Source organism: Magnolia sinica, chromosome 10 (assembly GCF_029962835.1).
Source record: "Magnolia sinica isolate HGM2019 chromosome 10, MsV1, whole genome shotgun sequence".
Taxonomy (NCBI): domain Eukaryota; kingdom Viridiplantae; phylum Streptophyta; class Magnoliopsida; order Magnoliales; family Magnoliaceae; genus Magnolia; species Magnolia sinica.
Window position 1 is genome coordinate 86,520,354 of NC_080582.1, and position 72,089 is coordinate 86,592,442.

At 40.2% G+C, this 72,089-nt stretch overlaps 1 protein-coding gene across 3 annotated transcripts; it reads right to left on the reverse strand.

The window, feature by feature from the left end:
* Positions 1 to 24,051: 24,051 nt before the first annotated feature.
* LOC131217402 (cadmium/zinc-transporting ATPase HMA3) lies at positions 24,052 to 47,650 on the reverse strand. 3 transcript variants are annotated; one of them, XM_058212322.1, is made up of 11 exons: positions 47,440 to 47,650; positions 40,985 to 41,194; positions 37,554 to 37,811; positions 36,300 to 36,397; positions 33,861 to 34,116; positions 33,377 to 33,514; positions 32,418 to 32,745; positions 30,754 to 30,956; positions 27,455 to 27,654; positions 25,122 to 26,087; positions 24,052 to 25,061 (listed from the first exon to the last, which is right to left on the reverse strand). In XM_058212322.1, exons 2-11 carry the CDS (start codon positions 41,184 to 41,186, stop codon positions 24,399 to 24,401), a joined length of 3,312 nt encoding a protein of 1,103 aa, XP_058068305.1. In that variant the 5' UTR covers positions 41,187 to 41,194; positions 47,440 to 47,650; the 3' UTR covers positions 24,052 to 24,398. The 3 variants fall into 3 exon arrangements, with proteins under 3 accessions (XP_058068305.1, XP_058068304.1, XP_058068303.1); XM_058212321.1 differs by having other exon boundaries at positions 24,052 to 26,087; positions 40,985 to 41,190; XM_058212320.1 differs by having other exon boundaries at positions 24,052 to 26,087; positions 47,440 to 47,649.
* Between the last annotated feature and the right edge of the window lie 24,439 nt (positions 47,651 to 72,089).

Consider the following 72,089-nt stretch of genomic DNA (forward strand, 5'->3'; position numbering starts at 1 on the left):
CTCCGAGAAAATCGGGTCCCACACATGGCACGTCGCATGTGTCGGCCACTCGTGTTCCTCCTGCACGGATCACTAAACGGGCAGGTCTGCATGGCTGGATGACTCAAATCATTCATCTGGTGGGACCCACTTCGGACCATGATCCAGAAATTTAAGCAGATTGATGGTCCTGATCATTCTGGTCAGAACTCGGCCAAAACATGACTCAGTACAACTCGACTGTATTTAAATAGTGATCCAAACCGCTTATATGATGGGCCTTATATGGATGGCCCATTCACCAAAACTCCCCCAGATTCGAGAGATTTTGCTATATAATATCTGGCCTTTTTCTTGGATGAAGATGAACGATTCCTCTATTTTCTTTTCTAACCGTTTATTTGTTGGTCACCTATTCAATGGTTAGGATTCTTTCAAATTGAGGCATTTCATTAGTGCATGGACCATCCAAAGTGGGCCCAGTAATATAGATTATCTGAATCGTTGAACCATAAGCCCACTTGCCCCTACAAAAAACCCAAACAGCACTATACAACCATTTGCCCGGCCACTGTATAATACCTCGGTCTTGAAACTGACCGTTGACGGTAAAAGCTAGAATAATCAACGGCTCTACAATGTCCATTTGAGTGATATTTGGATAGCGGACGATCTACAGCGTGGCCCATCACATGGATGGTGCGGATATGATAATCCAGACGTGTGACCTTGTAAAAACATTAGTGAGAGCTCAAAGACAGCCTCGCAATGAACTGTATATATTGCAACTCAGGGATTATGCAGACTCAGGCCTAAATTCGGTGCACGTGCCGTCAATGGGTCCCTCAAACCTCACGCTGTAGCTGGAAACTGCATAGATCAAACGGTCTTAAGTATCCAATCAACTCAACGCTTTCTGTTTTGGGCTATGCCCATCAAAGAGGTGACCGTTAACTGGACGGTCTAGATCAATGGGCATGAGAACTGATGCATGCAGCCGCTTGTACCGTAACTTAGCATGCAGCTTAATGTTTCCTGTGAAAATTTCCGTCCACCGTACATCCAATCGATGCAAATGGTGGGCCCCACCATGTAGGTCACCTGGCATAGGAATCGGGCTGATCCACTCATCATATAGCCCACTAGGGGTATACGTGTTGAACCGAGTCAAGCTGGCCACTAGCTGACCTCAGCTCAAAGTCGGCTTGGCTTGGTCCTCGAGCTTGACTGGCCAGTTTGGCTCAGTTCGGTTAGCAACTCGGGCCAGTTCGAATCGAGTTCGCGTATGCAGCATTTTTACAAACACATGGACTGCACCTTCAAATTCTCATTGAATGTAAAACACTAGTAACAATTTTACAGATATTTCATTAAACACCTTGTAAGTAACATTAACATCGAGAAAAAATGAGATTTGTTTGATGAAACATACTTTCATCGCTACGGGTCACACTTCTTTGAGTCATTTCATCAAACACTTGGTGAGTAACATCAAAGAATACCCGAGTCGATCCGAGTCAAGCCGGGTTTGAGCTATATATCGAATTGATTCGAGTCGAGTTAGGGCCAGCTCGAACTCATTTTCGAGCTCTAAAAACTAACTTAACTCAGATCGAACTCAGCTTGGAACTGAGTTGATTCGAGCTTTTTCAAGCCGAGTCGAGTGAGTTGACCGAGCTAGCTCAGTTCTTGTACACCCCTGTAGCCCACACTTTCAAAATGAAAAGGACGGCTGATGGTTTGACTTTTTTTTTTTGGGTTAGCTTGTTAGTACACACCATGTCAGTACACACACTCCATGTTAGCCACCCCCACTAGGGATCGATACCAAGACCTCAAGTGTTGAAACGAGGTATCTCCACTCAGTCTACCAGTTGAGCTATGGATCTGGGTGTGTCTGACTCTATGTATCTGATATTCATGAAGGGTGGGTTTCATGGTTGGACCCAAAGTTTACATGGCACTGAGGGCCCATTTGGATTCCACCAAATAAGTTACTTTTTCTACTTACAGTAACTTATTTCAGATAAGGTAGTTTGCTTTATAATTTATTATAAATAATAAATTTTCAGAGATGGATCAGATAATAAATTTCAAACATGCTTTGTATGTGCTATATCTCTAATAACAGTATGTTATTCAATCAAATCATACTATCTTATATTCATGCTATTCAGCTTTACATCGGCAATACAGTCCAAACAAGACAAGGCATGATATGACGTGAATTAAGTACGACTTTCGACGCTAAAGTTTGTACATGCATGACGTGGTGGAATTCCATTAGCTAATGAGCCATTATTAAAAATGATTTACAAGTTCGAAAGTTGTTCAATCTAAGTAGATGGCCCATCTCTAACAGTAGCCTGCTATCCACTCAAATTCCCATATACACACTTGAGAGGACAAATAGAAGCTGTACCCAGTCCACAAGATAACTTCCATGTGGGTCCCATTCAATAAACAAAGGAAGCTCTTCTGGCACGTGTGCCAAGCTGGGCCATACCCGATTAGTTGTGCCTAAATAAGAGGTTCATGCAACTAGGCTTGGATTTTAGGCCCAGACCCATCTACTAAAACTTAAACGGGCCTGGCCTGCTTTGATCTTCAAATCCTAGGCCCGGACCCGCACTTAGGCTTCTACTAGACACCGGATCAGCTATTATTGGGCCTCACCCAGAATCGAATGGGCCAGGCCTGACTATTGACAAACCTTAGGAGACATTCTAACTAGTTGCTAACCTACCACACGTACAGCCCACCTTAAAGGTGCCTACACGTGCCATTGTAGCACGTGTGAGATCCAAGTCCTCCATTGGGTGGACCCCACTGTATAAAGCACTGGCCCAAGAATCAGGCTTGTCTACCATCAGGTGGGGGCCTTTTGGCAGACCAACTCAGTCCTGAGACCAGCCCAAGGGCATGTCCGGGCAGCCCAAACAGACCGATGTGCCAATTTGTGTGGAGCATCTGGTCCGTCCAAAAGCCAGGCCAAAAAATAAAGATATTCTGAGGCTGTAAATCGGGCATGTCCATTCATAGGGAAGGCCACACGTATGAAATCAATGGACAGCGAATGGTGTGACTCAACGTACATATGTGGCCTACCCAGTGGGAGGATTGGCCCTATTTTCACTGTAGGTAATATATGTGGTGTGACCCATATTTTTCACGGCTTAGATGTCCTTTTCACATTGTACATTTTCCGTGAGAGACGGCTGTAGGTGAAAGTGCACGAGGGTGTAGTAATGGGCCGAATGGGCCCCAGGGTCAACGGCTCCGGCCCACTCATGAGGCCCGTCGGGCATAACAAAATGAATAGTAGACGGTCTTAGCAAGAAATGCGGCCCATTTGAGCTCGGGCCGGAATTCATGGCCCACTTTTTTAACGGACCAGGACTGGGCTGACCTTGACCTGACCTGAATCCAACCCATCGCCATGGCTGCATTCAGGGTTGTCAGCAGGTACTAAACGGATCCGGGTCTCGTTCCTTTGACCCATTTATAAATAGGGTCAGACCTGGGTCCACCATTTTGGACCCAGTTAAAAACATGAGTCCAGCTGGGTTTGGATATGGTCTAGATAGGATTTAGCTAATATTAATATTAATATATTATATTAATTATTTATTTTAGAAAGAACAAGCTTCATGTGTGGAAGTGGCACCCTTGTGTGTAATCTAGTTCATCCATTCAAGTGGGCCCCACCATGTAGGTGTCTTATTTGATGTGGATCTGATCCCAACATGACTCGAAACCAAGGCCCAAAGACCTTATGGTACCCGAAAGGTCCTGAACCTATATATATATATATATGTTTAATCGGGTCCAGGCCGTAAAAAAAGACCAGGGCCTGTACCATTCCAGGACCCGACCCAAATCCGACACGTTGCCAGCCCTACTTACCTGTCAGGCCAACATATGTGTAGAACACAGCTCGTGCAAACGCCACACATGTGCCAGCAAGACGCATAAGCTCAAAATCATGTCCATCCATCAGAAGGGTACTATATGACGTGGCCCATCTTTTGAATGGACTGGTTTTATTGACAAGAACACATACACACTCGGGCTGGTTACCCGGCCCATCGACACCATTAGCCATGAGTCATCATGTGGGGGCATGATGTGGTTTACCCATCACATTCATTCGATATACGACTCACATACGGTTCACATACGTATACACTCCCAATGCATGATAGTACCACATTTTAAAAACCATTCATGAACGTGCATGCGTACCTAAATTTCCTACATACATGCATTCATGCAGATACATGCATGTGTACAGAATATATAGATACACCTGTATTGTTTCGGAACATGCTCAAAGCTTACCTGCTTGATGACTGCCAAGGCTGTTGTGTCATCCAGGCCGTACATGAGAAGAAGAGAGCCCAATGTAGCCAAGGACAACCCGCCAACGGCTTGCAACCTGTGCATTCCTGGTCGTTGATCTGGAAGATGATGGACGGTTGATGGACGTCGGCAAGTCATCCTTGGCTGCATAACACTCTCTACCTCTTCATGCACGGCCCTTAGACTCCTCTCTCTCTCTCTTTCTCTCATTACCCACAACATTCTCAATGGTGGTTTACATATATATAGGCATTCCTAGATGATGCATGAATGTTAGCCGATATTCCTGGGCTGACCATTTTGAATGAACGGCTCAAAAAGCAGAGCTTTGTTAAGTCTACACGTGTGTGGGCTAACGCTGATGTAGACGGTCACACATGTGCCAGCATGGCACGGTTTTTACGAAATCCAATCCACCCATCAGAAAGGCAGCAGTGTCTTGATGACCGTATCCAAGAATGAGATTGATCCATTCGTCATATGGGCCACAGTCTAAAAAACTCGGCTGAAGTTTTCTAACCCATTGGGGTCCACCTTTTGAGCGTGCCAGATTTATGTTTTGGAAAACATGTAGAACGTTGGACGAATCAGATGAATTTTGAATTTTCACTGTCAGACAGATGGATGGATTGGATATCATCCCTATGTGCCATCTTGGCACACGTGTAGCGTGCATATGGGCTTTATTACACACGCATGTGCACTTAGCAGGTTCCAGAAGGAATATGGCTGTCAAAACAACAGGCTGGGTACTTTCCACACTCGAGGAATAAGCTTATTCTACAAGTTCTTGTGGGACCCACCGTGATGTAGAGTAGAAATCCACTCCATTCATAACGTCATTTCCTTCAATTTCACCCCATGTGCAAAAATCTAAGTTGATTCCAAACACAGTCCGGTCACACCGTAGGGAAAAGTTGTGAGTATGTCCACAATTGAAAACGTCCAGATTGCATGTGGGACCCACTGTAATTTTCAAATGAAATCCAATCCGTTAATAATATGTGATAAAACCGGATGAATGTACAACCAAAAAATTAGGCTGTTCTGAGGCCCAGGTGGGCAACAGTGAATGATTTTACAGGTTTTAGGCATGATTTTACATGGTGTGGCTCACCTAAGTTTTGGATCATCTTAATTTTTGGTCTGCATGATGAAAATGACATGGCTCAGATTATGGACGGAGTGGATGTAGGTCCCAAACACAGCTCTGGAATAAGCTTATTCTACCGATGTCATGGACCAACCTGCCTTGCAGAGATATTCGATTACTATCATGACATTCGGAAGAGGCCATGCCAGCATGATTGGCCATTGTGCCACTGAAGGGCCATTTGCTGCACCCCACACGAAAGTTTCCTTTTTTGGGTGGGTTATTAGTGGACGTAGCACAAGATAAGTGGGCCCCACTTTCCATTAAGGGGGCGTTTGGCGCATGGGATTAGGTGGGATGGAATCGCATTTGGTCCGTGCCAATTCCACTCAATGTCTGGAAAGGATGGAAAAGCTTGGAGTTAGATTAGATGGAAACACATTGGGTCCCGTGTCAATTCCACTCAATGTTAGCAAGTTGGGTAGGTCTCACCATGATGTGTGGGCTATATCCACATACCACACACCGTCCACCCATTTTTTGAGATCAGCTGAGAGCATGGGCTAAAAAGTCAAGTAGATCTAAAGCTTAAGTGGACCCATCATAGAAAGCAGCGGGGATTGAATACCTATGGTTGAAAACTTCTTTGGGGCCACATAAGTTTTAGATGTACTTCATTTTTAAGCCATGCCATAAAATGAGGTTACAAAACATTTTAACAATTTGGATATAACATGTGTTACATGGTGAGTATATCCATTCAGGGCCTGTTTGGCCGGGCAGATTGGATGGTATTAGAGTGGATTGCATGAATTTCTAGATAACGATAGCTGCGCCAGTAAATTGGTGCAAGATCTGTAGGATTGCTATATCCTGGAATTGCTATACCTAGTCTATATGGCACGCCTGGCCAATCCCAAGATTAAATCTTTCAAGCCCTTTCAATCTCTCTAACCAAACACGTCCCAGGCAATTTTGAAGGGATTAGAGTGGATTGGATGGGATTTAAAGGTAATGATGGTGATGTCAGTGGATTGTCTTAAGATCCATGGGATTGCTATATCTCGGGTTCAGGATCCCAAGTCTGTTCGGCACGCCTGGCTAATCCCAGGATCTATCTTCCAATCCCATCCAATCTACCCGGCCAAACAGACCCTCAATGGACGACCGTATTACAAACAGAGCAGGAAATTAAGCTTATCCCATGATAAAAGGGGACAATCCCTGCCATGAGCCAAACACCCCAGCAATGATTATTGCATTTAATGCAATGCAACACAAGCTTATCATCTTGTGTGGTCCACTTAAGCGTATGGAAGAGAGGTGAGGATGGGGAGGGTGGTGTGTACCACTTCTATGGAGGGTATGGTTGCATTAGTAATGGTTTCCTTTCTTTGGGGGTATTGTGGGAATAGAATCTTGGAGAGGAAAAGATGTCGCATTTGGGATTGAATGTTGGGTGCGTGGGCCCCACCAAGAATTTAATTTTTGTCAAAAGCATCTATGATTGGGAGGCGTGGGGTTGTATTGATGCCCTACGTTTGCATTGATGCTATTTTTGCCTAGTGGTGGCTCATGCTATATCTCTCATGCATTGCGCAATCTTGTGAAAATACAGATGTGGATGGATGATCAGAGCCGTTCATCTAGGAGGTATCATCGCAGCTCGAGAAAAATCAAAAAATCACGCTGAACCAATGATCCTTACCATTGATGTATACAGTATAGTGTGGACCGCCAAAAGAAAATTTTCAAAATTTCAGATCCAACATGAGAAATCAAAAGCTGCAACAAGCTGGACGGATCCGATCATCCAACTATCTTCACAGGTGGGACCCATTGTGGTTTCGTGTCAGATTTTTACAGTAAAATACCTCAAGAATTCTGATTTTACCAAACAACGCCTCATTGAAATGACCCAGTATTTTTAGAAGATGAAATGACCAAACTGCCTAGATTATTTTTTTCTAAAAAGTGGTGGGCTTCAGCATCATGGGCCTGTAATGGCACGTGGATGACATCCAGCCCGTCCAATAGGTGGCCCCCACCATGATGATCTGAAAAACTGAAAAACAATCTGATCTAACCATCAGCTGTCTCCACTGTAAAAGCAATCCACACCACTCAAAAATCTCCTAATCCGCGTGTGGCCCACCTTAGATTGGATTGGCTTGACTCGCCCTTTTGTCTGATTTTCACGGTGGGCCACCTTTTGGGCATTTGGATTAGTAAAGGCATTGTTTGATTTTGAAGGACTGTCACTTAGATACCATAATGAGAAAATCTTTTGATACTCTGGCAGAGGATGATGGATGATACGTAGGCATTTAAAAATTTCATCATGGCACATGTAGAGTATACAGATAAGTCAAATTAAAATTCCTCACCATGGGTCTTATCATAGATGTACCATGATGTGGTTAGGACATAGATTGGATGGTGAGGACCTCACCACCCATTTTGGTGGCGGAAAGATGTGATTGATGGGTTGTATGCTGTTAGAAATGAAATGGGAGAATATTTCTTTGTTGAAATAAGGCTATTGGATTCTTTCATTTTTAAATGTTTGATCAATGACCACCAGTTGGTGTTTGATTTTCAAAGTCTTGGATGCGAGCATGTTACAGTTGAATTTGGGGCTCAATTCAAGCTAAATAATTATGAGATAGCCAAATACATAGTGTACGACCAATATCTGATGAGATCGGCCGCTTATTCAACCACTCGCTCAATGTATAAACGTGATTTGGACGATATTCAGATGATAGGATTTGTCTCTGATGATAGGTTACACATTTACCTTCCACACAAAATGACTTTCCGATATATATAAAATAAGAATGAGAAAAAGAATTCTTACAATCTGTTAGTAGATGGCTGTAAAACACTTTTCCTAATGAAGAACTGAATCTAGTATACGAGCGTAGACTTAAATTACAGCTAAAGCTATCAACTTTTTGATTAATGTTATAGATTACACTATGAAATGTAAACAACAAGTGAAAAGTTAAAGATTATATTAAGAAATATAATTTACTTGACATAAAAAGTAAAATGATTATAATAAGAATTGTAATTGACTAGCAATTGAAATATAATGTTTGATTTTTTGATTGGGTTGGTATGATATTCGTCTTCCTCTTGCATTCCTCTTATATTTATAGCTCTATCCTGACCATTTAAATCCTTCTCACATTTTGACGGTTACTGTAACTATTCATCATTACTTGGCCTTTTGGATGCTTCCTACGTTCTAACGATTACTATAACTGTTTAGCACTACATGATCTTTTAGAGACTTCCTCGCCACATGTCCTAATAACCGTTCTAGGCATCATTGCTGACTCAATTGCATTCTACTCGGCTGCTCGATCAAGCTCTTAAATGACTACCGTCCGCTAGATTTGACCATTAACTACTTGATTAACCTCCTATATGAATATCGGCCGCTTGGTCGAGCTCGACCTCATGGATGAATATCGGCCACTTGGTTAGCTCTTGGATGACTATCGGCTGCTTGCTCGACCTTTCGAATAGCTATCGACCACTTGATCGATTGTTTGGTTTTTTTTTTTGAATTCTTCTCAAATATTCATTGTCTTGTCATCTTGTTAGCTATGATTTTATAAAAAATACTCTAAGTATCTTTAAAGATGTTTGGCTTATAATATTTTTCCTTTGCTATTACACGTATCATTTCCAATTAATATCCCAACAACAATCAAGAATATGGTACAATACTACCAATTTAATATCATAGGCACAGATGTAGTGGTGAGGAGTGGTAGCAAGATGCGAACATGGGCCGTGTGCTTTCAAAGGTGGACTGAATATGTACTCGGCCAAAAAACCTTTAAAAGACTGGACTCATCTTTGGCAACATGCGGCCACACCAACTGCATCTTGTCACCTCTCCCCACCATCCAATCCATGCCCTACTATTGGATTAATGGACATTGATTGGACCTTTAAAAATGAAGCATCGAGTAACCCTAATTCAACGAACAAAAGTCCACGAATCTAGTTAGGACGATAAAAAAAATCCAATTTCACGGCTGTCTTAAAGACAATCAATTACACAAATTAGTTGATTTATTATATGCAGCACATACAATAATATCTGGGTGCCTGCTTATCAAGTGTTGTACATTGCCAGAGTATGAAATAACTCCCCTACTATAATAACTCAACAGTTCTAAGTCTTAAAAGCGAATAGGGTTGATTGATGAGATATAGGGTCCAAGATACGTGCATGGGCTGGCACTTAATTCTTTTTGGGTGAATAAACTCTCAAGTGTAACACATGCATATGCATCATGAACATGCAACGGTCCACCTTCTTACCGTATAAAAAGGCGAATGTTCGGAATCATGTCCGATGCCGTATGCTACATTATCATGTGGGCCAATCATGGTGTGGGGGTATGTATTCTAATTGGACGGTGGAGGTCCACCTCAACTTGATAAAAAACATTGACTTTAGAGGATTAATGGAGACGCAAAGGACGGAATTGAAATTGCATGGTCTCTTTTTAGAGAAAGAGATGGGCTGTCGTAGTTGCCTTTTGAAAATTGATTGGCTTTTTTGAAAGAATAAGAATCGTCAAAAGCAATTGTCAGTGCAACCATATGATATTAGTCTCATTGGCCGACATTGTCCTTGTTGAAGTTTTAAGATTTTAAGTGAGTCTTGTGTGACTCATCTGAGTTGACTCGGACTTGGTTGGAATGGATTCAGTTCTAAATTGTGAGATAGAATTGAAAATAGGGCGACTTGGATAACTCGAGTAGGTCATAACTCGGGTTAGGATCAAATTGATAAGTAGGTCTAAGTGGTGGAATCTTAAAACCATGGTCTAAAAACTACTAAGGTCATGCATGTTGATTCTTGTCATTTAGAAATTGAATAAGAGATTTTGTATATCTCTACCTTTATCATCTAGAAATCACCAAGAATCCATGATGGGGACAAGAAAATCTCAAGAAATGAAAAGATTTAGAATCGGATGGCAATTCTTTTACTTGGTTTTACTTGGTTCGAAATGGTTTTTTCCATGATTATGTTGATAGGTTAATGATCAAATATGAAAGTTGCAGTGCAATGAGAATCGCCATCTGACATTTTTTCCTAGAAGAATTAATTTTTTTAAAAAATTTATTTATTTATTATTATTTTAAAGAAAAGCTTGGAAAAAGAAATGAGTTTCCATCCCACTTGCTCTTCTCAAATGGGAAAAAATATATTCATAATTTTTTAAAACTCTTTCTCTTATTTCTCTCTTTTACCTACTTGTTGTTGGGAGTTCTGCAAAAGTAAACTTGAAATATTTGGTAAAAAGGAATTTGTGCTTAGGAATCATGCACCTATTATGCAGATCTCAATAGGTAGTATGATCAGATGAACGTTGGTAGAGGCGCATACGTGTTACTATCTTTGAGATAGTTTACGCCCCTTAGTGCAAAGTTGTGAGGCCCGTGTCCTAGCCCGTACTGTTCCATAGGCTTCCACGGTCCTCCTGGTCGAATTTCGGTAACTTGCGATCTGTAATCGGTAGTTGCGCGCGACCCTGAGTCATATCCTGTATTCCAGAGTTGGCTCGACCCGAGACTTATACCCCAGCGACCGCGCCATCGCCGCAGTTCCGATGCCGCGTATTACGCGCCGAAGTGATACCCAGGCCAGGAGATGTGGGCCCGCGTTCAGTTCGAGAAAAACGCCGCGCATTGCGAATTCCGAAAGAATCTCTACGATATGTCCATCAATCACATCTTATGTCAAGTATACATCACCCCATCCCCAAGTACAACTACCCCTCCCCCAAAGTCAACTCTCTCTTACAACCAAGTACACCCATCCATCACTCACCATCCCTCTCTCCCATCACTTCTCTCCCATCACCTCTCTCTCTCTCTCTCATTCTCTCTCTCATTCTCCAAGCTCCATGAGAGCAACCCAGGTCAAGCTCCATGGGAGAGAGCTAGTGTGGCCCACCTTCCTACCACCCGATCCCACCATCCTAAGCCCATCTCAACAGTTGAAATTGTCCCTTTAGAGCTCTATCGTGCATTGGCGGAAGAAGGAAGAAGAGATCAAAGGTGGATGTTTCTATAGGCCTAGATTTCACATTTTGATGATGGGCCAAGTGGGGCCTACCGATTGATGGTATGGATTCCACTTTGGACCATAGGTGTGGTCGATGCCCCACCATGATTCACATGATCATTCCATGATGGGGCTATCTTCATGGACCCCATCATGATGTTTAATTTTCTTGTATGATTAAGGGTCATCTAGACCTTGTTTTTTTTGTGGAGAAGGGATCTCCACCGTTGATTTTGATCGGTGGGCCCACATGTAATGGGACCCACTTGATGTATGTTGTAAAGCATGGAAGGGGAGGGCCCATAGTGCAGGGGTCCCTCCATCGCTCGTCTCTCTCTCTCTCTCTCTTTTCCCTTGTTCATGGCCCCCATGATGTATGTAACTTATCCATGTCGTCCACCTTTGTAGGACCCACTTGATGGACGTGTTGGATCTACACTGTCCAAGCCATGTGGGCCCTACCTTAATAGGGATGGGAAAACATAAATATAAGCTTGATCCCAACGGGTGGGCCACACTGATGTGGACCCACCATGATGAGGTGGTACAACCACACGTGGGACCCACCAGCTGTGGACCCCATACGTGGGACCCACCTTGATTCACCGTCCACACCACTGGACGTGGCTAACAGCGTAGTGTGAACTAGCAGAGAAGAAGTGTGAATTGACAGTGGGGTGTACTAACCAGCTACAAAGTAAAAATAATATAATATTATTATAATATATATAATATAATATTATTATAAGGAGGGTGGCCAGGCATGTGGGACCCACCTCATGTATTATATCCACACCGTCCATAACATGGACGATGGGTCCCACCATGATGTATGTGTGACACCTGCACCGTCCAGACCCCTGGACAGTGGGGCTAGTTTGATGTATGTGTTTTATCCACACCGTCCTTGGATGGTGGGACCCACCCCACGTGTGGGGCTAAACCTTAATGTATGTATCCGTCCAGGCCATCTAGGGCATAGACGTTGATCTAATATTTTATATTATAATATATATATATATATTAATATAAATGATATGGTGGGCCCTACGTGGGACCCACCTGCGCTGCGTGGAGCAGTAGCAACTGTATCATACGCAGCTGCATAGCTGCTGTACTAATGGCAGCAAGTTCTGTGGGCCTCACTTGTTTCATCCACGCCGTCCATCTGTGGGACCCACTATGATGCATGTGTTATATCCATACTGTTAAACCATTTGAGAGATCATTTCATGGCTTGAGAGAAAGAATGAGTCAGATCTCAAGTTCAAGTGGACCCCACCATTTGCAATAGTGGGGAAAGTGACATCCACCATTCAAACTTCTAAGGGCCATAGTAGTTTCCCAACAAGCTGATATTTGTTTTCACTTCATTTATCTCTATGTTAATTTATGAATTGGTTGGATCTCAAAATACATCACGGTGGGCCACACCGTGTTGTGTCCAGCCCTTGATCAGGTGGACCACACCGTAAAACCCAGTGGGATTTGAACGTCTACCATTAAAACCTGTTTGGGGTCAGAAGTTTTAGATGGATATGAAATTTGTTTTCCTCTTAGTTCAGGTCTTTGTGACCTTATGTACATACTGGATGGAAAATAAATGATATGGTGGGCCCCGGAATTTTAAACGGTGAAAATCATTATCTCTGCTGCTATTTGTGGTATGGTCCAGATGATCTTTCCACCTTAATGTATGTGCTGTACATCCATGTTGTTCATCTGGTGGGCCCATTTGGGAGGTGCAGGCCCATTTGCTGGTTGTGCAGGGCCCACCTGCTGTGTGGCTCATTGTGATATATGTGAGGCCCAGATGGAGAGGCCTATGTGATGTATTTATGGCTTTTGAATCAGGCCCATGTGATGTATTTATGGCCCATTGATGCAGCCTACTTGATGTATATTTAAGGCCCATATGTGAGGGCCATATGTGGTGTATATTAGGCCCAAGTGGTGAAGCCTGATGTGATGTATGAGGTCCATTGGTGCGGCCCATTGATGCGACCCACTTGATGTGTATATAGGCCCATTGATGTGGCTCATTGTGATGTATATTAGGCCCATAGGACGTGACCCATTGTGATACATATGAGGCCCCTGAGTGAGGCCCATGACGATGTATATTAGGCCCTTGTGTGAGGCCATGGGCCCACTGTATGTATGACTTTACGTAGGCCACTCCTTAGGAGCAATGTTAGTTAAATGTCCACATTGATGAGCGATGATGGTCGAATGTCCACATTGTGACCTTCCCTTAGGCCTTGATAGTCTCATTCTCATCATTTTCTTATGGGTTAACCCTAATCAGTGGGCCCCATTCGCCCTAGACGGATGGCTCCGTGCTATCGAATTTGATATAACCATGGCCGAGGGCCGATCTTTATATTATGGTTGATCGGCTGTTCATCTATAGATCTCGCCTTGTTTATAGGGCGATTGTCGAGCCCGATTCCGATTGTCGAGGCTGATTATCGAGGCCGATTTCGATTATTAAGGCCGATTTCGATTGTCAAGGCCGATTGTCGAGGCCGATTCCGATTGTCAATTCCAATTGTTGAGGCTGATTTCGATTGTTGAAGCTGATTCCGATTATCGAGGCCGATTGTCGAAGCCGATTTCGATTGTCGATTCCGATTGACGAGGCTGATTTCGATTGTTGAGGCCGATTGTAGAGGCCGATTCCGATTGATGAGGCCGATTCCAATTGTCAATGCCGATTTTGATTATCGAGGCCGATTTTGATTGTCGAGGCCGATTGTTGAGACCCATATGATGTATATGCGGCTCGTAATTGAGGCCCAATGTGATGTGTATTTAGCCCTTGTTGAAGGCCTAATGTAATGTATATGAGACCATGTAATGAGGCCCATCGTGGTGCATTTGAGGGCCAGGTGATGGAGCCCATTGTGATGTATATTAGGCCCATGTGAGAGGCCTATCATGATGTGTATTAAGCTCTTGACTAAGGCCCATGGTGTTCTATATTAGGCCCTCGTGTGAAGTCATGGGTCCACTATATGTTAGGCTCTATATGGGTCATTCCTTGGGGGTAATGTTGGTTAAATATCCACATTGTCAAGGTCAATTCTTGATGCCGGTTATTGATATCGATTATGAGTATGAGATATCATAACATCATGATACATGCCCATACGCATCATCTGCATGTTTAGTATGAGATGTGATTGACCATTGCATATGCCATAGTACAGATGGTTTATGGGACTCCCTGATAGGTGGAGTTATCCCACATGAGCGCATGGTATGCGTAGGATTGATGCATGATTGGACTACATGACTCATACATCTTGCATTGTGTGATTGTGATTACTGAACGCCCTAGCGACATCAGGGCTGTGACCTCCACAGGCATGTCGTGGATGACTAGATGGGACACCAAAAATGTTTAGGTTCGAGCAGCTAGGCACTTTGAATGTCTGTGGGTAAAAGTTCTAAAACTTCTGAGGCCAGGAGACGCCCCAACTTCTAAACCGAGTGGATACATAAGCACCTGAGTGCCGAATACCAGTAGGCCGCGTCTTCCACTGTGTCGTGGTCGGTCAGAGGGGGTGTGGCCTTACCCGCCCGAGTGAGGGGGCTGTAAGCTAGGCTGAGTTTGACCAGTTCTCAAATGGGTCCGCTATCGACGAGCCGGGTAGGCATTGGTATACTACTGGCAGGCAGGTAGTGAAGTCTTTTTCACTAGCTGGGATACGCGGTCGGCTGGGGCAGTAACCAGCTTGGAGTGTACTAGACCCCAGTGATGATCCCAGAGATCTACAGACTGATATGTGGACTTATTGAGCAGGAGTTGCATACTCATTCATTCACTATCCACTCAGGCTGGTGGTTCGCAACTATTTGTTACGTGTACTTTTGTAATGGCCAGGATTTCGGTTGGGGTGTGCGACTAACCTGAGATTAGGAGTTTATCACGTTGAGTCTGACTATCCAAATTTAGGTATAAGACTAGTTTGGATAAAAGTCCCTTGTGATGGACCCCATAGCCTGCAATACTACGTATTATCATCCCGACTTCACATCGCAGCTTGGTCATTCCATTCGCACCATATATTGCATATTGAATTTCATCCTCGACATATAACAATTTGGGTTGCTACGTTTCTGCATTTACATGGCCTAGATATGACTGACGGTATTCGTGGACTTATAAGGATTTGCATATTGCATTGCATTATCGGCATCTGATATTTGGCTTGTTGTCTCCACATTGCATAGCTGATCTACATTACTTCATCAGTATATGATATTGTTTTTATTATATTTCTGCATCACATAGCCGGGATAAAGATGATAGTATTTATGGCCTTATCAGTATGTTTTTGCATTACTCTGATATTGTATGATTTATGAACTTGCCATTATTTCTGATATTGTATGATTTATGAGCTTGTCAGTATTTCTGCTTACTCTGATTATTCTGATATTGCTTACTTAACACTTACCTTGTGCACACACTTTCACCACCCACTAAGCTTTCTATAAGCTTATGCATGATAGATGCGTGCAAGTAACGTTAGGTTGTAGCAGCGTTGAGCTTGGAGCATACAGCGGACCTCTGAAGCTTTGATTTTCGATTTATGTATTTCCCTTTCAGCACTGTATTCAAATGTATTATATTAGTGGATATGTGATGATGATGTTGCCTTTGTGATTTGGATAAACTCGTGGTTATGCTTGTTACGAGTTAAATGTACATTAGAAAAAAATCCTCCTTATAGGATCCCAAGATCGGAATCTAACGTATGGATGCTGAGAGTCGAGAATAGGGTACTACGGAGCCTGTCAGCACTGGATGCAGTGATCGAAAATTTTGTGAGCCCAGTTTCTGAGTTTGGGGCGTGACAAAGCTACTATGCAAAAGGTCGTCACGCTGCTATCTCCCAGGATACAATTTCCTAGCAATGTTTCCACACAGCATGCACTCGCTAGTAGAAAAGCAACATCAATACAACACCACACAACATCGTACAAATTTTTTCCCCACAAAGAAAATGGTTTTGTTTTAAGATGAAAATGGAGAAGAATATCTTGGTGAGGGGGGTTTTTCCTTCTTTTGCGATGTAGAAACCCTAACCCTAATCCCTCTTTTAAAGCCTCGAATCCATGCCTCGAAAAAGCCCAATTAAAGAGAAACGGCCGTGACATTTTACATGTCCGAATAATGGAGGCATATTTCACAGTATAGAAATGACCTTATTAAGTGGGTCGCATCTAACGGTCACGATCAAAATAATGGATAAAAAATATTTTACAAAATTAGGTAAAACCGAGCCCATTAAAACTCTAATCAACGAAGCCATTTAGGCCATCTAGAGTCCGATTGCACCCCCCCTGCGTGCGAGTATACGCAGGTGTGCATGTACGAACAAGTCCGGTTAAAGGTTTCCGGGTCAAATTTCTCACCGGCTGCACCCCCTGCACACGCATATGGGCTTGGATATAATTTAACATGCTTGACAAGAGTCCATATTTGGCTTTTTTGAAAGAATAAAAGTTGTCAAAAGCAATTCTTAGTGCATCCATATGATATTAGTCTCTTTGGCTGACATCATCCGCGTTGAAGTTTTAAGATTTAAGTGAGTCTTATGTGACTCATTTGAGTCGACTCGGACTCAGAACGAATTCAGTTCCAAACTGTGAGACAAAATTGAAAATAGGGCGACTCGGCTAACTCGCATAAGTCATGACTCTTTTCAGGATAAATTAAGTAGGTCTAAGTGGTGGAATCTTAAAACCATGGTCCAAAAAACTACAGTACATGCATGTTGATTATTGTCATTTAGAAATTGAATAAGAGATTTTGTATATCTCTACTTTTATCATCTGGAAGTCGCCAGGAATCTAAGATGGGGACAGGAAAATCCCATAAATGAAAAGATTCAGAATTGGATGGTAATTCTTGTACTTGGTTCAAAATGGTTTTTTACATGAACATGTTGATAGGTTAATGATCAAATATGAAAATTGCAGCCGACAATGGGAATTGCCTTTTGACATTTTTTTCCGAGAAGAATTTAGTTGTTTTTCTTTTTTCTTTTTTCTTTTTGAAGAAAAGCTTGGAAAAGGAAATGAGTTTCTATGCCGCTTGTTCTTCTCAAATGGGAAAAAATATATTCATAAAAATTGATTTTTTTAAAACTCTCTATCTCTCTCATTTCTCTCTTTTACCCGCTGGTGCACACAATTTTGATAACTGGATACCAAAATATATATGCAAGCAAATGTGGCAATTAATTGTCCAAAATATAAGCCCTTGCTTAAATTAATGGATCATGATGCAGGGAAAGAGCATGAAGAGATAATGAGGAAGATCAACGTCTACCTCGAGTATGCAAGCCTTGAATCCACAGGGTGTAATAACTCTGGAATCTACAAGAAATAAAGAAAATTTTAAAATAATTTTTTATTAATTTCTCTCAAATGAAATTACAATACTTTAAATAATAAAATGCAAGCCATAATTAAGAGTTCTAATTCGACTAAACCAAAAGTTATATGAAATAATAAAATTTATTAAAAATAGAAAGTTCCCATTTAATTTTGTTGAATGATTCCTGACATGATAAGAAGCAAATCATAAGAATACATTACATATTAAAACTTCAAGACAGAAGCGATAAGTCCAATCTAAAACTTACTAAAAATAGTAAGTTTTTCATAAAACTGTGATTTTTAATTGAAATAAATTGTTTTCATGTGAAACAGAATGATGCTTGGTTGGCCCAAGATGATCTGTTCTAGCCATAATTTATAGGCCGTGCATCCATAACGATACCTAGATTGAAAGTTATGGCCAATTTATGATTTGCACGTAGGACTGGGGCTCAATTATGTTGGGGCTCAATTATGTCATGACCCCACATAGGATTGGGGTTGGATCTGACGAACTATGTCTACTTCTCTTCGGCCATCTTTCGGTCCATCTATGCCAAGAATAAGTCCGTAGCCCACTCTACATCAAATCATGTACCATAAGTGAGATTAATTATAGTTTTAAACAATTGGAGGTTCTTTTGTGAATGGTTGAAATGAAATACTTTTAACATTAATTATAGTTCTAAACAATTGGAGGCCCTTTTGTGAATAGTTGAAATGAAATACTTTAACGGTCCAAATTCAATTAATAAATGCCCATTAATAAGAGGTGAAGGCTAGTTTGGATGTAACTTTCTCAAGTGCACGTTTTTTTTTTACAAAAGTTTTAGCCAATTGACTGAAAACCAATCTTATTGCTTGTGGGTTTCAACGAATGGGCTTTTTAATATTTATTTCGTTGAATGGTTTAAGAACCCACAATTTTTTGTAGATATCTGAATCGACGGTAAAATTAGGGTTTCATCTTCTAACTAACGGTATGGGTTTTGACTAATGGCTTGAAACAATATTTGTTCTTTCTATAAGAAGTGCTGATCTTTGTAATCTAGGATTTTTCGAAGGCTGCAGGAAGGCTATGAAACCAATTCCTGTGTTGCACAATTGTTTGGGGGTCACCTATAGAGGAAGCTCTGACTCACCCTTGGTAGACTAAACTTGTAGAGGAACCCTTAGGTTTTTGGGTTTGACAGTGTGCCCGAATAAGGTTTTACCTGTAAGTCCGGAAAAAATAAAGTGGCCCTGAAATGGTACCAATCCAATAATTAATTGGTCCACATGAAAGAATATAATGGACAACCACGTCAAAACCATGAAATTTTCATGGAGGCCCACTTGATGGTTGGATCGACATGATTTTTGAGTCATCCAATCCCATGGTGGCCCAATTTTAATTTAAATGTCTTTTGTGACATGAATTTTTAGTCATCCAAGGGAAACCATGTTAAACTAGTTGGATGCCATTAGAGGTGTACATGAGTCGAGTTGGGCATGGCTCAACTCGGCTTGGCCACTTGCTTACCCCAGCTCGAACTCGGCTTGGCTTGGTCCTCGAGCCTGACTGGCCAGCTCGGCTCGGTTCAGTCAGTAGCTCGGGCTAGTTCGATTCGCGTTCGAGCCAAGATTAGGCTAAGTTCGCCCATGCAGCATTTTCACAAACACATGGACTGCACCTTTAAAATCTCACAGTATATAAAATAACAACAGTGGTTTTACAAGTATTTCATCAAACACCTTCTAAGCAACGTAAAAATCAAGAAAAAAAAAAGGATATTTGTTTCATATACATACCTTCCTTGTCACCGGCCACACTTTGTTGAGTCATTTCATCAAACACTTGGTGAACAACATTAAAATCAAAGTAACCGAGTCACTGAACTAGTTCGATTCAAGTCCGATTCGAGTTGGGTTCAATCCGAGTTGAGTCGAGCTTGGGCAAACTTGAACTTGGTTCGAAATTTTTTTGAGCTAAAAAATTCAGCTCAACTTGGCTCGAACTTAGTTTCAAGCCCAGTCCAATTGAGCTTTTTAGAATTGAGCTGAGCGAGCTAACTTGGTTCATGTACAGGCCTCGATGCCTTGCATGCCACACGGTGAGCCCCACGCCGCCTAGTTGCACTTACACCTGGAAGTTGTAGGGTGAGACCTGTCCTAGATTAAGAGGCAGCCAGTCCTCCATCCATTAAGTCTAAGATTGGTTACAGTGGATCTCAGTGCACTCTAGCACCACACTCCATCATAGTTGCCAGGTCAGCTGATGGTGTAACATCCAAGCCGTGCATCTAGTGGAACTGATCTAGTTAATGATCTGGACAAAAAAGGATCTGGTCCATTCATCCATGTGGGCCACGATGTTAAAAACAGGGAAGAAAACTTCAACAAGTCTTCGGCCATATATTTGCTTCATAAACTGTGGTGCACCTGATTCGTGGCCAACCTGATTCTTGGGTGAGAGCATCTCTCTGGTGAACGGCCTATATCTAGTACTAACGTGCCATGCCTACACATCCTTGGCCTACGTATTAGCTCATTGTACTCATCTTCCAATGATCCCAACCGTTTATATGCATGAGTGTCACTTTTTGCTGTTAAAGTTCAACATATAGCTCTGGATTGGATTATTTCAACCTTTGATAATTTGGTAATAGGGATAGTTTTTTCCAGGCATCCTAATCTAAGGGGAGCCCATTACAAAAGGCTAAATCCAGCCGCTAGAGATGAATAATCTTGTCGGGATATTTGTGGTGTCCACCATGATGCATTTCTTATATCCAAAGTCGATGTGACCTTATGAATAATGACAAATAAACATCACGGTAGGCCTCGAGAAGTTTTCAATGTTAGGAATTCAATCCCCATTGCTTCATGTGTGAGCCTTCAATCAGTCTCCTTTTTGAGCTCATGCCTTAAAATGATCTGTCAAAATAAATGAAGAGTTTTTTACCACTGTAAACCCCACCTTTTACTCGATTGCTTTTCTAAATGCTTCCAAACTTTATTTTCCAAAACTAAACCATTGTATACAAACACACTATTTGTAGATGAAAATACCCTTGCATTCATGGTAGCACCATGGAACAATCTATAATACCAGGAAAGGGCCAAAGGTCGTTGCTTGATACCTATGGCTACGGATTATAACCGTAGCCATTGATAGCATAGTCATTGCTTAAATGATAGATTCGTAGCCATTAGTTATATGACTACGGATATAAACCGTAGCAATTACTTCTGTAGCAAAAAGTTCATACAACTATAGATAATCGAGCGAGCCTAATATGACATTGAACGAGCTTAACATGAAATTGAGCGAGGCAAACTAAAAATTGAACGAGGTAAATATGAAATTGAGCGAGACAAGCTGAAAATTAAGCGAGGCAAACTAGAAATTGAGCGAGGCAAATTGAAAATTTAGCTAAGCAAACATTAAATTGAGTGAGACAAATTGAAAATTGAGTGAGTTAAAGAGAAAATTGAGCGAGTTAAAGAGAAAATTGAGCGAGGTAAACTGAAAATTGAGCGAGGCTAACATGAAATTGAGCGAGGCTCAGAGGAAATTGAGTGAGTCAAACTGAAAAATTGAGCGAGGCAAACATGAAATTGAGTGAGGAAAACTGAAAAATGAATGAGACAAACATGAAATTCAGCAAGACAAACTAAAAATTAAGCGAGGTTAACATGAAATCGAGCGAGGCAAAGAGGAAATTGAGTGAGGTAAACACGAAATTGAGCGCGGCAAACTGAAAATTTCCAGTTTGCCATGCTCAATTTCATGTTATCCTCGCTCAATTTCTAGTTAGACTAGATGAATTTCATGTTTGCATTGCTCAATTTTATATTAGCCTTGCTCAATTTCATGTTATCGTCGCTCAATTTTCAATTTGCCTCGATGAATTTTATGTTTACCTCGCTCAATTTCTAGTTTGTCTTGCTCAATTTCATGTCAGCCTCGTTCAATTTTCAGTTTGCCTCGCTCAATTTTCAATTTGCCTCGCTCAATTTCTAGTTTACCTGACTGAATTTAATGTTTTCCTTGCTGAATTTTTAGTTTGCCTTGCTCAATTTCCTCTGAACCTCGCTCAATTTCTAGTTTGCCTCGCTCAATTTCATGTTAGCCTCACTCAATTTCCAATTTACCTCGCTTAATTTCCTCTTTGCCTCGCTCAATTTTTAGTTTTCCTCGCTAAATTTCATGTTAGCTTCGATCAATTTTCAGTTTGTCTCACTCAATTTCATGTTAGCCTTACTCAATTTCCTATTTCCATCGCTCAATTTCCAATTTGCCTCGCTGAATTTCATGTTTGCCTCACTCAATTTCCTGTTTTGCTCGCTTAATTTGTAGTTTGCCTCGCTGAATTTCATATTTGCCTCGCTCGATTTCCAGTTTGCCTTGCTCAATTTCATATTAGGCTCGTTCAATTTCCTTTAAGGCACGTTGAATTTCATGTTAGGATCATTGAATTTCATGTTTGGTTTGCTCAATTTCCTGTTTGGCTCGCTCAATTTCCTTTGAGGCTCGTTGAATTTCATGTTAGGATTGTTGAATTTTATGCTAGGCTCGTTCAATTTCACAACAGGCTCGCTCAATTATCCACAGTTGTATCTACTTTTTGCTATAGAAGCAATGGCTATGGTTTAGATCCGTATCCATAGAACTTGGGTTGAAAGTTGGGAGGGTTGGGTTGGGTTGGGTTGGGTTGGGTTGGGTTGGTGCTCAACCCTAGCCCAACCCAAGGTTGTTGTACATCAACCCTAACCCAACTCAACTGAACCGAAGCGAGTTTGGTCAGGTTGGTTATGTGGATACATGCTAATATTTTAATGATTGCATTAGTTTATTATATTTTAATACACGTCTTATTTTTCATATCTATAATTTTATTACTTATATATGTAGTTATTTATCATAAAGAACTTCATTTATTTTAATTTTTAAACAAACAAGCTAAAATATGGGACAACTACTAATTTAAAAGTCGTATTGTGTAGCACATAATTTATTTGGGAGAGAGAAATCCTGCATTTCTTGTTAGCTCAAGTCATTGGAAATGATGTGGACCAATGAGACCCGACAGCACCGGAATTTCCTATGTCTTCAACACATACGATCTATACTTAATTATAATTTATAAGTAACTTATATATCGATCGGGTTCGGGTTCGGGTTGGGTCGGGCAACCCAGGACCTCAACCCGAGCTGACCTGAGTTTTATTGGGTTAGTGTTTGTATAGCTTAAGTCTGAGATTGGACTTGATACATCCTGCCCAAGCCCAACCCAATGTCAGGTGGGTGGGGTTCAACCCGCCCAACTTTTAGCCTTACATAGAACTAATGGCTACAAACCTAATTAAGCAATGGCTACGGTTATAATCCGTAGCCATAGTTATTTAGCTACGACATTTGACACTTTTTTCTATTATCAGACGGTGCCATAGTGAACAAGACAAAGTTGCACGGTGGCATGGTGGATATCACAGTGGCATCGTGAATAAGACAAAGTTGCATGGTGGTACAATGGATATCGCGGTGCCACTGTGAATATAAGGGTATTTTTGAGTATATCTCAGAAAACATAGGTATTTTCGTCTTCAAATAGTGTGTCCATATATAATGGGTTTAGTCTTGGAAGTAAAGTTTAGGAGTGTTTAAAAAAGCCACCAGGTAAAAGGTGAGTTTACAGTGGTAAAAAACGCAATAAATGGAAGGCCTTGATAAAATATATAATTATGATGGGATGTAAAGATCTCTTGATAGTATTCAATTAGGATATGGCTATTATCATAAGTTTCACATTTGAATATGCACATGATAATTTTTCATCTGTGGAACGACATCACTAAATGAAATGACTTAAGCTTTTATGATAGGAAATTCCTGTCACCCCTGAATTCAATCACGAGTTGATTCAGAACCCACTTGAGCAGGGATGTGTTGGTGTGACTCATCTGAATCAGAGGGTGAGTCATCCAGCTGACCCGGGACGTGACTCAGACGAGTCACACAGGACTCATTTAGAAACCATGGCATGGACAGGTTGGTCCACCCAACCAAGCGCGCATGTGGATGGTCAGGTATCCACACGTGCGGAATAGCAAACCTCTCTCTCTAGATTCCATGTGAAAATCCTTTTACTATTTGTATTACTTGAATTACGGAAATGCAAAATACAACTCCATTTCACCATGGATTACAAAATTGCAACTTTATTTTATGCTATTTCCCTAAAATGCCCCCACCCATCTCTTCAAATGACTGAGTACATTTCCGCTTGAGTGGCATCCCAACCATCGCACGTGACAACGAGTAACACGAGTTCTGACATAAAATCTCTAAAAGTGGCCCACCCACCCTCCACACGTGTGATAAATGGGCCTCTATTTGCCATCTTGTCTTTCGCAGGCCCCACCATCCTCTATCTGGGCCACACATCTATGCACGCGTGTCACCAAGTCTTCTTGTCCCGTTCATATTGCATACACGTGTGCCGTACACACAGCACCAGTGCCGCTGGCATGCACGTGCGAACAACAGCTCTGTGGTGTATGCCCGCCGCGCTCATCTACAAGTGTGCGTGAACAGTCGAGATGGTTGTGCTGTGCACACGTGGGATGGGCATGATCACTCGAGCCATGATCGTGTCCGTTCACTTCGTTTTCACACGCGTGCACATGTGCAGCATGTGGTGTCGAGTCCCCATCACAAACGTGCTTCTCATGGCCACATCCAACGCTACTCGTGTGGCCTCCATGCACGTGACCCGAGCACATCACGTTATCTTTCTCACATGAACCCGATCCAACTTGTGGAGCTGCTCTTCCTTTCTCACCGACGATTGAAATCTCGTGTCTCACGTGCGTCCCGTCTTTCGAGCAATCATGACAGTGATCAGGCCCGCAGGGCGGTGTGGATGGACCGTCGAGATGGTTGTGCTGTGCACACGTGGCATGGGCATGATCGTGTCCGTTTACTCCATTTTCACACGTGTGGACATGTGCAGCATGTGAGGTGGAGTCCCCTTCACAACCGTGCTTCGCATGTCCACGTCCAATGCCACTCGTGTGGCCTCCGTGCACGTGCTTCTCATGTTCACATCCATCGCCACTCGTGTGGCCTCCATGCACGTGCTTCTCATGCCCACATCCAATGCCACTCGTGTGGCCTCCATGCACGGGACCCGAACACATCACGTTATCTTTCTCACATGGACCCGATCCAACTTGTGATATTCCTTCCCCACCGACGATTGAAATAGCATGCTCGTGTCTTGCACTATTCACGTGCGTGCCATCTTTCGAGCAATCATGCCCGCAGGGCGGTGTGGATGGACCGTCGAGATGGTTGTGCTGTTCACAGGCTGCATGGGCATCATCACACGACCTATGATCGTGTCCATTCACTCCATCTACACACGTGTGGATATCTGCAGCATGTGGGGTCAAGTCCCGACCACAACATCCATTACCACTCGTGTGGCCTCCATGCACGTGACCTGAGCACATAACGTTATCTTTCTCACACGGACCCGATCCAACTTGCAAACACGATCTTCCTTTCCCACCGTCGGATGTGTTCGGCCCACCTCCATTCGAACAACATTGCCGGCTAACGTGAGTCGAATGGTGATGATCGTCCGGACCACATGCGCCTTTGGTGTGGCCCCCACTACAACACCCATGTGATTTCTGACCGTCGGATGTGTGGCTGGACTTGCTAGATCGTTGTTTTGGTACGGTAGTCCCTCTTAAGAGTAACATACTGTTGAAGATCACCAACAAACAGGTACCGACGTCAGCAAGGACTGCGGCCCACAGAAGTGGGTGGCCCATAAAGGCGAGGACGAGGATGGCGATCTTAGTGAAAATCGATAATCCAACGTTCTCGATTATCTTACGGCGAGTAATCCTTGCAAGCAGGATAGATTGTGGGATCTTACGAATGTCGTTGGACATGAGTGTTATGTGGCCAGTTTCTGTTGCGACCGTTGATCCTGATATGCCCATCGAGATGCCGATATCGGCCGTTGCTAATGCAGGTGCGTCGTTCATACCGTCTCCGACCATCGCCGTTGGTCCGTCATTCTTGAGCTCTTTTATGATCTTCACCTTCTCTTCTGGAAGGAGCTCGGCGTGGACGGCCCCGATCGCATGGTTCAGCTGCATTACACGTGAGAAACAATCCAGTGTGAAAAAACAGCTATAGTAAAATCTAGCTATGGGTGAATCTTATCTACCAATCAAGGCTAACTAATAGCTTTGATTCTTCAGATGGAGGTGAGACTGAATGGGGCCCACTTACAGTTCAAGCCTACTAGTTTGAACATTTTAGGGAAACGGATTGGCTACTACCAGTGCTCTGTGGGCCCCACCATGATGTATGCGTTTCATCCATGCTGTCCATCTATTTTTATAGATAATTTAATGGTATGAGATAAAAAATGAGTTATATCACAATCTCAAGTGGACCACATTACAGGAAACATTTTTGAATGAACATCGACCATTAAAAACTTTTTGGGGCCATAAAAGTTTTGGATCAAGATGATCTTTGTTTTTATCCTTCATCTCGGTCTGTATGATCTAATCAACAGATTGGATGTCAAATAAACAGTACAGTGGGCCTTAGGAGGATTTTAATGGTGGATATCCAATCACTATCATTTTCACGTGGTGTGGTCCACATGAGATTTATATCCCTCTCATTTGAGATCAAGCCCTAAAATGCTCTGTAAAAATGGATGAACTGCATGGATGAAACGCATACATCATGGTGGGGCCCACAGAGCACCGACCATCAGCCACTAGGCTAGTGGCAGGGGGAGTAGCCAATCCGTTTCCCTAAAAGAGGTGAGTGGGTCTCACTTTAGACTCCATCCGATCTTAAAGAAATCAGAACCATTGATCTGGTGGGTCACTGGTGAATAGTTCGATCACCGTACATTCATGCCACATTTCAGGAGATCCACCTATCAGGTGGGCTTCCCATACTAAAACAATGGACAACCAAAATTATCATGTATCCCAAGAAACATTCCCTATCAGGCATGGAATCTAAACGGTGCATCTGGCGTACTTCTCGATGCTTCTGCTATTTACCAGGAATCATCCCAATCTAAAACTCAGATGGGACACACCACACGGATCAATGTCCAATCACATGTAAAAACCTATATATTCACTTGTTTATGGCCCACCGAAGTTTTTGAATCGATTGAGTTTTGTTGTGTCACTTCATACTGGTAGGAAGCATCTGATGAATGGATTGGATTACATATGCAAAACACGTTGGACCCCACATTCCATCTGGAAGGATCTATGGTGGACGTCGTCCTTTCCAATTTATTCTTGCTTCCTTTGGTGTGGCCCACTTGAGTTATAGATCATGCTATATTTTGTCACAGAAGCATAAAACATGGCCGTGCATCTAATGGATGGGTTGGATGTCACTCATACATCAAGGTGGGGCCCAGACAGCTCGAATCATATGAAGGGAAATTATCTGTATAATAAGGTATGGAACATACCTGTTCTTGCACGTGCAAGGCAGCTGCACGGCTGTCGCCGGTGAGCATCGCCGTTGTAATCCCCATCGATTTCAACTCGTCGATCGCCTCGGCCACCCCAGATCGGCACGTGTCCGATAAGCTGAAAATGCCTACAGCCATCGATCCCAAGAACACGTATCCAACCGTTGATCCTTCCTTCGCTTCTTCCAGGGACGGAACTGAAAAAAAACGAAAAAAAAAGAAAGAAGAGGCCTAGATACTTAGAATTTGATAAGGAGAACGGAAAACAGAAATGATTAGGCCAGTTACACGTGTCATGCATGCGGTATTTGGACCATTCATCTGGTGGGGCACACTCATATGAACCACGTTCTAGTTAATGTGCGTGTATGGCAGATCAGATGATTGGGACAGTGTATGTTCATGGTGTGGCCCACCTGATGAATGGACCAGATCTCACGTATTAATCAGTTTTTGAGCTCTGCTAAATGCATTCCTGCAAGTGCACTTCCATGTACTCCCGGCTCACATACTCCACTTGTGTGGCACACGTGCACAAGATCCACATCACTCATCAGGCGGCTCCCCACCGTATAGTTACATAGCTCAAAAATTAGGCAGGTCCACTCAAAAGGTGGGCCACACGTTTACAGAGGGATGGACAGTTAAAAAGATCAGCTAATGGCCCATATTATACATGCCAGTGGGGCCCACTTGATGAGCAGTCTGTTGATCAGAAACGTCCATGTTGTGAACTCTTCAAAATATTGTTTTTGCCTAGTCCAGATGGGCCATTGCCAGGTCCACCGACCATCATTACTTGCAGATGAATTTAGATCATTGAAAAGAAACCTTTCAATGGCTCATGTCAAATTGATACATTCAAATTTTAAAATCATCACAGAAACATGATTACGGGAAAATAGCTTATTTATCCTAGTAATGAGAATACGGACGGTTCAAAATACTCGATCCTGAGCCCTGAGAGGCAAAATGAAGTATTGTCTAATAGCTTTTATAATTATGTCGACTGGGCCCACCTGATCAACTGCTTGGATTTGGTATGGTCTCAAGTCGAACCAGTTGGACCGCAAGGTATGGTCCACCTAGTGCATAACTTCGGGCCTATTAAGTGCACGAAGCATCAACACCCAAATCCATGGCTCAACTGGCAGACTGAGTGGAGATACCTCGTTTCAACGCTTGAGGTCTAGCATCGATCCCTAGCAGGGGTGGCTAATGTACTGGCATGGGTGTGTACGAACAAGCTAACCCAAATTTTTTTATAAAAAAAAAAGAAAAAAAAGAAAAAGTGCACGAGGCATCCAAACCTTCCAATACGCTGGCCACACTAGAAGGATCACCTATGGTAAAAATCAGCCCTTTCCACATGTCAGGTGGACCATGGAAAAATAAAACCTAGCTATTGAAAATAGAAAAATACAAGGGTGGCCAACTATATGAGTGGATACGGCTTATGTTTGTATAAGGTGATTTTCATAATGGGGCTAACCTATTAGATGGGTTGGATGTCACAAACATGAAATGTTTGAAGTAATTTACATGTTAGACAATGTTGGACTGTAAGTTACGGTCCATCTGCCCAAAACTTCCAACCTTTCATGCCTTTCACGTGTGTATAATGAACATGGTACTCTGATAATGAAAATGGAATGCTCCAAAGCTCAGGTCATCTAACCATCAGATGGGACCCACATGAACTTAGAGTTTTTTGGATGGCTGTTTATTGTTATCTATAATAAGATATGCTTAATAGTTACATTCACCTGAATTTTTGGACATCCAACAATTTTTTATGAGACAATCTTCCTAAAGTAGTATGATAGAATTTAGGAACTTCGGCCGTTGGTTCAAGTCCTTTTTTAGGTTTAGAAATGATGGGTCTCAACTTATCAAGGCTAAAACAAAAATTCTCAAATTGAAATATTTTAAAACTCTTAGAATATTGAAAGGTATAAGTGACTGCTCATATTCAAGGAAAAGAATAACCATCAGAGGTTGAAATGTTTTACTGTGAGAGGAGGTTGGTGTTTTTATTATTTTTTTTATTTTTTCCTTTTATCTTTTTTACACTCACCTTCCATTGATGTGAGTCCCATCTTATAGACCGTTTCGATCATTGAAAAAATAGCCTACAATATTAGGTGGGCTACACCCATGGAAGCACTGATATTTTCAACCGTTCAGTATGCATGATTAGCAGACAATCTTGGTTTTTCACTCACATGAACTAATGATTTGGCCCATATTTTGAACGGCTAGAATGTTCTACACAATCAACATTTCGTTGGAAAGAGAGACTTGTATTTCAAAGTGCACATGTGAACGCTGTATGAAAGCATTTCTTAGAAGATAAAAGGGAAACTTACGCAGAAATCTATAAAAATTCTGATTCTACCAAAGTATGATTTGACCTTTTTAGCACCATAACATCTTTTCGGTGCCTACCTGTTTATCTTGGAGTCCAGCATTGTGGGACCCATGTGTTGTGTAATTGACATCCAACCTCGACAGAAACGGATTGGCTACTCCCCTGCCACCAGCCAATGGCTGATGGTCAGTGCTCTATAGGCCCCACCATGATGTATGTGTTTCATCCATGCCGTCCATCTATTTTTCTAGATCATTTTATGGTATGAGACCAAAAATGAGTTATATAAAAATCTCAAGTGGACCACATTACAGGAAAAAGTGTTGAATGAACTTCGACCATTAAAAACTTTTTGGGGCCATAAAAGTTTTGGATCAAACTGATATATATTTTTTTCCCTTCATCTGGGTCATACATTAGATGTCAAATAAACAGTACCGTGGGCCTTGCGAGGATTTTAATGGTGGATATCCAATCACTATTGTTTAACTGTGGTGTGGTTCACCTGAGATTTATATCCCTCTCATTTTTGGGATCAAGCCATAAAATGATCTATAAAAATGAATGAAATACATACATCATGGTGGGGCCCACAGAGCACAGACCATAACCACCGGGCTGATGGCAGGGGAGTAGCCAATCCTTTTCCCACAGAAACAATTTACACCACCCAAAACAGCAAATTCACGTGGGGCCTTTCTCATGATTGTATGAACCTGGTTTTAATTTCATCCGACCAATGTATCTATCGGATGTCATTCAAACACCACGAGGGCCCCATATGGTAGATTGGACTCTTTTTATTCAATAAAACAAAATAGTCATTTCAGAAAAGTTAAGGCATTGTTTGATAAAATCAGAATTCTTTGAGGATTTTGAGGTAAACGTCCAAAAGATAAAAGAATTGAGATTTTATTTTTTTTACCTTGTTCACAGCCGGCCCTAATTGCAATTCTTTTATTTCCAACATAAATACTCTTCCCGTCGATTTCTCCATATATTCCTTCTCCAGGAAGTATCTGAAACTCCTTGACATCTTCCGGCTGCGGTTCGACCCCGTTCAACCGGCTGTAATCGACGAGTGCAGCTGCCATCGGATGGCCCGATTTGCTTTCAATGCTTGAAATCCTGAAATATTCACAAATATTCTTTAATTAAATTGCCAATTGATGAACTTAAAACACATAAAATGGCCCACTTATTAAAGAAGTGGCACATTTGCTATCTATACTCCTAATAAAAAATAAGGAACAATAGTAATATGAATTGATTAAATGTGGAGTGATGGTGGAAGATGATATCGTTTAGAGGGATACGTCTTTGCCTTTCCTTGTTTCTCTCTAAATCTTCAATCCTCCGGAGCTCTATATTTCCACACAACCATATTGTGTACCATATTTTTTTCTAGTCCATGTGACTATAACACTATATTATGAAGCATGTTTTTTATTTTTATTTTTTAATTTTTTTTTTTTATCACAAATCTTGTTAGCAATGTAAATCTCTACAATGAATTGAGGTTAGATAACTTCTTTAATGAATTTATAGCTTGGTTTAAGGTGGGGTCTTTTGCATTATTCCTAACAAATCTTTTTGATGGGTGAGGTGTATATTAAGAGAACATTTTTTTTCAAGACATATATAAGAGAATAGTTTTCTGAAGTATTTTTTAATGTGAGGTTCTTTATATGGATAGAAGAAAAGTAAGTCTTATATTATTGTTTTCTTATTTATAGTGTAGAAAATAATTATACATTTTTAGTTTTTAGTTTATGAAATTCGCGTATTGAATAATCATGTAAATTCTTGTTCCTATTACCTCTTATTTTAATTTGTCACTTTTTACTTTTATTCGGTCTCTTTTTTTTTTTTTTTTTCGTTTTGGCTTTGCTTACTATAATCACTGCTGAACATTTTTCTGTAACAGAATAGATATAAAGGTGAAATCTTCTCCATTTAATCTTAATTAAATAGTTTCAAGTGTGGGCCCCACCAAGCATTATGTGGATCATATTCTAGATCAAGCGGAATGTGAACCGAACTTTTGCTACGTACGTATGGGGAAAATTCTACAATTTGAACAGTTTTTCTTTTTTTAAAAATATATTTTAAAATACAAATACTCCAAATACATGATATTTTCAGAAAAGACCCTGAGATTTGGATTTCTCAAATCAGTCCCATGGTCAACGGACTGGAGACTCCGACTGTCTCGTCCAGTCTCAAGTTGAGGATGACTTATCTGGTGACTCTGGTGCTGAGTTGCATTGGAACAAGCTCGAGTTAAATTGGGAAGTCATCTGGTGCATGAAATAAAACAAGCCCAGCAAATGTAATTTTAGCATTGAACCCTTTTTATAAATACTAAAGTTTTTTTTTTTTTTTTTAAATATAATTTTAAAAAATAGAATAATATTATTGTGGGATGCATCTAGGCTAAGCCAATCTACACCGTTGATTTTTCCTCATCTGGGCTAAACCAATCTTTGAATTATTTGACCGTGAATTGTGAGAAGATTAACGACGGAGATTGAATTGGTCCTAAAAACTCTTGAAAAATAAATAAAGGAAAATGAGATATTTATTTACCAATACAGCAATGTATCCATGCTAATATCATCGCAGACGGACCGAAACTCTGTAATAGTGAATTCTCCTCTCGTTATGGTCCCTGTCTTATCGAATGCCACGATCTTGATTTTGGCCAAAGATTCGAGATAATCTCCACCCTTGATCAGGAGCCCCATTGTCGCGGCCTTCGTAAGTGAACAAAATGTCGCGACTGGTGTAGATAGGATGAGTGCACATGGACATGCACTCACCAGGAGAACTAATCCTAAGCGAAACCAATGCCTCAGATCATGTACTCTCAATGCAGCTGGGACCACCGCAAATGCCAAAGATATCAGCACCACCCCTGCAAAATCGAATTGAATATGTCAGCCTGTATCTTTTGATGTGGCACACGTGTGTCATATCCAGTCCGTTCATCAGATGTCGTACGCCATGATCATGATATGTTCCGAAAATCAGTCTGGTGCACTGATTAGGTGGGCCACACAACTTGTCAGTTAGAAGAAGAAATTGCCAACAGTTCATTTGAATGTCTTGGCGTAAAGAGATCTAAGATGTTTATTACGATCTGAACCGTACATCAACAGAGTCTACCTTTGATTGGCCACTACCCAAGAAATTCTTTTTAATTGGACTATTCTAACCATTTAGTAAATGAATTTTTTCTCTCACTGAATGTGAACGGTTGCCTTTCAGTAACTATCAGTAAACCATCGATTAAAGGATCAGGAGCGTCCAAACAGTGTGAATTTAGGTCCATGGCTTATTCGATACCAACCCTACTAAATGAACGGTTCCGATCGTTTGGCTTCGGAATGCAGCTAGTTCATGATGGTCCAACCTGATGAATGGCCCGGATCATCTCCATCTCACTAGTTCACGCAAGCGCACATCCGCACGTGCGTAAATGGGGAAGGGTATTTCGGTCTCTCTGTCTACAAGTTGAAAGTGGGTGTACCTAATAAAGGTGATACCTGGTGTATAATACTTGGCACACGTGTCTATGAGCCTTTGTGTCTTGGACTTGTTATGCTGTGCTTCTTCCACCAGCTTTGCCATTCTAGCCACTGCAGAGTCTTCAGCTAATGCAGTGGTTTTCACACTGATATAACCTGCAAATTATCTACGGTTGTGATTACAGCAATTTCCTTATCTAAAAGAAAGAGAAATGCTGGCCACACTTGCCAACATGACAGCGCATGCAATATCCGAGACGTCCATTAGTCAGAAGATCCCTTGATCAACAAATCCCAGCCTAAGATCCAGAAAAGCCTGCTCATCAGATGGGCCACAGATTTATGTTGTATACCGGCCATCGATCTTTATTTCTTGATGGGTGGGCAGGCCAGATTTCTCAGGTAAGGAACATCCGCCATGGGGCCTACTTAATGAACAGCCTGGATCTTGCACACGTGTGTACATAGCCTCCCTTTAGGTATAAAAGAAATGAACGGTTACCGTTTAAGTTTATGGTGCCTGCCCATACACTGGATTGAACTTGCTTAGCAACAGGAAGTGATTCTCCTGTTAGTGTCCGTTCATCAACTTCGCTCTTCCCTTTCACGACGATCCCATCGATCGGGATCACATCCCCAGCTTTAACGGCCAGGATCGTGTTCACCTTCACGTCCTTAGCGTCCACCACCTGCCCGTTCTCGGCTAGGATTGCCTTTTGGGGGGCCATGCTCATCAACGATGACATCACTGCTGTGGCCTGTTGGCACTCTCTTCTTTAGCAAGTATTTAATTCGAACAAAAGCGATGCACACGTGCCAACATGGCATGCATGTGTGGGATCCGGGACGTTTATCAACTTTGATACGCTGGCGGTTTGTCATGGTTGATAGCAGGCACTCATAAAATATACAAGTGGCATATATTAAGTTAAATTAAACCGTTGAGATTGTGGGACCCTCTATAGATAGTTCATCCTCCAAAATATACAAGTGGCATACATGTATGTAAAGTGTACAATTTTTTAGTGCCTGCACATCAACCATCACACTCTGCAGAGTATCAAAGATTTTCTCCTGGCAATGGTGAGAAATGGTACGGTGATTTGCACGAGAGATGAGGTGAATCATGCCACACGTGCCAACTTGGCACACATGTAGGTGGTAGTGACCATGAACATGCACTGGCCCAGCAGATCTACTCACTCACCAGATGAGCCACAATCCTGTCAAAAATAGATGGTCCAATGGCCAATATTCAGTATACACGTGGCATGCATGATGAGTGGGCCAGCCTGCATTCGGGGTCTGGCCCATTTGGGTTCATGACGTAGATCTCTCGCAAATGTGTCATGTTGGCACGTGTGCCACCTCTTTAATCTCTTCTTGCATAGGAGTTACATTCCCAAGAAATCAGGTGGGCCACATCGCAGGGAACGACAGGGAGCAATGGGTATGGCGACATACTCATCATGACCGTGTATAGAGATAAAAGTGCTGGGTGTATTCCATCCAATCCATTAATCAGACGGTCAAGGTAGGATGAAGGGACACACCAAAAATAAGGGCATCACATAACTTCGCCGGGCCACGCCCCATGAATTTATATATTTTAGATGTTATTTTATATCGTTCCCTGCGTAATGGCCCACCTTTTTTCATGTACGGTGGAAATACGGCACATCACCTGATTCACGGTTTGGATGCCCCACAAGAACTACGGTGGGTACCAAATAAGCTAAATCAGCTCAATCCAATGGGAATTTCCATCAAAATAAGTAGCCATTAGATTGCAATAAGGTTCCTTTCAATTCCAACTTGAAAATCACGTAATCCCAATTTAGATAAGGTGATTGCAATTGGGTTATTTCCATTTCATTGGTTGGTCTGATGATTATCCATCGGAACGCAGCCTATGATCGTAGCTTGGGTCCTTTTGGGTAAGAGTCCCGCGCTCATTAGGATTCTAAAAGAAAGCCTATTTTCTAACCTATATTCTAGTAGGTAGAATATGATGGGAAGGGAATCCGCAAATCAAAATTAAGATTAATTTTATGTTATTGATGTCATAGATATGTAAAAGATATGATTTGTTGATGCCATCGACAAACCACTCGATGCCATCGACATAACACTTGATATCATCGAGCAAAATGTCGACGCCATCGAAAAAATTCGAAAAATTAATGTTTTATCGGTGGAATGTTTTAGTGTTTTACTCGATGTATGTCATAGACAAATCGTCAATGCCATTGAAGTCCCATCAAATGTGCCATTAAGCGCGTGCATAGAATATATATATATATATATATATATATATATATATATATATATATATATATATATAGGGTTAGTTTGTTAGTACACACCTATGCCAGTACACATACTCTATGTTAGCCACCCCTACTAGGGATCGATACCAAGACCTCAAGTGTTGAAACGAGGTATCTCCGCTCAATCTACCAATTGAGCTATAGATCTGGGTGTAGCACGTGCATGGAATTATATTAGTGTGGAATTTGTTTTCTATTTCAATTGTGATACTATATGAAGTTATATATATCGAGTGTAATCAACACTTGAGAGTTTAAAGAGATGTTTTAGGTTTTCTAAATTTGTTCACAAGGATTTTAAGGACATAACTTTGCCTTGAGAATTCAATTCGAGGCTTGTTCGAATCGGTAATTTCTTTCTTATAATTTTATACTTTCATATTGTATTATTATTGCTTTGTATCTTGTTTTTTTTCCATAAGTGTTTTTTCACATAAAATTTAGTTTAAACGTATTTGAACTTGGTTGTGCGACTGAAATAATTTGCTTGATTTATTTCGGTGTACTCCACGGTTCCCCAACATCTTAATCATGATTTAATAGTATCACGTATCTAAACGGACTCTTAATCATGATTTAAAGAAGAGAATTAGTTAAGGGTGAGAAAAGACCTTATGGCTTGCTCTTGATTCAAGCCATTCGGCAATGGTGAAGAGAAATACAATGGACCCAGCTTCCCAATAATCTCCTAATGCAATCGTTCCACCCACTGCAACCAATGCAAACGGTATGAGTTTTGTATGTACCAAACTTATATGATTACGAATGTGAACGTCCAATTGCTATGTGCTAGAGCTGGACCGTTCATTCGGTGGGACCTAATATGTATGCCATTGCCCAAAAATAGGCTAGTCTCGTCATAATGTGGGCCCCACACGTGTAAAAGAAGATTTTCTGACCCACATGCTATTGCCAAGACGGTTACATAAATTGTTACAGAAAACTGCCTGTAACGGATGTGAAATAACTTTTTCTTATTTAAAAAGCTAAAAAAAATATTAAAGTAAGAATGGAGTGGCAAAAGCTGTTACAGCAACTATTACCGTTACCAAAAACCTTGGTGGCCCACCTCATGATGAGATTGACCTGTCCACCTGATGAACTGCCAAGATAAGGTATGCCAATGCATAGCTATTATCACTAGAGCTCTGTCCAGCTCCCTCTTTATGGAACACATGGCAAACATGTTGTGATCAGGACCGTTGATCTTGTGGGCCACCATGTGGAGTAAGATAATGGGATTGGACTGTGGGAGATATCCATCCAATGGCCTCCAAAAAGTATGGTTAGAGGAAGCGCCCACATTCAACAAGAAAAAGTAACCATGAATGGATGGCGAGAATTTTCCAAACCATTGGATCTTTTACCTATACCCTATCCACATGGTGACCCACTCGATCAACGATCCCGATGGCTCAAAACCAGTTCTATGGTACGCCGAATTTTCGTATGCCTACTGAACTTTTACTTCAAATGTGAAAAAATAATATACATTTTCATAAAAATAAAAAGTGAGTCTTGATAGAATGTGGGCCCACATGTTCACTCTCATGTGTGTTCTCTTCCACATCTGATGACACATGTGCGAGATATCTGGGCCAATCATTAGATAGTCAGCAATGCCAACATGCCATGCACCAAAATTCATGCCACCCCATCAGATGTGCGAGATATCTGGGCAAAACTCATTTTTCTCATACAGTTTATTATTATTTTTGGTCCAAGGCATTGTTGTTAATGTGAGAAGGAAAGATAAAACCTTAAGCTGCATCAGATGAATGGACCACCCTATAATTTAAAAATTCCTAAATTAACCCTGAAAGTAAGAACAATGCCCTCTTATAATATTCTAGGGATGGATGTACCTGCAATCAATACCAAGATGTTGATATCGAGTGTAAACCTTCGCAATGCCGCGACACTTCTCAATAAGATGGGAGGAAGGCCGACTGCAGTTGCACCGACGGCGAACCAAAGCAACGGGCGGAAAAAGAATTTAAAAAATGATATAACAAGCAAAATTCCACAGGCCACTGTGTATGGACTGGGCCAGTTCTTCCCATTTCTTTCTTGGCCGTAGACCCGAATGTTCGCCTCGAGTCGCGCTTGATTTAGTGCTTTAACTGATGAAAACAATACAAAATATGATTATTATGATTGATTTTTTAATAAGAAACAATTATCGAATAATGAAATGCAGGCGTTATAAACGTCCATCAAGTGGGACATGTTGAAATTTTGAGATACTCCCCCAACTTTACTTATAAACAAAACCCTAAAATAAAATTAATTAAGCCCGACAAACAAATAAATACTTCTCAAGCTAGAGCATATATATTTCTTATATCTACCTTTGAAGATAGTTTAACTAAGATGAAAAGACTAGGCTACATTAGTAAGAATTTAAGTTTGTGCTTTTTTGGAAAAGTGTGAGAAGGAAAGATAAAACCTTAAGCTGTTTACGGACAAAATGACAATTATAACCTCGATGTGATTGGTTTACTTATAAAAGGCAGGATAAGAAGCAATGTGAATAGCGCCACTTATCATAATGTAATGAAAAGGTCATGGAGATATGCTTACATACGTCAACTAGCCAAGATTCCCCAATGAGTTAAGAATACCAATATGTAATGACTCATAGCAAGCTCCAAATACAAAAGCTCTTCGTTTACTAAAACCAGTAGTAACTCTTGGGAAACATAGATGGCTAAGATTCTTCAAATAGTCATTTCTCCATTTCATGCAATCTAAAATTTAAAATATCAAAAGATATTATATATGGTAGTAAGGATTGTAATTATTCTGTATTTATATATTAAGAAAATCTCTCTCAAATTCACATTTTGAGAAAGAGAATTACAAAATAGTTTTGTTGGGTCCTATTTGCTTTTTAGAGATAAAATTCAGATGGATGGATGATTGAAACTCAGATCTGTATCTTCATCCTACGGTACAACCAGATGATAATTTGATCTTTTTATTTATTTATTTATTTGGGTTAGCTTGTTAGTACACACCCCAATGTTAGCAACCCCCACTAGGGAATCAATACCATGACCTCATTGTTGAAACGAGGTATCTTTTCTCATTCTACCACTTGAGATATGAATCAGGGTAGATGATCATTTGATCTAAACAGCCATCACGTGTAGAGTCATTTCAAATCCCATCATCATCGTCATAGCTTTCTTGGGAAGTAATATTGAAGGTTGGCCACACAATCACGAACACAATGTGCCAAAAATAAAAAGCCTGATCCACTCATCAAGTGGGCCATACTGTATTTCTTATTATGCTGGTGATTATCCATTCTTTTACTATGTTTTGATTCACCAAAAGAGTGGCTCATCTGATTCTTGCACTGGGTGATCCGTATGGTGGGGCTAACATATTAGACGGGTTAGATGTGACACACACATATAACGAGGCTCGATTGCATTTTGTAATTTATCAATGGCTAGATTTTTTATTTTTTATTTTAAAGTGTGGGCTGCTTGATGAGTAGATAGGGCTAATTTTTTCACAAGGTAATCCTCATCAATGGGCCAATTTATTAGACGGCCTGGATGTTACATGCATGTAAGGTCAGAAGCCATCTGCTGGGATGTATGGTATGGAATTGAGAGTTTCTTTTTTATTTTTTTAAATGATATCAATGACACGGTTCAAAGATGTACAAAAGTGCTCCACCTTGCTTATGTGGGCCCCTTCTTAGGTGGACCAGGATCAATCTTGGCGGTTGGTTTACTTGTTTGTTTCCCTCCCAAGCTAGTGGCTGGGCTTATTCTTCTTTAAAATGCTCTCGACTGCTTAGTTCAAATCCAATAGAAAATGATATGACAGGCATTTTGGTCCACTTAAAAGATTTTAGTGCTAGCATGACTCGGACCAATCATGGTGAATCGTGGGCCACAAATCCTCACCATATATTCCATCCACGTGGCTCCCAACACTTAAAAAGTTCAGAAATAATTGAAGGGTAAAATGGTCATTTCAGCCTGTAAAAAAAACACAAGTGCTAACCTGACTCATCACGAATCACATTGCATTGTGACTCACAATCAACCATCTTAATCTGACAACATTGGTAATGATTGCGAACGTTGATGTGGTGGGGCCCACCAGGTGAAATTCCGATGATCTAAGCCAGGGGGCCCACAGAGCCAAAGAGAAGAACTTTGGTACTCTGGCCAAGTGTGATGGATGATACTCAGGCACTTAGAAATTTCTTTTAAAATGCATTCGTGGGATACTGCGGGTCCTAGTTTGGATGTATCATGAACCAAAATTAAGATTATTTGATCACCTGACTTGAAAGTATACGTGGACAATTTATTGGATGGTTAAGAAAGAAATTATTCAACGGTCCTATTTCAACATACAAATGTCGATAAATCAGAGGTTAGGATTTTTCAACCAATCTGATTTTCGGACCATGTCTCAGTTACAATGGGTTCCACAATCAGTCAGTTTAATTTAAGTTAAAAATATGCCTCATGTTAAATTTCGAAGTACTGCATATCAAGTGTCAGACGCAGCCAGAGTATCAAATAACTTCCCGAAGTGGGCTTTTAGCTACTACAAGTGGGGTCCATGGATCAGTGATCCAAAATGGAAGGTATTGTTGTGAATGGCCCATGCAACAATAATCCTGCAGATTGGAAGAATCCTTAATAGGCCGTGGCCAATAAATAAACGGTTAAGATGGAAACTACCTCAATGACTTACTTGAACCAAATAAGATCAAATATTCTAGAGACAGGATATTCCTAATTGCGAATTTTCAGTGCATGTTTGATGTAGAGCGGGTCGTGGACAATTTAAGATGGGCCAGAGAAGGCCCAATTGGAAGCAGAGGTTTTCTAGACCAACAAAACCTTACAAGAGGCGTATCTCTAGCAAACCGAAATGAGTTACTTGAGATATCATATATGATTTTGGGTTGCTTTATTTATAGTAAGTTTTAGTTTGATTATAACTCTTCATCCTTTTAACTTTAAGAGTTGTGTACAACATGAAAACTGCTTAGAAAAAAGAGAGAATAACTTTAGGATACTATAAATAGTAAATTTACCATGGGCCCATAAAAATGAACTTCATGCGTAATGAGGAAGTTCCCTGTTAGCCACTGATAGAGAAGTTAGCAATTGGTGACTAGTAGGGCGTTTCCCTGCTGTGCATGGAAATTTCTACACGTGGGGCCCATTGTTTTGGTGATCTGGACCATTGAGACTTGGGTCCCACGATGGGTGGACCTTTTAGAAAGAAAAGGGGCACTTAGAAAAGGTGTTACCTATTTGGATCTGGGAAATGAGGAGGTTGTCATGGACCACAATCACTGTCCTCGTAGGAACAATGACTGAAACTTTCTCGATTCCTTCCAACGGCTGTAGAATCTTTTCAATGAGAGGGACTTCAGATGAACAGCATATGCCCAATACATCAAAATAGCTCTTCTGGAATTTCACTGCCTTGCTTTTATCAGTACTGGCCATCTCTCTATCTACACATAAATAAATAAATAAATAAATAAAGACTGTAATTTTATTCAAAGAGACATTGAGTTGGTAAAAATGCATGCATTGCAAGAGGATTTTTAGAAGGTCCCGGGTCCAACCAGTTGGACCACAAGTTACCATCCACCCATCAGTTAACTTCCAACCATTCATGTTTGTACGACATCCAACCCGTCCACTAGGTTGGTCCCATCACGAGTTTCACATTATCTATAAATCAACCACATCCACTCAAGTGGACTGCACTTGTACTTTATGATTGATCAATGAATAGATATTGTTTTCTATTGTGTAGCCTAGATTCAACCCGTCCATGGTGGGGCCCACCTATGGGAAGGTTGATGTCACACGCACATGACTTGTTGGAAGTTATTAACTAGTTAGATCATAAATTATGGTCAACCTGTCATGAAGATCACCTTGTACCAAAATCAGCCCCTTCCACTCATCAGCTGGGCCACACCATAAGAAACAATTCATAGCCATTGAAAAATAACAGAATACAATCCAGTTGATAAACGGATGGGTCTGATTTTTGCTTAAGATGATCCTCATCGTTCATGGTGGGGCCCACCTATTAGACAGGTTGGGTGTATCATTGACTATAGTCCTTACTTGGGATGTTGATGCCCATAAATAAAAAAGAAAAAAGAAAACTAAACACACAAGCAAAGCTGTCAAGAGATACGGGAGACTTTAAATGGTTGGGGGCAAAAGGTGACTGTTGGGCCCACTCTCAATTCTGCTGCATGAGATGTACTGCAAATGCATTCTAGAGTGCAGTATATGTGGAAAAACACTGACCGGAGCAGTTCCTTTAGTGGGCCATCATATGATAGGTCGCTTTCAAAGTAGAGAGGAGTAGACTATCATAATGACCTTGAAAAGGATAGCTTAAATAAGTGGTCCACATTTAACTATTAAGACTGACAAGTGAAAGGCGTCCAGCCGCTGCAGTTTATGCCGTATGGCCCACCAGATTAACGGTCCCGATCATCATCAATGTAGAGAGAGAGAGAGAGAGAGAGAGAGAGAGAGAGAGAGAGTATGCAGAAGCGTCCATGAATGAAGATCATGAAAATGATTGGGGTTCACCATGGGCTATGCATCCACCATCACATGATACGTACTCAATCAAGACCGTCTAATTTACAGCCCAACAATCACGCTGATCAGACAATCCTACCCATTTAATCACGGCCAGCCAACGGCTGAAACCACGAGTGGTCAAAAAATCCAAATTCAATTGGCAAATGTCCCCTGATAACGGTGAGGATCTTCCCATCAGATCTTCACCCAGAGCGGGCTTCACAATTAAGAAAATCCAGATTTCATAGTGCACGATGTAGAGTGGATGGATGAATAAGCATGATCCATAAATTCAGTAAAGAACTTCCAAACGGACCCAAGTAAATTCAGAAAGATGTCGTTTGGTAGCCTGGATTCTAAGGCACCTGAGATAATTTCACAAAAACAACGTCCAAACGAGCTCAAGTAAATTCCAAATCCGGTCAATGTCTTTTCTCGTGGAATATCAATGTGTCGGCTCTACCACACCAATCCATCTCAATGACAGGAAAATAACAATAAAAAAGATAAAATAAAATAAAATTATATATATATTCTCGCATGGCCGACCACCTTAAAGGAGCATTTTGTGCTTCCGGAAGCGGTTTGGCCAGTGAGGCTGCAACCAGGCAGGTGGCTACTCGTCAGTTCTCTGTTCGCCCTACCATGATGTATTTGTTTTATCCACACCGTCCATTTATTTTTGCATATTATTTTAAGGCTTGAACCTAACTTAAGGCAGGTTTAAATCTCAGGCGGACCACACTACGAAAAAACAACATCGATTGAATGTCCACCATTAAAAACCTTTTAGGGACCACTGTAATATTTATTTGACATCTAACCTGTTGATTATGTCATACGGACCTGGATGAAGGAGAAAAACAGATATCAGCTTGATCCAAAGCTTTTGTAGCCCCAAAATGTTTTCAATGGTGGGTGTTTGGTTTACCTGAGATTTAGATCTACCTCTTTTGTTTTATTTTTTTTCGCCTATGATCTGGAGACATGGATGGATAGCATGAATAAAACTCATACCGACTACTAGCCAATAGCTAGTGGTAGGATCACTAGCCAATCCGTTTCCTGTGCTCCCCTGACTTCTAGGACGATCGTGGCCATGGCCTTGGATCCAAAAATCACAATAATAGGACAATCCAGCCATCCAATTGGTGCAACAGCATTTGTCCATTGAAACTGCTTTTTTATTTTTTGGGTCGGCTTCTTTAACCCGTCCATTCGTGCTGATTGAATGGCTAGGATGGTCTGATCAACACAGTTCTTGGGCCACAGCCCATCTAAGGTACCATTTGTAGAAAATGATATCAAGAACTTTAAAGAACAGAGAGGAAGAGCATGACACAAGCATAGTTTCACGAAACAGAAGAAAAGTGTAGAAAGCTGTGGGCCCAGAAACAGTTCTAAACAATGAAAAGAGAAAATAAAGATGTGAGGATGGGATGTGACTTCGGTGGATACCCGGATCCACTGAGGTCGGTGCATCCCTGTGGGGCCTACTTTGATGTATGTTACTTACATCCACGCGGTCTATCCTCTTTGAAAGTTCATTTTAGGGGGTATACCAAAAATGGAGCAGTTCCAAATCCCAGTGGACACACCACGAGAAAAATGGGCCGCAAAAGTTTTGGATCTAGATGATATTTGTTTGGTCCCTTCATCCAGGTTTTTGTGGCCTTATCAACAGTATGGATGGAAAATAAACAATCCGTTGGTCCACAAGAAGTTTTTAGTGGTAAGTATTCAATGATATTGTTTCGTGTGGTGTGGTTCACCTAAGATTTAGATCTGCTTCAATTTTTGAATCATGCTCGAAAATGATCTGTCAAAACGGCTGGACGGCATGGATGTAAGGTAAATACATTAAGGTAGGCCCCACAATCAAGGATCCACCAAAGCTGCGTACACTTGCTCACGTAAATTTTTGAAAACTTTTTCATCGCAAACTTTACATTTAGTCGAGCAGCCTTTTTTTATTTCTTAACTTTAAAACTTTTTCCGGATGAGAATACTTTTGCCATACAACCTGAAATCTCTCTCCAGGTATTTCTTCGGGAATTTGTCTAATCTTTTCCTGAAATTGTTTCCTCTTTTCCATTTCTAAACACTTTCTTCCTAAAATTTATACTGTGTTTTCTTCATTCAATCTCCACTTCTAACTTGTTAGGTTGAAGAGAGATTTTGACAGATAAAAAATGAAGAAAATGGTGCCTCCATTTAAGGAGTTACGCATTGCAAGTATAATCAAAGAAATTCTCCTAAACCCTAAACTGTATGATTACAAGTACTCCATCAATTTGCACTAGTAATTGGTTAATTTACACACCCCTTTAAACCATAAATTATAAAAATTTGCATTCTGCATGAGTTCTCGGCCAATGTCATTGAGATCTTGGTCAATTTGTACGAGTTTTTGGTCATTTGTGTGAATTCTTGATTAATTTCACTGAGTTTTCAATCAATTTTACATCCTGATGGAACATGAGTTCAACAAGAAGAAGAGTATGTTAAAGTGAAACACGATCTAGAGCCCTTTGAAAGATTATAGAAAATCCTTATGAATAAAACTCAAAAGATTCGAAATTTATCAATATGGCCGATTTGAAGCAGTGAATAGAACCCTCAAAAAGATTGTATATATAAAATGATAATAATTGGAGATTTTCTTAAAAAAAAGAAATGAATGAAAGTAGATGACTTTTTTAAGTTTTTGGGTGTAACCGAATGAAATTAATATAATTCTAAAAGCAATGATATTTTCATTTAAAAAGAGTTAATCGTACAACGTAGGTTTAAAAGTGCAAATGAAAATTTTAAAAGTTTAAAAAAGTTAACAGTTAAAAGTGAAGTTTGTAGTGGTAAATTTCTGCAAAATTTTTAACGGAGCTTTGCTAAGCCCACACTCGTGTGCAATAGAGCTCGTGTACATGCCACACATGTGCCAGCATAGCACGGAGGTCTGACATCCAATCCATCCATCAGGTTGGTCCGACCTGTGGATCACTTACCAAAAATAAATCTAGTTCACTCAGAAGGTGCGCCCCAATATTGGAACCAGATGGACGGATTAAAAAACTCCAGTCAATTTTTTCACAGCTGTTCATTTGTTTTTGCAAGCCGTGATCCTGTGTATCAACCTGATTATTGGGATGGGCAAAAAATCTGATGGATGGATTGTATCTCGGAAGCAACATCCCATGCTGGCACGGCACGTGCATGGCGTGTACATGAGCTGTATTGCACAGCAAAAATGCAACTGAAATAAAGCGAAGTGCACTAGCCAATATATGACCGAAGTGTAGTAGATTTCTATAAATATTCTGCGACCATTTTTAAAATATGGAGACTCTTCGACCGTGCACATGGGATAGTTGCATGGTATCCAGGCCACTCAAATCACTGACCCAATTGCGGTTGGAGGAATCCAGGCCACTCAAATCACTGACCCAATTGTATACGGAGCATCTCCAAAAGATTACACTGATAAGGTGACAGAAACCATATGAATTGGATCTTGAAATGTGGACCAATCACTATTTTACTTTTAACCACTGATTTGATAGCCATCAAAATAATGGACAGGATTTCTAGGTCAGTGTGATTCTAGATATATGTGCCCCACAATGTAAATGGTGAGGATATCCACATATAATAGTTGCAAATCTTCTACTGAACACATGGTGGTGAACTATCATAATAATCTAATTGTTGTAATAAAAGAGCCGATGAAGACTCGTAGTGAAGTGATTTTTCTTTAAAAATTGAGGGAATGAATCAGTTCTTGGTCTGATTACAACCCACATATGAATATCAAATCAACTAAAAAAACAAAGAAAACATCAGCTAATGGATTCATTATCCAGTTAAATACTTTAAAAGATAAGCATGTGTATATGATAATATAAATCAATTATATATTCTTGGAAAAAGGATAAGATTTAAGTGAATTGATTCAGATGCATGAATGAAGAAAAAGAAAGAAGATATTCCTTCTCTACAGTAGACGAGGCACGTGTCCATTTTATCAGGACTGTTAATCAAGTGGACCACCATGTTGATGGACCATAATAACCCAATAAACAAACCACCATAGGCATTGATCAGTGGCTTTTGAATCGATTGTTAAAACATGAACATGGGTCCAATTTCAATGGGCAAAAATTGTTTTAGTTTGAAGGCTAGGATTGTATGAAAGCAGTTCCAGGAGGTATGGTCCATCCCATTATGGCCCACCAAATTGACGGTCTGATAACACTAGACGTCTCCCACCGTTGTGGTGGAGAAAATGGAGCTTATAGACAATCAGTATCAGATATTAAACAGCTGAAATAGAGGAAATGAGAAAGATTATTTGAAACAGATTGCATTTATCATTAGTGGTGTTTGGATGAAAGGAATATATATATATATATATATAGAGAGAGAGAGAGAGAGAGAGAGAGAGAGAGAGAGAGACGCTCTCAATTAGAACAGAGATAATTAGCAGAAGATGGAGATGATTCCAGAACCAACAACCCAAAATAAATTAAAGTACAAAGATGAGTTTTTAGCTAAAACAATTAGTTTCGTTCCAAGAAGTGATATAAGGGCGCGTTTGGATGCTCAATTGAACTGAATCGCAATTCGTTCGACTAATTGTGTAGGAAATTCTGCGGATTTCGAGTCCAACTTGAAATGATGGTAATCTCAATGTAAGGGTTAGTCCATCAATATAAATCCAGTGGAATATCGCCGCACCGTCACACATGCTTTTACGAACAGAGATATTACAATTCAATTCAATTGAGGATCCAAACACAACTTTAACCTTTCCAAATTTAGATCAAAACCTGCTTAGTAAAACCCGAACTGAAATCTTTAAAACTGAGAAATCTGATTGGAAATCTCCAATTTAGAGAGAACATATCAATCCATACAACTCTAATGTTATGAATTTCAATTTCTTAATTACAAAGTTACAAAAACCAAACTTCCCACAATGACGAAAACGCGATGAGGAATCAATACAAACACTCCATATTGAAAACAACTTTCCAAGAAAATCAAAAACCTAGCTAAGTTAATAGCTTGAAATCATTAAAATGAGTTATGTAGGTCACCATCGAAAGCTGAAACAAGTAAGAATGTGAAAGCATAAGAAAATGACCTTCGATTTCGATCTGAAGCCGGCAGACGGGCCACGCGCAATCGATTGGCAGAGACAGCTGGAAGAGAGGAGAGAGCTGAGAGAGAATTTAAAAGGGCAATGCAACTGGAAATGAATGAGAGAACATCTAAATAAGTACAAAGGAAATGCACAGGGTTTTATTATTTTTTAATTTTTGAATTCGTGGAATTGAAAATGAAATGAAATCAGTAAAAGGGGGGAATGGAATCCAGGCATGCAAAGCACATTAGTTTTTTCTGTTGAGAGGGGATTTGTTCTGATACTGACTGACACGAACTTTGCACACGTGCCAACCTGGTACACGAATGGAACGTCTTAGCCGTCCATGAAGTGGACCTCACTGTACAGCAATATTGTGGTGGTAAACGCCTCTACAAGAGCAATGAACGGTTTGAAGGGATATTATCTAGTATAAACGTTTTTCATGTGATTATAGGGCAGACGGTTGGAATGGGCCCCACTTCGATGTGTTGATGGCATCCATGAAGACCATCATACACGCCCCACCCTGAACATATTAAACATCTGGGAATGGATGTGATTGGATGTATATGATATGGTGGGCCCTCTACGCAAATCAAGGGTGGGTGTCCTCTCTCCACTGTTCCTGATCGTGTGGCCCACCAGAGTTATGGATCTGCCTGTTTTTTGGGCCCAAGAGAGGGCGTGCCGGATGGTTGGAGTGAATTCAGATGATTTCCCTGGTTTGAGAGGATTTGCCAACGGTGCAGATCCACACACATTCGGCCCACCTGATACCCGGATACGGCTGATATTCGCACGTTTATGCGATGTCCCATGCACATGCCAGGTGTGAAGCACGTGTATACGTGCGTGTGGAGAGAGCGCGCGTGGGCTAGTTAGCAGAAAACGCTAATGGCCTGGCCCTAGCCTTTTCCTGTAGGCAGAAGCTATGTGGGGCCCAATGGACCTCCTGTGTGAAATCTACTCTGTCAATCAGTTTCAAAAGATCATTTTGGTACAAGATTACAGAAATGAGGTAGATCCTAAGCTCCAGTGGGCCACACCATATATAACAGTAGCACTGAATGCTCACCGTTGAAAACTTTCCAGGGCCCACCTTGATTTTTGTATCCATCCAAACCATTAATAAGGTTATTCCAACTGAGTTCAACTGAAAATAAAAATACTAGCCTTATCCAAAAATTTATGTGGCCCATGAAGGTTTCAACGTTGAACGTTCAATGCGATTATTATATGTAGTGTGCCCCACTTGATTTTTGGATCTGTAAAATTTCTAGGCCCAATTAACTGACGTGAGCCTTTGAAACTGACGGACAGAGTGGATTATTGACTGACATCGTAGTGGGCCCCACATGCCTTCCGCCTGTAGGGGTTCTCTTATCCGTCGCGGAGTTACGGGAAATTCGGACCTGCTAGCGGAACTCATGAGATGGACTGTTTAGGATACGTCGGGACTGTGGCAGTTGGATCTGAGGTCAATCTTGGCGATCCAAACCGTTTTCAAGATGGGGCCTACAATCAATGAGGGATAAATCATGGTGAGACTCTCCAATTGTAATACTAGAGTACCATGCCCATTGCTTTGTGGCCCATTGATTCAAACGTACAAGATTTCTCAATCTTGAATATTTTTAATGATGACATATCCATGGTTACATTTCATCGGATCAACCGTTCAGATCATTGATTATGGCCCCAGATCAAGGGCTATAGTCCTGATGTATCATTTTACAGTAATAAGTGGCGATTGTATTCTAGCAATTCTCTTTAGATGATGCGATAAAAATTCCAGTTTGTTTTGCTCCCATTTTGGCCGTTGGGGCTGCTATTCGCTCGTGTACTAATCAGGACCGCTGCTTTGGTGGGCCACAGCGTGATCGTGGCGTCGAAGGACTGTTATAATTTGGACCCATAACCTGCACGAGATGGATTTCACACCAGCATCACGGTGGGCCCACCTAGCTTTTGGCCGCAGGATTTCGTTGTGGGAATCCGCGCCTACCTGTACGGTTCAGTTTGATTTATTTGTATGACAGGCATGCAATTTCCATGTGCCTGCGTATCATCCATTACAATCTGTCAGAGTATCAAAGCCATTCTTTATCAACTTTATTTTTCTGCCGGACGGACTTCGGTGGTTTTAGGGAACCAACGAGCTTGGTGGTCCTGTAACTGAGGGGGCCCACCATAATGTATTTTTTTTATATCCACGCCGTGCATCCGTATTTCTAGATTATTTTCGAGTATGAGTCCAAAAATGAAGCAAATCCAGATGTCAGCTGGAACACACCAGAGGAAACAGTGGTGATTGAACACTCACCATTAAAAATATCTGGGGCCCACCGTGGTATTTATTTTCCATCCAACCTGTTGATAAGATCACACAGACATGGATGAAAGGAAAAATGAAAATACCAGCTTGATCCAAAACCTTCCCACAAGGAGTTTTTGACGGTGGGAGTTCAATCACTACCTTTTCCCATGGTGGTGTCCAACTGACAATTAGATCTACTTCATTTGTTTACTCATGCCCAACTGACATTTAGATCTACTTCATTTGTTGACTCATGTCCGAAAAAAAATTGATGGACGAAATAGATATAAAACACATACCTCACAGTGGGCCCCACAGCTCCGGAACCACTTAGCTCGGTGGTCCTCGGATCCACCCGAGCTGTGTCCTTCTCTGCTTGGGTTAAGACTCTTAATTTAGTTGGGAACCATTTAAAAATTAATGAGAATCTTCAATAATACAGATGTCATGGTTAAAGAGCAATCTGGATTGTCCGAAGTAGAAGTCAAAATGGCGTATATAGCATTTATGGCCATCCTAACCGCCAAAACAACTTATATAAAATGGTGGACAATACCAAGACGGCGGAGAATATCATTTTTATGAATGTCAGCCAAACACTATTTTCTATGGCCAACATAGTTGGAGAAAAGAGAACACTTGAAAACTAGATAAAGACGAGTTAAAATGGACGTCATCATAGGATATATCACACAATTAAAACAATAAAAATAAAGAAATTATCACCTACACGTGGTGTAATATGAGAGGCCAAAATCTTTTAATGGCTTAACTTCTTTGATAATCACTTAAATAGTTAGATAATAAAATGGTAAAATGGCTACTTAGCCACCCCAATTCATTAATGATCGCAACTGTTTTTATACATATGTAGTACAGGATGATAGGCTACAATTACATATACCTTAGATATGTGGTGGAGCTCTTATGAAAATAACTAACCGCCAATAGCTTTAGAAATTCTACTATGAGAAAATGTGAATAGATCTTAGCTACTATCAACACAACCAAAATCAACTTGATGTCAATTATCATTCATCTCTCATGGACGCTTATCATGTTTGTTTTATTTTAATTCTTCATCATTCATTAGCATATGTCGTAATATTAGGTTTAGTGTAATTTTCTTCACGTACACGACACTGTTACACTGTAAAGAAGGTCGTAGTTTAGAATTCTATCATCTATAACATGGTGTTGGACTGTAATAAAAGTAGTTAGTTTTTGTCGACCATCTTACGTTGGAAGCTTGGCATGTATAGGGTTTCTAACGGGCATTTGCTTTGCACCATCCTTTGTCAAGACAATCATCTCACAATATGCTTGGTTGACATTAGATAATAAATAGATTGTCATTCTCATAAGCTATTTATAAATGTATTTAATCTAAGATTATTTATACAATTTCATCTTTTATTTAATTATCTCTCTCTTTATACCCAAATCCATAGCTCAATTGGCAGACTAAGTGGAAATACCTCGTTTCAACACTTGAGGTCTTGTTATCGATCCCCAGGGTGGCTAACGTGGAGTGTGTGTATAGACATGGGTGTGTACTAACAAGCTAACTCAAGAAAAATAAAAATAATAATAAATAAAATAAAATAAAATAAAATAAATCTCTCTCTTTCTCCCTGTCTCTCTCTTTGATTTTTTTTTTTATTTTTTTATTTTTAATAACTGCGATTGCAAACACATAAATATTGAAGTCTTTTCATTCAAAAAAAAAAAAAAATCCATTAAAAAATCCCTCTGTAGATTGTCTAATTTTACTCTATTATCAATCATCTTAGTGAATTCAGAATATTGTACCAATCATCTTATTTTAATTGGGACCATTCACTAGTTCATGCTTAATCACCTCTTCCTATTCATCAATTAAATGGTCAGGATGCTTCATCCATAGCATGCCCTGCATTTTGGACTGTCTCGATAACACATATGGCTGCTGGTCCGAGGATGAGTCATCACAATTTCAAAATGGTGGTAAACAATCAGGGGAGTCCTCTAAATCAGATGAGGAGACCATGAACAGGATCTTTTAAAACAAAAGGTCCATCCCCATCTTAGCCGTGGTAGAAAGAGTGATCCGGACTGTTGATCTGATGGGCCACGGAAAAAATTGTAGAAATCTGACAATTTACATAATAAAAATGGTTTGGATGGACAAAAAACACATGGCTTCTAATTACTGAGAAAATATCATTGATGAGATCTTTAGGATAGCCCTTTCATGGTGATTTTAGGTTGGTGGTCAATCCGTGGTGGGACCTACAGGATGAACGGTTCAGATCTTGTCCACGTTTGAATGTAAAACGATGCAGATGCGCCGTAATTACCGTGTCTCTAAAAAGGATCCTGTCCTTGGCATTACTCATTTGCTCCCTTAGAGATGCCAAGGAGAGAGAGACGTGGACCGGGCAAAGATTGCCAGGTCGAATTTGGACAGTTCAATTTGAATGACTTGTGCGACAAGTATGCAATTTTTTAAGTGCCTGTGTATCATCCATCATATCTGCCAGAGTATCCAAGTCATTCTTTATCAAAACTGTTTCCGCCCGGACTGGCGATGATTGGACCGGGGCCCACCGTGATGTATGTGTTTTATATCCACGCCGTCCATCCATTTTACCAGATAATTTTTGGGTCCCATCCATAAAATTAAGCAGATCCAAATCTCATGTGGACCACGCCACACGAAATAGTGGTGATTGAATGACCACCATTAAAAACTTCCTGGGCCACAAAAGTAATAGATCAAGCTGATATTTAGGTTTTCCCTTCATCTAGGTACATTTGATCTTATCAACGGGTTGGATGGAAAATAAACATCACGGTCGGACCTAGGGATTTTCTAATAGTGGCCGTTCAATCACCACTGTTTCCTGTGGTGTGGTCCACCTGAGATTTGGATCTCCTTCATACTTTGGGATCATGACCTAAATTATGTAGAAAAATGGATGGATGACATGGATAAAATACATACATCATGGTGGGGCCCACAAAGCACTGCCCGGTGGCCAGTCACCACCGGTAGTGTCTGTCAGTATGCAATCCATATCCATTGATCAAGACCATGCGGTTAGCTGGCCCCCATCTTGGATGGCTCATGCCCATCCAAGCCTCGTAAAATCTCCTCAATAAGACAGTCCTAGCCTTCCAAATCTTGAAATGGAAATAGACGGTCATAAAAGAAACAGGGCAAACGTCTAATGTTCCTATTACAAAGAGTGATCTGGACTATTGATCTGATGGGCCACAGACCAAAAAACGTAGAAATCCGACAATTTTCATAATAAAAATGGTTTGGATGGACACAAAAAGAAATGGCTTGCAATTACAGAGAAAATATTCATTGATGAGATTGTTAGGATTGTCCTTTCAATCAGTGGTGGGGCCTACAGGGTGAGCGGTTCAGATCTTGTCCATGTTTGAATGGAAAACGATGCAGATGCACTGTACCTACGGTGTATCTGAAAAAGGATCTTATCCTCGCATTATTCATTTGATTCATTTGCTCCCTTTAGCGATGCCACCAAGGAGAGAGCGACGTGGATTGGGATAAAGATTGCCTAATACAAACTTGGACAGTACAATTTAAATTACTTACATGCCACGTGTGCAATTTTTAAGTACCTGCGTATCATCCATCACAGTCTGCCAGAGTACCAGTCATATCTTTATCAAAATTGTTTTTATGCCGAGACTGGGCCCACCGTGATGTATATGTTTTATATCCACGCCATCCATTCATTTTGTCATCTCATTTTAGAACATGAGCCAAAAAATGAAGCAGATCTAAATCTCAGGTGGACCACACCCCGGGAAAGAGTGGGATTAAACGCCTACCACTAAAAACTCCTAAAGGCCCACCGTGATTTTTATTTTGCATCAACCTTGTACGTGGATGAAGGAAAAGCACAAATATCAGCTTGATTCAAAACTTTCGTAGCCTCCAAGGAGGTTTTATAAATGGTGAGCATTCAATGACTGCTGTTTCCTGTGGTGTGGTCCACCTTGGGATTAGATCTGCTTAATTTGGGGGCTCATCCCTTAAAATTAGCCGGCAAAATGGATGTTATCATTGGCATTACTAATTTGCTATTAGAGATGCCAAGGAGAGAGGGACGCGGACTGAGGCAGGGATTGCTAGTGACCCGAACCTAAGTGGGCCACTGTGATGTTTCTGAGAATTCTACTCCAACTATTTTATTTTCAGATCACGTTAGGATATTAGCCCAAAAATAAAGCAGATTCAAAAATCAAGTGAGCCATGCAACTGGAGAAAAATGAGGAGGAAATGCCCACCATTAAACCTTCTTAGGTTCCACCATAATGTTTAAATCCCATCCAAATGCTTCATAAAGTCGCTCCCTATGGTGTCAACTGAAAACACAAAACATTCTACTTGCTGCAAAACTTTTGTGCCCCCACAATGTTTCAACAGTGTTGTTCCATCCCCACTGCTTATTGTCATATAGCTTATTGTAACATTTCAGATTTTTGCTAATTTAGAGTGCAAAAATCTTCAACCATTGCTATTGAAACTTTAAATAGATATGGATACATATGTGCATCCACATTCGAAATTTCTAAAAACCTACACACAAGAAATCAACCTCTAAGTATCATACCTTGACAAATTTTCGAACAAAGCCTTTAAGGGCAAATTAAATAGTACAAATTCAATGAAATACTCTTGAGAACCTATCGTGTATATACCCGATCAACTAAATTTTAAGTCTATCTTTGAGATCTATTTATCTAAAGCCTAGATCTAGATGGCCCACCACATGATTAATTAAGATAACTACAACTTAATAAAGATCTACCAAAAACTAAAATAACTAAGGTTTAGATCTTAACTAACTCACATGTTTAAACCAAATTAATCTACTCACTCTTTTATCCTAAAATCATTTATTTAGGATGATTATGACCAAATTACCATTTTCGCTAATTGCAAATATGGCACATTATGAACTTAGCAAATTAAAACTCTAATTTTCATGCACAAGAAATCTCGCCGCTTAATTCATTCAAGAATTACTATGATTATTCAAACAAGCTCTACACTGCTAATTCATAGATCACTAAACACGAAATTATAAAAATACGTTCATTTGGACAAACTTGACGTCCATCATGTAATATCGAGTTTTGATCACGTTTCAAATTGTTCAACTTAAGCTCGCAAGGCGAGTGCATTAGATGTGTGAATACCCTTAAAAACTGATATGAATTTAAGTTAATTTTCTATATCTGGCCCTGGCCAAAGTTGTGAAGTGCATACTGTTAAATTATCTAAGTTAATACCCCACACCTATTCTTAATGGTCGGTGACCCTCGAATTGACTTCTAATCATACTCATCAATCGACGGATCCAAATAGCAGGCCGATTATATCATTACATAAATCATCACTAGGACCAATTATCCTATGGCACAGAGTGGACCGTACATCCCCTAGTAGACCCCAATAGTTGAAAACTCCATAAGATTAGTATATCAAAAGCTTGGACATTATGATCATTTGCACCACATTTGGATCTATAAAAGTCCCATTTTAGGTAGCCCTTTTGTTTGTTCTATACGAAATATCCTTGCAAGAGAGAAAGTGGAACATAAATAGAATTAGAGTAAGAAGGAAAGATTGGTGTCTCATTCACCGAATCCCTTCGATCAAACCCAAACCTTAGTCGCTACCGAATCTTCCTTCAATCTTCTTCTATCATCGATTGGATGTAGGAATCTCGTCTAATCTTTTGATTTTACAACCTAGTGTAGATTTCTATATATTAATGGTGTTTACTTTATCTTGGTTTAAGATTTAATGTTTTCTACCAAAAATTCAACCCTAAGTGTTGTTTGATCGTGTGTGACACTACTAAGGTGTGGGGCCATTCTTCTGAGTTTCTTTTTTATCAACCGTTGATAGTTTTAAATTATTATTATTATTATTATTATTATTATTATTTCATATATTATTTATGTTTAAATTACTTTATTATTACATCCCTGATGTTATTTGAAATTAGTAACCAACATGTATGAAGAAATGCTTGTTTAATAAGATGTTTACCTCGTCGGAGTTTTGTTATGGCTAATGATAGTAATTGTTGAGCCAAATGGTATTTAGTTTATACCTTGTTTTGAGTATATTCCATGCACTTATATTTTAAGCATTACTATGGTCACATACATATTCGAGTTGATGTACCCTAGAATGTATTGCTTCGTATTGGTTTAAGCTTGATGCACATGTTGATGTTAGTATATTTCTATATCATTGTTATATACATTTTATAGATTAAATTGTGTTAGAGTGAGATTAAGCCTTACCAACCGATGAAGTTAGGGATGGCTAGTCATCTCTAACTAATGTGGCCGACCAAGGTAAAACATGAGTGATTGACAGTAATCGAAACTATAAGGAATATTTTGCACTCAATGTCAGTTAATCTAGGGTTTTCCCTTAGTTAATCATATCAGTATAATGCCTGAGTCGATCGCTTTTATGTTTAGTGATTGTACAACATAATATAGGCTTAAGGATTCCTTGTCACCAATTAATGGGGTTCATTCATAATCGTTAGCACATTACGATCCAACAAGACTCGAAGGCCGGGTATGGTGGTATGGGATATCGTGCCCGATCTAGTGTCTTATATTGGAGTGACGTGTCAGTCACATCGATAAAACATTTAGTGACAAGTCTGCTATACTTATAAAACATTAGGTGACAAGTCTCCCCGTAGTAACCACCGAACACTGATGAGTGTTGCGATCCTACCATATTATTAATGGTTTGAATGACGTGACTTCTCCACATCTGAAGCTTGGTTGACGACCTTCACCCTAATTGTGAAAGTCCTTGGGCAATGAGCCCTACTATCAATCTGATTAGGTTATATGGACTATTGGGTGATGAATCCAAATTTAGATAAAGGAATACCGGTGAGTAGCCACCTAGTGCCACAACGAGCCATGTAATCTGGATAGAGACCAGCGATATGACGACAGTATCCTGGTTTCGCCAACTTGCTATTTGTATCGGGAATAATAATTATTGGGCTAATCATATATATCATCGTGGTAAATATTGTTGGGTTGTCTTGCGGGCTAACAATTGTGCATATCATTATGGTAAACATTATTGAGTTGTGTTACAAGTCAACCATTGCATTATCATTATGTTATCTATGTATTTAAATGATTAACTTGTGAATTATTTGTTTTGTAGTACTATTATTGTTCATGATTAATTGTGTTGATAATATGTGTAACTTAAAAAAGGTACCACTGAGTTACCTACTCACTCACATATAAGAAAGTATTTTAAAACATTAACCAGACAATATTGTTGATGCAAGTACCACATAAATATCAAACAGATAAGTTTAGATCGGCATACACCATCGTCGTGATATTTTAAGAGTGTTTGATAAAAAATGAAATTTTTACATTTTATTCATTTTGGACATGTATATATTAGAATTCCTAGTTAAGTGGACTTTGTGATTTAGTTTTATAGAATGTATAATGTATCTTATATAGTTTCCATTTAGACAGACATCACTTTTGAAATTCTACATTGTAAATATTAGTTATATATTTCTATATTTAGTTATTTCTGTTTAACTTTTGATACAGTTGATTTAAAAATATTCTGATTATTAATCATGAGTTAATGTTAACCCGATGAACGGAAATATATCCTTGATGAGCCAGATTTGCAGCGCCCCATGTATGCGTTTTATCCACACCGTCCAGCCACTTTTCCAGCTCATTTCATGGCATCATCCTAAAAATGAGGAAGATACAAGGCTCAGGTGTAAAATCTTCTAAAGGGCCATGGAATTTTTGGATCAAGATGATCTCTGTGTTTTCCCTTCATCCAGTTCTGTGTGACCTCATGAACAGGTTGTCTGGAAAACATCACGGTGTGCAAAGGAAGGTTCCAATGGTGAGCGTCATTAACCCCACTTTTTCCAATGGTGTAGCCCACTTGGGAATCAGATCTGCCTCTTTTTTGTTAGATCATGCCCTAAAATGATCTGAAACGGATGGCCAGATTGGATAGAAAACATGCATCAGGTGGCCCCACAGATTTAGGTCATTTCGTCCAGGAGAGAGGGGTAACGGAATTCTGCAACAGGTAATGACACGTGATGTGGGAAAAGCCTGCAATACCTGCGCTCTGTGGGCCCCACCACCATAAGCGTATGACATCTCCATAGATTGAGATACCTAGTGTTAGTACCTGGACAAAAATTAGGGCAATCGAAAACTTAGGTGGACCACACCACAAGGAAGAGATGTGCCCACCTTAGAACCATTTATCAGGCCAACGTTTTGTTTGTATCTCATCCAATCCGTTCATCATGTGAGTCGCATCAATACCAAGGTAGGTACAAAAATTCAGACTAATCCTAAGATCCAAGTAATCAACACCAATTAAATCCGTAGGTTTTAGTCATTGTATTACATTATATATATATATGGTCCAAATGAATTCATAATCGATCTGAATTATTTTTTACAATCTGAAAATAAATTTCCTCAACGGATGGACGGAGTGGATTTTCTACAAACGTCACTGTAGGCCCCACAGAGCTCAGGTGTTGCACGTGCTTCCTGACAAGTGGTGTTACATAGGATTCAAGTCCGAGATAGTAGCCGTTTGGTGTTTCTCACGTGAGGGTGGCGGTGCAACGTTGATGCCGTCTGCTTACAATGCGCCTTGGATGAAACGTCCGAGGGGGAACGTTTTTTTTCTGGTGGGCCCACTTCGGTTCTGTCCGTCACGCATTTTATTCCGCTGCTGGAACGGATATCTCTCTCGAGGAATGCCTCTGGGCATGCGCGCGAGGAGAGATTGAAGGTGGTTAATCTCCAGCACAGGTGCAAATATGACAACCCTGTGTGATATGATCCACGCCAGTCATTAGGTGGGGCCCACTGAAAACATGTCGTGGAGCAGGCTCGTGTGAGGAAAGTCGAGATTTTGATAAATAATCACCAGAGGTCTATATGGCCGGCCCACGTGATGAGTGGACCAGCTAGATTTTGGGACAGGGCCCCGTCAGCTACATAGCCCTGATCTCTCACACCTGTGGTACTTCGGCATGCATGCGCAATCGCTTCAAAATCTCTCTCTCTCTCTCTCTCTCTCTCTCTCTCTCTAGGATTCGGTCAGGCCGTCCATCCGTTTTTCCAGCTCATTTTAGGGAATATGGCCGAAAATGAAGCAGATTCAAATATTGGGTGGACCACACCACAGGAAATAGTGATTGACCATTCAAAACTTCATGTGGGCCACAAGCGCAACGGTCCAGAATTCTCATACAATTGTGGCCCACCTGGAAAGTGAATTAGTATGATTTTTGGGCCAGAGGATTTTCAGAATCATCCCACACTATGAACCCCCTGGATCTTTTACACGTATGCCACATTGTCACATGTACAGTTGCACCCCACCGTTTCGCTTGTGCAGACGATTAACACTTCGCTGTTAGAATGTGAATTAAAAAGAGAAATTTACCACTATACGACCCATTTATGGCCCATTTACCCATTGAAGCCCACCTCATTTTACCTCCCCAGAATAAGCCCCAGCTGTACGGACGACTTACCAAAGGACGAAAATGCCCCCTACTATTTCCTTCAAGGGGATTGGCTGGTGCTCGAAGATGAGCGCTAACACTCGAACTCCGAGTTACACGAACGGTTCAAAAGAAATCAAAGTTACATGGCCGTCTATGCTTGGAAATGACGTGAAGTGAAGTGAGTTGACAATGAAACGCGTGGAAATGATGGTGAAGTAAAGGGAGTTGACCGTAAAATGCATGAAAATGACCATGAACCAACACAAAATCGCCGAAAATGACCGTGAAATGCATGAAAATGACCGTAAAGTGAAGGGAATTGATCGTAAAATGCGTGAAAATGACTGTGAATTAATACGGAATCACCGAGAATGACCGTGAAATGCATGAAAATGACCGTGAGGTGAAGCGAATTGACCTTGAAATGCATGGAAATGACCGTGAAGTGAAGGGAATTGACCGTAAAATGCCTGGAAGTGACCATGAATCAACACGTAATCGCCAGGAATAACCATGAAATGCATGAAGATGACCATGAAGTGAAGTGAATTGACCATGAAATGCGTAGAAATGACTATGAAGTGAAGAGAATGACCGTGAAATGCCTGAAAATGACCGTGAATCAACACGGAATCGCCAGGAATGACTGTGAAATGCATGGAAATGAACATAAAGTGAAGCGAATTGATCGTGAAATGCCTGAAAATGACCGTGAAGTGAACGGAATTGACCGTGAAATGCGTGGAAATAACCGTGAATCAACACGGAATCGCAGGAAATGACCATGAAATGCATGAAAATGACCATGAAGTGAAGCGAATTGACCTTGAAATGCATGAAAATGACCGTGAAGTGAAGGGAATTGACCATGAAATGGCTGAAAATGACCGTGAATCAACACGGAATTGCCGGGAATGACCGTAAAATGCATGGAAATGACCATGAAGTAAAACGAATTGACCGTGAAATGCGAAGAACTGACTGTGAAGTGAAGGGAATTGACCGTGAAATGCATAGAAATGACCGTGAATCAAAATGGATTTGCCGGGATTGACCATGAAATGCCTAGAAATGACCGTGAATCAAAATGGAATTGCCGGGATTGACCGTGAAATACATGAAAATGACTGTGAAGTATAGGGAAGTGACCGTGAAATGCATAAAATTGACCGTGAAGTGAAGGGAATTGACCATGAAATGCATGGAATTGATCACGAGGTAAATGAAATGAATGAAATTAACCACTAAGTGAATGAAATGGATTTTCGACCATCAACTTGATGGAACTTGGAAAATAACCAAGTTTGTTGGTTAAAGTAGCTTCTCCTACCCCAAAATCATATAGTATACATCAAGTAACTAATTTTAGTTTAGAATATATTCTTATTAAATGAATAAAGAAAGAAATGAAAAAAGAGAAAAAAAAATTTATATGCTTATATATACATATTTATATAAGTATGTGTTAGAGAAAATTATAGGGAGAATAATTTTCTCTATATAAAAATAATAATAATAATAATTAAAAAAAAATCCTTAGATTAGGGTAACGGTGGTCCGTTTATGGCTGCGGTTATAATCCATAGTGATAGAGGCCGCCAGATGGGCGTGGCCCTACCGAACAGGCCAACAACTGGCACGGGGCACTAGTTCGGTGAGCTCACCCCGGATAGACATTTATAGCGACGGTTATAATTCGTAGCTATAGATCTGACCGTAGCAAAAGGCTTTACCATTCTGCTTTGAACGCCTACCGTTGAAACCCTTTTAGGGGTAAATTTGTTTTTCCTCTTCATCCAGGTCTTTGTGACCTTATGAATATATTGGATGTAAAATAAATGTTATGGTGGGCCCTACAAAGGTTTCAACAGTGAAAATCAATTTTCTGCGGCTCTTTGTGGTGTGGTCCAGTTGATCTTTGGATATGATTTTTTTTTTCTTTTGATAGTGCTCCAAAATGATCTCGAAATATGGATGAACGTTGTGGATATAACAAATACATAACTGTCGGGCCATGTAACTTTGATTTCTTTTGAACCGTTCGCACAACTCGGAGTTCGAGAAGCGTCAGCGCTCGTCTTCGAGCACGAGCCGATCCGCTTGAAGGCAAAAGCAGGGGCATTTTCGACCTTTGGCAAGTAGTCCGTACAGAGGGGGCTTATTCTGGTAAGGTAAACTAAGGTGGGCTTCAAAGGGTAGATGAGCCATAAATGCGTCGTACAGTGGTAAATTTCTCAATTAAAAACCCCCGCTGAGGAGTATTACACACGGTATACACGAGTCTCGTGTCAATGTAATTGTGGGACCCACAGTCCACTGATCAAGACTTTATTAGTTGGCCCCATCTTGAATGGCTACTTCCCATCCAAGCATCGCAAATATCCTCAATAAGACAATCCTAGCCTTCCAATTTTTGAAATGGAAATTATTAACGGTTAATAAAAGAAACAGGGCAAAGGTTCTCATTTAGCTGCAAAAATAGATTAATCTTAAGGATCTTCGGTTAACTATACTTTTGAACATGCCACTGGATTGGATAATCCGATTCTGTGGGCCCCATCTCCAAACTCAAAATGCTATTGGAGCATATCCCTTGATATTAGGAACCATTGGACGGTTTAATTTCAATGGGCCCACTTGCACCTCTCATCACATTATTCTGCAAGTGGATGTGCATATTAAAAGGGAGTGAGTTGTACTCTGTCAGAATATGACCACTTTCATGCACACTGCCCTTGTATACATACCATACATTGAATACATGCATTTCAATCCAAACCGTTCAAATTGCGACGGCCCACCTAATCACAGTGACAGGGATGGAAATGATGGAACCTATATGTTATGTGATGGACGGACGGTCTGGATGCCATTTTCCTATGCCATGCTGTTACAAATGGAGGCATGTACAGGAACTACCTTACTGGCTTAGCATACCTCATCCATGATTTCTTCCACCACTTGTTGGAGAGAACCAACACAAATAAAAGCTGGGTGGGGTCACCATAATGTCTGCATGATATTTAATTTATTCATCACTTGCATTAGTTCATGTTAGGAATTGAGCTCAAAAACTAAGTAGATGAGAACCCAAGTGAGCCATACCAAATAGTGGTGATGGGACGTCCATCATTGAAACTTTCTTATGGCCCACCAAAGTTTTGGGCTGTTATAAAGAGATTACAATGGACTTAAAAAAGGTTTCAATGATAATCCCCATAATAGGTCTTTACTCATGCCTTGGTAAAAGGCTCGTAATAGCTTTAACTTAGAGGTTATGAGCTCGAGTACCCACTGTAGTGAAATTCCATGGTTGTGTGTAGAGTTGTACATGAGCAGGGTTAGCTTGAAAAGCTCACTCAACTTGATTTGATCTAGTTTGATTTGACAACTTGACTCAAGGCGAGCCATGCTTCTCATGCCCCGTAAGCGAAGGTCAAGTAGAGTGGAGTTTGGCTTGGCTTGGCTCAGCTCAAAGCTCAAGTCCAAGCTCGACTTGCTCAGCTCCTAAAGTTATATCCATCTTTAAAGAAGATACCAACTCAGGCATGCATAGAGAAAATGATTAATGGGTCTTGATTTAAATGAAGGGGTGAGTATTATGGACACGGCGGCTACAGCTATGAAATTATGTCAGGAAGGCATTCATCCTGTATAAAATATTAAAATTATGAAAGATGTATCAAGTTTATTACTTGTATGCATGCTATAAAAAAATATATTAAGTTATCTTACCTTTTCATTTTTCAAAAAAATACATTAAAAAAAAAATTTAGACTCAATACAATTCGCTCAACTGGACTTGAACTCAGCTCGCTCATTTTGAACAGTCAAGCTGAACCAAACCAGCATTTTGAGCTACAAGGTTGAGCCGAGCAGGGTAGAGCTCAGCTTGACTTGGCTCAACGAACAACTCTAGTTGTATGAGTGCGTGTGTAAAAAGAAAAAAAAGAAAAAAAAAGAAAAAAAGGAAAAAGAAGAAGAAGATAATTCTCATGGTAGGTCAGTTGCATTGCATTTTCCATCCGTTTTAACTTTTATACTTCTGTTGCAAATTGATGGATGGAGTACATGTCAGATGAACATTATACTGCCCCTATAGCGCCTTTGTTACACACCCACTGTTGAAACCTTCTTATGGCCCGCCAAAGTTTTGGATCAAGCTGCTATTTCTATTTTCTCTCCATCATAGTGGTACTCCTGTCGGAAATAGGTTGGATGGCATATAAACATTACACTAGACCTCAAGGAGGTTTCAATAATAATTCTCATATCACGGCCCATATAAGTTATCAATCTACCTAATTTTATGCTTATGTTGCAAATTGAAGAATGAAATGCATGTCAAATGCACATTACAGTGGGTCCATATAGCTTTTTGTTGCACCAACTCCTAAAACACTATTTTAAGAAACCCGCGTCCCACCATCATCATCTAAATCTTTTAAAAGAATGCCTACAAAGCCCAAAAGCTCCTACCCTACATTTTGTTGTCCTTAAAAAGGTGTGGCTAGGAAAAATAAAAATAAAAGGGCATGGCCGCTAAAGGCCATTGGACCCCTTACTGTAGGAATATATTTATCTTCCTCTAGATATTTAGAAACTTTTGAAAATCAAAGTATAATGGTCCAATATTTTCCAAAGCCTTAAAGATGAATAATGCTAAAATGGAATCAATATGTGTTTTATACGCAAGAGATCCACAAAGGTAAAAGTACTCTTGAAGAGTGGGGATGCAAAAAGGCCCTCTGTTACCAAAAGCATTATAAACAAAAATCTCCCACTCAAAACCCAACACATGATGTAACAAGGTCTGTCCACATCCATACCCAATTGCAAATGCCAATGTGGTATATATGCATATGTATAAGATCCATCCATGAGGTGGGCCGCCTAGATGTTGTGGCCCAAAAATCAGGCTGGTCCACTTATTGGGTGGACCACAATGTATGAAACAAATGTGCTTCTAGCCATTCATTTGTTGGCACACGTGTAAATCATACTTGTGTGTGCACCTGCGTGAAGATACACAGGCATCTAGGTTAGGCATGTGTGTGAGCTTAGTAAACCTATATATTAAAATATCACTAATGTGGTACAACTTAGAACTTAGCACTAACATTTTTTAAGGAAGCCTACCACTAAGGGCCTGTTTGGACGCACCATTGACCCCAATTCTAGTTTCAATTTGAAACCCTAGTTTTGCAGGCTGTTTGGATGCTTCATCGAAATTTGTTGGATTGGTTTTTGGTAAGTCAAAGAAAATGTCGCTTTAGCATAAAAAGTCCGTTGACATAAATAGCCACTTAAAAATAAGTTCATCTCATTTTAGTTAATAGTAATAATGTATAGAAAAAGGAATAATGTCAACCCATGTGAAGCTTTCGATGAGGTTGAGCTCTGTGGGCCCCACCATGAAGTGTGACAAACATCCATCCAATTAATTAGATGCAATCTTCCATGGTGAGCCATCGGCCTAAAAATCAGGCCAATCCATGAATGAGGTGAGCCCCACCACAAACAATAGTTGAGAGTTGACACCCACGCATTGAAACATTCTTGATTGTATATAAAGCCCAGTGAGATGTGATTTAGATATCCAACCCATCCATTGTGTGTGTCCCACTTAGATGAGGGGTCACATCAAATTTTAGGTCATTCTAAAACTCAGGTGGGCCCCACTAAGTGTTTTTAGATATTTTAGACTTGATTTTCCATGATTTCAAATGGTATAGCCTACTTGAGTTTCATATATAACTTATTTTTGACACATCCTATAACCTACAGGAGACCTACCAAATGCACGGCATGGATGCCCATCACACATCATGGTGGGGCCCATAGACATCAACCTCATGGTAAGTTCATGAGGTCAACCTCATGGTAACATTTCCAATTATTTATTAGAGATTTTAGATGCTTCATCGAAATTTGCTGGAATAGTTTTTGGTAAGTCAAAGAAAATGTTGCTTTAGCATAAAAATTCCATTGACATAAGTAGCCTCTTAAAAATAAGTTCATCTCATTTTATTTAATAATAGTTATGTATGGGAAAAGGAATACTGTCAACCCATCTGAAGCTTTTGATGAGGTTGAGCTCTGTGGGCTCCACCATGAAGTGTGACAAACATCCATCCAATTAATTAGATGCAATCTTTCATGGTGAGCCATCGGCCTAAAAATCAATCCAATCCATGAGTGAGGTGGGCCACACCACACAATAGTTGAGAGTTGACACCCACGCATTGAAACATTCTTGATTGTTTATAAAGCCCAGTGAGATGTGATTTAGAAATCCAACCCATCCATTGTGTGTGTCCCACTTAGATGAGGGGTCACATCAAATTTTAGGTCATTCTAAAACTCAGGTGGACCCCACTAAGTGTTTTTAGATATTTTAGACTTGATTTTCCATGATTTCAAAAGGTATAGCCTACTTGAGTTTCATATATAACTTATTTTTGACACATCCTATAACCTACGGGAGACCTACCAAATGCACCGCATGGGTGCCCATAACACATCACGGTGGGGCCCATAGACATCGACCTCATGGTGAGTTAGCGAGGTCAACCTCACGGTAACATTTCCAATTATTTATTAGAGATTTTGAATGCTTAATCGAAATTTGATGGATTGGTTCTTGGTAAGTCAAAGAAAATATCGCTTTAGCATAAAAAGTCCGTTGACATAAGTAGCCTCTTAAAAATAAGTTTATCTCATTTTATTTAATAATAGTTATGTATGGGAAAAGGAATACTGTCAACCCATTTGAAGCTTTTGATGAGGTTGAGCTCTATGGGCCCCACCATGAAGTGTGACAAACATCCATCCAATTAATTAGATGCAATCTTTCATGGTGAGCCATCGGCCTAAAAATCAATCCAATCCATGAGTGAGGTGGGCCACACCACACAATAGTTGAGAGTTGACACCCACGCATTGAAACATTCTTGATTGTTTATAAAGCCCAGTGAGATGTGATTTATAAATCCAACCCATCCATTGTGTGTGTCCCACTTAGATGAGGGGTCACATCAAATTTTAGGTCATTCTAAAACTCAGGTGGACCCCACTAAGTGTTTTTAGATATTTTAGACTTGATTTTCCATGATTTCAAAAGGTATAGCCCTCCTGAGTTCCATATATAACTTATTTTTGACACATCCTATAACCTATAGGAGACCTACCAAATGCACCGCATGGGTGCCCATCACACATCACGGTGGGGCCCATAGACATCGACCTCATGGTGAGTTAGCGAGGTCAAACTCACGATAACATTTCCAATTATTTATTAGAGATTTTGAATGCTTCATCGAAATTTGATGGATTGGTTTTTGGTAAGTCAAAGAAAATATCGCTTTAGCATAAAAAGTCCGTTGACATAAGTAGCCTCTTAAAAATAAGTTCATGTCATTTTAGTTAATAGTAATTATGTATGGGAAAAGGAATAATGTCAACCCATGTGAAGCTTTCGATGAGGTTGAGCTCTGTGGGCCTCACCATGAAGTGTGACAAACATCCATCCAATTAATTAGATGCAATCTTCCATGGTGAGCCATCGGCCTAAAAATCAGGCCAATCCATGAGTGAGGTGGGCCACACCACAAACAATAGTTGAGAGTTGACACCCACGCATTGAAACATTCTTGATTGTATATAAAGCCCAGTGAGGTGTGATTTAGATATCCAACCCATCCATTGTGTGTGTCCCACTTAGATGAGGGGTCACATCAAATTTTAGGTCATTCTAAAACTCAGGTGGGCCCCACTAAGTGTTTTTAGATATTTTAGACTTGATTTCCATGATTTCAAATGGTATAGCCCACCTGAGTTCCATATATAACTTAATTTTGACACATGCATCCTATAACCTATAGGAGACCTACTAGATGACCAAATGCACGGCATGGATGCCCATCACACATCTAGGTGGGGCCCATAGACATTGACCTCATGTTAAGTTCGCAAGGTAATCCTCACGATAACATTTCCAATTATTTATTAGAGATTTTGGATGCTTCATCGAAATTCGTTGGATTGGTTTGGTTTTTGGTAAGTCAAAGAAAATGTCGCTTTAGCATAAAAAGTCCATTAACATAAGTAGCCTCTTGAAAATAAGTTTATCTCATTTTAGTTAACAGTAATTATGTATACGAAAAGGAATAATGTCAACCCATGTGAAGCTTTCGATGAGGTTTAGCTCTGTGGGCCTCACCATGAAGTGTGACAAATATTCATCCAATTAATTAGATGCAATCTTCCATGGTGAGCCATTGGCCTAAAAATTAGGCCAATCCATGAGTGAGGTGGGCCACACCACAAACAATAGTTGAGAGTTGACACCCACGCATTGAAACAATCTTGATTGTATATAAAGCCCAGTGAGATATGATTTAGATATCCAACCCATCCATTGTGTGTGTCCCACTTAGATGAGGGGTCACATCAAATTTTAGGTCATTCTAAAATTTAGGTGGGCCCCACTAAGTGTTTTTAGATATTTTAGACTTGATTTTCCATGATTTCAAATGGTATAGCTCACCTGAGTTCCATATATAGCTTATTTTTGACACATCCTATAACCTACAGGAGACCTTCCATATGCATAGCATGGATGCCCATCACACATCATAGTGGGGCCCATAGACATTGACCTCATGGTAAGTTCGTGAGGTCAAACTCATGGTAACATTTCCAATTATTTATTAGAGATTTTGGATGCTTCATCGAAATTTGTTGGATTGGTTTTTGGTAAGTCAAAGAAAATGTCGCTTTAGCATAAAAAGTCCATTGACATAAGTAGCCACTTAAAAATAAGTTCATCTCATTTTAGTTAATAGTAATTATGTTTAGGAAAAAGAATAATGTCAACCCATGCAAAGCTTTCGATGAGGTTGAGCTCTGTGGGCCCCACCATGAAGTGTGACAAACATCCATCCAATTAATTAGATGCAATCTTCCATGGTGAGCCATCGGCCTAAAAATCAGGCCAATCCATTGTGAGGTGGGCCACACCACAAACAATAGTTGAGAGTTGACACCCACGCATTGAAATATTCTTGATTGTATATAAAGCCCAGTGAGATGTGATTTAGATATCCAACCCATCCATTGTGTGTGTCCCGCTTAGATGAGGGGCCCTATCCAATTTTAGGTCATTCCAAAACTCAGGTGGGCCCCACTAAGTTTTTTTTAGATATTTTAGACTTGATTTTCCATGATTTCAAATGGTATAGCCCATATGAGTTCCATATAAAACTTATTTTTGACACATCCTATAACCAACAGGGGACCTACCAAATGCACAGCATGGATGCCCATCACACATTACGGTGGGGCCCTTAGACATCGACCTCATGATAAGTTCGCGAGGTCAGCCTCACGGTAACATTTCCAATTATTTATTAGAGATTTTGGTAAAGATTAAAAATAATCATGATAATCCATAATTTATATAAGAGGTCAATTCCTCTTCCCATAACCTTGTGGAGACCTACCAAATGCAAGCATGGATGTCCATCACATATCATGGCGGGGCCCACAGAGCTCCACCTCATGGTAAGCTCTCATGAGATCACCTCATAGTACCATTTCTCATTATGTATTAGAAATTTTGGTAAAGATTTCTGCAATGTCTGTAGAAAGCTCTTATTCCACAACATGGTGTGTTGGCCCACCATGATGTAGGGATGGGGATTCCATCATTAAAACTTTTCAGGTTTCGTGGAGGAGCCCACCTGTCATGTATATGCCATCAAATCTATTAAGAAAATATGTCCCACCACTGTGAATGTACATCCCAAAAATCAAGCCATTTTGAAACTCACATGGGCTGAACTACAGGTTTTAGGCACGTAATTAAATAATGCGGCTCGCTGATTTTTGGGCTCCAAGGAGAACATGAAGGGTCGTATATGATGGATGGATTTGATGTCATGCACATATCGTAGTGGCCTCACACACCATGTTGTGGAATAAGCTTATTTACAAACTTATGGAGTGACTAGCTTCTCCGTATGAGTTGTAATCTATAATATATAATTATTATTAACTAATATCAGTTAGTAATATATTAATTCAAACAAAATATTAACAGAATTATAGTTTATACATTAAAATTTTGGATGTGCTTGAATCCCACTCTCATTTGAGGAAAAAAAGAAGAGGTCAGCCAGGGGGCAGGATTGGTCATGGATCATGCACTTGTTCTTACGTGCTACGTCTTTAAAAATATAAACCATTCATCACAATCAAAATCGTAAAAAACCCATTTTGCTAAAAGTCAACACGAACACCCACGCTCAAGTTGACCACAATCTTAGGCTTACTTTAGAAAGTTGGTATTATTTCGATAGTCAACTAGCGGTCATAGGGAAAAAATTACATTAAAACTTAATTCTCGATGGCACCCAAACATGACTTTATTTTTTTTTATTCTTCCTAAATGTCTCATTTCTCCTGCATATATATTGCTATACCTTGTTTTCACTTTATGGCCTATTTGATTCCTTGCAATACCACAGTAATGTAACGTAAAACTCTCGTCATTAGTCCTTTCCACCTATTGGATAAACCAAGCTGTCAAATAATTGTAATTGGTCAAAATTACCACCGACTTGATGAGCGGAGGTGTGCTGATGTGGCATAGTTTTGTGGCCCCACCATGTTGTATGTGTTATATTTATATTGTCCATACATCTTGCCAGATCATTTTATGGAAAGAGTAGTTTCGTGGGCCCCACCATGTTGTATGTGTTATATTCATATTATCCATTCATCTCGTGAGATCGTTTTATGGGAAGAGATTAAAAAATGAGGCACATCTAAAGCAGAAATTGAATGCACCATAGAACAGTGATGATTAAACACCTATCATTGAAAACTTCTTGTAGTTCACAAAAGTGTTGGATGAAGCTGATATTTGTGTTTTCCCTTCATTCATGTCTATGTGACCTCATGAACTGGTTGGATGGAAAATAAACATTCCGGTGGGTTGTAAGAAGGTTTCAACTATGGGTGTCCTTGTCCCACTGCTTTATGCGGTGTGGTCCACACCTGAGCCTTGGATCTTTCTCATTTTTGGGGTCATGCCCTTAAATGATATTGCAAAATGGTATTATACATATGTTCATTGACCACGCACCTATTTGTATGCGTCATGTCTTCAAAAATATAAACCATTCATCACAATCAAAATCATAGAAAACCCATTTTGCTAAAAGTCTACCCTTGTCAAACACCTACTCCCCAGTGGACCACAATCTTAGGCTTATAATAGAAAGTAGGTATACTTTCGATTGTCAACCCGGTCCTGATGGAAAAAAATGCATTAAAACTCATTTTCTATGGCACCCAAACATGACCTAAAATTTCTTATTTTATTCATTCTAAATATCTTATTTCTTCCACAAACACATTGCTATATCCCATTTTTGCTTTAGCTTCTTTCATCCGCTATTTTCATTTTTCTCTCAAAGCCTAATAATAAATAGCCCACAAAACTTGTATGTTTCCATTAAGTATTCATGAAAGTATTTCCATGCCATTGAATTCATTAGATATTGTTTTTTATATTGAAAAAGTGTCAACTCCCATTCTTATTTTATACTCATTTGGATTCGTTAAAATAAAAACTAAATTATTATTCATTCTAGAGATTCGATTTTATATTCTTTTAAGTAATTAGCACACCCTCATATAGTTTTGGGTTTCAATCAAGGTTTTAAATGGGTGCAATCGGTTATTGTATCGCTTACCACCAACAAGGCCTTGTGTCGTTCTTATATTGGAATTTATGGCTGATGTTAGCTGATTCAGTTGCATCGTTCATAGACAATACTAGCATGTGTTGAGCAATAATGCATATTAGTTTTGGATGAATTGTGGAAACCTTAGATTTAATAATTAAAGAGGAGGTTTGCTGAACCCACATGCGTGTGTATAAGGTTGTTTGTCTAAGTGCCTCCCACGTGCCTGAGTGGCACATGGACATGTGATCCAAGCCGTCCATTAAATAGGCTCCATACAGATCTATCACTTGGACCAAATGTAAGTCCCGGACTGTGTTTGAGTACCTTAAGTTTTTTCATCCGTCCAATTTTTTTTATAGATTATGATCCACTAATGAGCTAGAGTAATGCTTTGAGAGGCCAGGTTATGCAACACGTGTCCTGTTGTATTTAATGCGAACCGGAATCTTTGCAAAGAGCACATGCAACAAACAACATTATGGTGCAGTGTGGGGCCCAAAGTGATCTCTGTGTAAAATCCACGCCATCTGTTGAAGCAGAAATCTGGTCAGCCTCCCTGGCTCGTGAACCTGCACAAAGAACAAAGAGAGAAGACACTGTCTCGTATGCTGGGGACCCTCCGATGCCAAAGTTGGGATTCTGAGTCTAGTGGAGTGTAGAAGGGTTAGGGCTAGAGATCATGCGTACCTCTCACCTCTGGGGATTATCTTATTTATAGGTGGGAAGAGGCGGTAGCGTAGGGTGCAATCATTCCTGTTTTGACGAGGGCAGAATTCTAGTAGAATTCTGAGTTTACATGTGATGGGGATCCTTCTAGCTCTTCGGCAAGGAGAACCGTGTTGGAGATAGTTTTCGTGATTTTTGGCGCGGATCGCAGGCCGACCAAGTGTTGGTTAGGTCGAGCTCGAGCAAACATTGGGGTCGGGCATGACTTATTTGTTGAAGACGGGTACGACCTATCCACTG

Coding starts and splice junctions, on each gene's coding strand:
- LOC131217402 (XM_058212321.1), bottom strand. CDS start 41,186: ATGGCCAGTACTGATAAAAGCAAGGCAGTGAAATTCCAGAAGAGCTAT. Junction 37,812..40,984: donor CATTTCCCAGATCCAAATAG/GTAACACCTTTT, acceptor TGTTTTCATCAG/TTAAAGCACTAAATCAAGCG. Junction 32,746..33,376: donor TGCCAAGTATTATACACCAG/GTATCACCTTTA, acceptor TCGATTTTGCAG/GGGTGGTGCTGATATCTTTG.